Source organism: Oryctolagus cuniculus, chromosome 4 (genome assembly GCF_051225735.1).
Source record: "Oryctolagus cuniculus isolate XC-2025 breed Fujian yellow rabbit chromosome 4, ASM5122573v1, whole genome shotgun sequence".
Lineage (NCBI taxonomy): Eukaryota > Metazoa > Chordata > Mammalia > Lagomorpha > Leporidae > Oryctolagus > Oryctolagus cuniculus.
In genome coordinates this window covers 131,204,450-131,276,097 of record NC_142870.1, presented here as the reverse complement: position 1 = coordinate 131,276,097, position 71,648 = coordinate 131,204,450, and the positions used below count along the sequence as shown (strand labels likewise).

At 47.6% G+C, this 71,648-nt stretch overlaps 1 long non-coding RNA gene across 2 annotated transcripts; it reads left to right on the top strand.

The window, feature by feature from the left end:
* The first annotated feature begins 21,464 nt into the window (after positions 1-21,464).
* LOC138849368 (uncharacterized) lies at positions 21,465-64,070 on the top strand. Of its 2 annotated transcripts, none has more exons than XR_011388138.2 (2): positions 21,465-22,758; positions 62,481-64,070. It is a non-coding gene; the product is annotated as an uncharacterized LOC138849368 (long non-coding RNA). The 2 variants fall into 2 exon arrangements; XR_011388139.2 differs by lacking the exon at positions 62,481-64,070 and adding an exon at positions 47,392-50,718.
* The last annotated feature ends 7,578 nt before the right edge of the window (positions 64,071-71,648 follow it).

Sequence of the window (71,648 nt, the reverse complement as noted above, 5' to 3'; positions counted from 1 at the left end):
AGCAACTTATCCTGGGCAGCTAAGCGAAGGCAGAGAGCGCAGGCGGCCCGAAGGCACAGGGCGACAAAGGTCCATAACGGCAAAAAAGGGAAAAAAGGGGCTGGGCCCATGTATTTCAGGCCTTTTATCCACTTCCAAAGGGGCGAGGTTCCGTAGCCTGATGGGCAGGTGGGCATTCAGGTGTGGGCAGATAGGCAGATGAGATCACACAGGGGCGTGGTGAAGGCGTGGTCTTCCAGCTCACAAACCTAATCAATGTTATCCCATCCTCCTGCCTCCATCAGGTGGCAGGGGCCCAAACACTTGGTCATCTGCTGCTGCTTTTCCCAGACCATTAGCAGGGAGCTGGACTGGAAGCAGAGCAGCTGGAACAGGAGCCGGCGCCCACATGGGATGCTGGATGCTGGCAAGGCAGGCAGCAGCTTTACCTGCTGTGCCACAGCGCCGGGCCCTGGAATTCTTATTCTGATTCCAGAATCTGTGTGTCAATGACAATACTGAATGTTCTAATCTCACAAGTTAGCAATATTACTAAATAAATCTATGTACATAGGATCATATTATCCGTGAATACGTGTCGCTCCTTCATTTCCAAATTTATATCTTTAGTTTTTTTTCTTGCCTTAATGCACTAGCTAATTCCTCCAATACCGTGTGGAATACAAGTTGGGATCATGGGCATCTTTGCCTTATTTTGGCCTCAGGGATAAAGAACTCAACATTTTGAGTTAACATCTACTTGACATCATAATAGTTATAGATATTTTATAGCTACTCTTTGTTACTCTTTGAGGAAGTTTCCTTCTAATCCTATCTTTTTTAAAAAAAGATTTATTCATCTATCTATCTATCTATCTATCTATCTATTTATTTGAAAGAGCGACAGAGAGAGAGGCAGAGACAGAGAGAGATCTTCCCTCTGCTGGTTCACAGGGCTGGGCCAGGCTGGAGCCAGGAGCCCATAACTCCATCCTTGTCTCCCACACAGTGGCAGGGACCAAAGTACTTGAGACATCTCATGCTGCCTTCCCAGGCACATCAGCAGGGAGCTGGATCAGAAGCGGAGTAGCTGAGACTTGAGCAAGCGGTCTGATATGGGATGCCCATGTTGCAAGCTGTGCCTTAGCCTGCTGTGCCAAAATGCCAGCCCCTTTAATCCTACCTTGCCAAGAGATTTCATCATGAGAAACTGCTGAATTTTGTCAAATACTTTTTCTGCATGTATTAGGGTGTTCCTATGATTTTTCTGTGTTATACTGTCAATTTGGTGAATTATATTGATTTTTGAGTAACAAGTAAACCTGGTCATTTGTAAAACTTTATTTGGTCATAATGTATAATCTCTTTTATTTATAACTAGATTCAATTTACTAATATTATGACTTTAGAATTTTAATGTCTTTACTCTTAAAACATAGTGGCCTGTAGTATTCCTTTCTTATAACCTTGGCAGCTTTTATATCAATGTTATGCTCATCTCATAAAACTTGAAAATTTGGAAATAGTTCCTATTTCTTCTTGAAAAGTACACGAATTTTCCCTGAATGTTAATTTTACCAAGAAAGCCATCTGAGCCTGCAGTTTTGCTTTGTTTTGTTTTCTTACTTTGCATGAAGTTGTTAACATCATTCTCTTAAACTTTACTAAGATGTAAGATTTGTAGTTATGTCCGTCTTTTTTCTTGATATTGATTATTTGTGATTTTTTTCTTCTTCATCCATTCTCAGGGTTTAGCAATTTTATTGATCTGTTCAAAGAACAAATTTCTGTTTTTATTTCTGTTTCTACTTCTAGTTGATTTCTAGAGTGAATGAGTGATTGATTTCTTTTCTTTATTTTCTCAGTTTGCTTGTTTGTTTCATTTGCTTTTATTTTTCTAGCTTCTCAGCATAGAAGCTGAGATCATTGATTTTCAACCTTTCTTTAAAAAATTATTTATTTATGTGAAAGTCAGAGTTACAAAGAGAAAAAAGACAGATTTTCCGTATGTTGATTCATTTCTCAGATGACCCCAAAGACCAGGGCTAAGCCAGGCTGGAGCCCAGAGCTTCATCCAGGCCTCTCACATGGGTGACAAGGGCCCAGGGACTGGGCCATCTTCCACTGCTTTCCCAGGTGCATTAGCAGGGAACTGGATAAGAAGTAGAGCAACTGGGACGTGAATAGGAACCCATATGGGATGCCAGCTTTGCAGATAATGGCTCTACCAGCTAGCTACAGCACCACTTGGCCCCAGCCTTACTTCTTTTAAAGCCAAAAATTTTGGGGCCAGCACTGGTATAGTGGGCTAAGCCTGTGCTTGTGGCACTGGTATCCGATAGGGGCGCTGGTTCAAGTCCCGGCTGCCCCACTTCCTATCCAGCTCTCTGCTATGGCCTGGGAAAGCAGTAGAAGATAATCCCCTGCACCCACATGGGAGACCCAGAAGAAGTTCCTGCCTCCTGTGGCCATCTGGGAAGTGAACCAGCGGATGGAAGATTTTCTGCTAGTTCAGCCCCTAAATGGTTGCAATGGCCAAGAGCCAGGAGCAGGAGCTTTATCTTGCTCTCTCACATGGGTGCAGGGGCCAAAGCACTTGGGCCATCTTCTGCTGCTTTCCCGGACACATTAGCAGGGAGCTGGATAGGAGATGGAGCAGCCGAGACTTGAACCAGAACTCACATGTGATGCCAGCGCCACAGGCAGTGGCTTAACCTGCTGTGCCTTAACCAGCTGTTCCACAGCGCCAGCCACAAAAGAGCACTGGAATGACTACGTTTGGGATGCACAGCTTCATGCTATTGTGAGCGCTCATTACTAGCCACAATCTGTTCCAGATTGCATCGTTCTAGAGCCGTCTTGGCCTTTGATAACAGAAACCAGGGCTCAGTTCTCAGCAAAGCTGTACCAGGTTCTAAGATAGCATCTTCTCCCTTGGGCATTTCTTCAAGTACACAGCACACAGTCTAAGCCAACATTATTTTTGGTAATTTGTTTTTGTCTTATTTTAGAGGTTTTAATAACAGACAAGTCTTTTTCTTTTCTTTTTTGGAAAAAACACATCCACCCTCTCTATCCTTGTCAATGATGCTTAAACAAAACAATCCTTATGTTTCCTTCCTTTGTGTTCTTATAAACCTTAAAATTGTACTTAGGTGGGGAGGGGAGGGGATGAGGAGAGTTGGCATTGAAGTTCTTACCAGACACAGTAACCCCAAGTGGGATGGCCAAAAAAAAAAAATACCTTGATTTCTTGTTTTGTCAGATAAATCTTCTTAATAAGTAGCATGTGAGGCAAAAGGCAAAACCAGTGTTCAAAAATCCAGAATAGGTGAAGAGATGTACAATGAAGCCAACAGTGAGATGTTAGCTGCACAGGCTAGGTGGCTCGTGGTCAATGTCCTCCAACCTTTATATAAGACTGAAAATTTGCATCACAAGAGGTTGGGGGAAAATCCCAAAGAGGTCCGTTTAGTGCTTCCTGCAGGATGTCCCAGGAAGCAGGCCTGGGAGTCCTTGCAGGTATGAGGGAATGATGGGGGGGGGGGCAGGCAGTGCTCCGCACACACAGCCTGTGGCTTCCTCAGAAGCTGCCTGCTCCGCACACTTGCAAAGCTTGCTTGGGATTTCAAAGTCTGTCACATTCACAGTGCGCTGACCTGCCTTCCACCTGTGACCCCACCTGCACGGCTGCCAGGACACGGCTGCACGCCACCATTATCCTCTTTCTGGAAGTAAAGAAACTAAGGCTCCCAATGAAGCTGCTGATGACCTGGGGGCAGAGCCAGGGCCCTGACACTGCCCCTTTCTCAGCTCTCTTCATTCCCAATCAGAATCTTCATCACCCCCTCTTCCTCCCCCTCCCCGCCCCCCACCCGCATGCTGCTCTGAATTACCAGGCAGACAAAAAGGACCTGATAAATAAATTCAAGGAATCTGGTGAGCTAAGGTGTTGGTGATGCAAAGTGCTACATATGCCTCTCTTCCCAAGGGTGTTGGCATTAAAAAAAAAGACAACTTGAGCAATATCTAAGCCCCTGAAAGGACTGGGCAGTATGAGCCTGTGTCGGGGAAGGCTGGGGAACAGCAGACAGGAGAGGGCACAGCTGGCCAGCCGTCAGTCACACACCGTCAGCCACCAGCTTCCCCATCTGCACACAAAGCCAGCATCGTTGAAACAAACTGCCAGCCAAGGACTTTCCATACTGCAACAGATCAATTCAACTGCAGACGTAGAGGATCAATCATAGTTACTTTCTAAAAATTTTTTTTTAATGGTGACAAAGTCCAACTTTCCAGTTTCTACTTTTTTAAAATATTTATTTATTCGAAAGGCAGAGTCACAGAGAGGCAGAGGCAGAAAGAAAGAGATCTTCCATCCACTGGTTCACTCCCCTAAGTGGCCACCATGGCCGGAGCTGCACTGATCTGAAGCCAGGAGCCAGGAGCTTCTTCCAGGTCTCCCACACAGATGCAGGGGTCCAAGGACTTGGGCCATCTTCTACTGCTTTCCCAGGCCATAGCAGAGAGCTGGATCAGAAGTGAAGCAGCCGGGACTTAAACTGGCATCCACATGGGATGCCAGCATTGTAGGCAGAGGCTTTACCCACTACGCCACAGAGCCGGTCCCCATAGTTATGTTTTAAAATTTGTATCTGTCTTTCTGTTGCTGGGGTTTACTCTCCAGATGTCCAGGACTCAAGGGGAACTGAAGCGTTACAAGCCAAACAGGGAAAGTCAATGGACCTGAGAAGCCCCGGCTTCTTAAATCTAGCAGGCTTGTCACTGCAGCATGACTGGCAATTCTAGGGTGCACTCTGTCACAGCAGCACATGGAGTGCCCACTTCATTACGTTTGGTTCAGAGATTTTCCCGAAGTTTCACAAGCTATCAGAAAAAAAAAAAAAAAAAAACCTGTATTTTAACACACTCAAAAAAATCCAGAATGAGATTGCTTTAAATATAGAGATATCACCAAGACCTGAGAGACCATATAATGAAGAGTAGGGTTTCCCACCAGAGAGAAGGGGAAACATATACGCCCAAGAAAGGCAAAGAACTACCACTCAGATGGAGGCGCCTGAGTGGAAGGCTTTCTCAGGACGGGCTCCCCTATGGGGCTGGCATTGTGACATAGCTGCTTAAGCTGCTACCTGTGATGCCAGCATCCCATATGGCTGCTGGTTCAGGAGTCTGAGCTGCTCCACTTCTGACCCAGCTCCCTGCTAATGAGCCTGGGAAAGCAGCTGAAGATGGCCATGTGCTGGGGTACCTGTACCCATGTCATAGACAGAGACCTCTGGCACCAGACTGGCCCAGCCCCAGCTGTTGCAGCTATGGCAGATAGGAGATCTCTTTCTCTCTCTCTCTCTCTCTCTCTCTCTCTCTGTGTGTGTGTGTGTAACTCTACCTTTCAAATAAATATTAAAACAAAACCAAAAAGGACATGCTCCCTGCCCCCTCCACCCCTTGGGATTTTTATTAGCTTTGAGATGTAATTCACATATAAAATTCACTCACTTACTGTACAGTTCAGTGCTTTTCCATATGTTCACAGACCTGTGCATCTTTTCACTGTTATGTAATTTTAGGACATTCTCATCACCCTAAAAGAAACTCTTAGTAGCCATGCCCTGTTCCATCTCCGCTCAGCCTCTGGCAACCATTAAGCTGCCTCTGTCTCTACGAATTTGCGCACTCTGGGTCTTTCATATAAATGGAATGAATCGTACAATGCGACTGGCTTCTTTCACTTAGATGTTCTCAAGGTTCATCCACATTGGATAATGCATCAGTAACTCCTTCCTTTTGGTTGGTGAACAATATTTTTTTCTATGGATTTTCCACATTTTTTAATCCATTCATCAGTTGGGGGACATCTGGGTCGCTCCCTACGCTGGCTATTAGGAATTAATGTGGCTGTGAGCATTTCTGTACAGCACAGGCTTACTTGTGCACATATATCTTTATTTCTCTTGAGTATGTACCTAGGAGTGGAACTGGTCAGCCTCACAGTAACTCTGTGTTTAATATTCTGAGGCATTCCTGTTTGTTTTCCAAAATGGCTGTGTGATTGTATATTACCATCGTAATGTATGGCAACCCAAGCAATTCTTTGGAAAGGAACTGAAATTGAACTCAGAGATCAGCGCTAGCAAGACTGGAAGGTATAGTGTGGGTTCTGAAAGTTCTGAGTCCAGAGACCCCAGATGGCCAACCACTGCCATGTTAAGCCCTATGGATTCCCAATATATTCAGAGCATGGCCCAAGGCTGCGCTGTGGCACAGTGGGTTAAGCTGTCGTCTGTAGCACGGCCATCCTGTATGGGCACTGGTTTGAGTCCTGACTGCTCCACTTCCAATCCAGCTCCCTGGTAACGCACCTGAGAAAGCACCTGAGGATGGCCCAAATGCTGGGGCCCCTGCATCCATGTGGGACCCTGGGTGAATCTCCCAGCTCCTGGCTTTGGATTGACCCAGCTGTGGCAGTTGTGGTTATTTGGGGAGTGAACCAGTGGATGGGAAGACCTTTCTCTCTGTCTCTCCCTCTCACTGTCTGTAACCCTACCTCTCAAATAAATAAAATCTGAAAGAGAGAGAGAGAGAGAGAGGAAGGGAGAAAGAGAGAAAGGGAGGAAGGGAGAAAGGGAGGAAGGGAGGAAGGGAGGAAAGAAAGTGTATTGCAGAAGGCCTACCTAGGTCCTGTGGGGAGCAACTCGGACTATACTGTTACTGGAATTAAGACTTATTCTATGCATCTGCTCTCCCACAATGTGGCGCTGGGAGAGGAGCGTACAGCTTCTACCCAGCTGCCCCTTACCAACTTGATAAGCTGCAAGAGCCGCTCCTGATTGGAGGAGAGCAGCGTGCTCAGCGTGTGGGTAGCAGAGCACGGATTGGTGGAGAGGACTATATAGGAGGAGAGAGACGGCATGGTGGTGTGGGTTGGTTGGAGAGTGCGTTGGAGAGTTCGCGGGGAAGTTCGTTACTTCGTTCTTTCTCACTTCTCTCTACTCATTCTTGCTTTGGGAGTTTGCTGTTTACTTATTCTTACTTTACTATAGAAAGGACTTGTGAAAAAAGGGAACAACAAGCGTCCGGTCCGGTGCGGCTCCTCCGCGTGCGGAGGAGCAGCAGGTCCCTGGCCAGATAGGGCTGATGGGTGTTCAAGACTGGCTCAGAAGGAAAATGCCACACCAGCAAATTCATCTCTAGTCTCCTGGGCCAGCCTGCCTTGATCTGAATTCTTTCTTTTTATACTTTGGGTTCCCCTTCTTTACTCTGTATTTTTTCATAGCCAGCACCTTTTGTCTGACCGCTCTATTATAGTACAAAGTGTTCTTTGCAGTATCCCAATTGCCCTCGCGCCACAAGAAACTGAAGCACAAAGGCGTCCAGGATTTATGTTTTCTGTCCAATTAAGAAATGAGGGACTGACATCATTCGACAAGAAATGAAGTGACTGGGATGCCAAGGTTCCTTCCAAGCCCTGAAATGACACCAACCATCATCATCTTTTTTTTTCTTTTTAAAGATTTATTTATTTATTTGAAAGAGTTACAGAGAGAGAAGGAGAGACAGAGAGAGATCTATCCATTGATCTGCTCCCCAGAGGGCTGCAATGGCTGAGGCTGGGCCAGGCCAAAGCCAGGAGCCTGGAGCTTCTTCCAGGTCTCCCAGGTGGGTCGCAGAGGCCCACACACATGGACCATCTTCCACTGCTTCTCCCAGGCCACTAGAAGGGACCTGGACTGGCAGTGGAGCCGCCAGGACTCAGCACTCATATGGGATGCCGCCACTGCAGGCGGTGACTTTACCCACTACTTCAACACTGGCCCCAGCCACGGACCATCTTTATAATTTATATTCTGCATCTTGCATAGAACAGGTTAGAGAATAAGGTTAGGAAAAAAGCACTAGAGAAAGGGTTTGTGTACCAAAGTGGTGCCATCTTACTAAAAACAGGTTGGACACTTGCATCTGAGCTTCTTAGCAGCCATTTAAAACGGGCAGATACTGTGAGTTATCTATTCAACGTCCATAATACAAAAACCAGTTGCTCAGGAATTGTCTAACCATTCTTAGTATTGAGAGTAAAGAGAATTTTCCTCTTCAGTCCTCAAATTTCCAGGGAAGAGCAGTCATAGCCAAATACCTGGACCCTCAGTGAGTTTATGTTCTCTTAAGAAAATAAAGGACTTGGGGCAGGCATTTGGCAGCTTTAGTGGCCCCTTGGGGAACCTGTTTCCTGTACTGGAATGCTCATTTGAGTCCCAGCTACACTGTTCCTGATACAGCTTCCTGCCGATGGGCACCCTGGGAAGTAGTAAACAATGGCTGAGGTAGTTGAATGCCTGCCACCCACTGGGGAGACCCAGATGGAGTTCCAGGCCCCTGGCTTCAACCTGGCCCACCAGCCTTGGCTGTTGACAGCATTTGGGTAGAGAACCAACGGATGGAAGATCTTTGTCCCTCTGCCTTTAAATAAAGTGAAAATAAATAATAAATAAATAATTGAAGAAAAAAGAAAGAAAACCAAAGACTCTAATGCGAGTACCTTGGATCAGTAAAGGGATGAACCAGAGTATCTGAGGCTGGGCCTGGCACCCGAGACCACTCTCACAAGCCCACATGCAGGTGGCTGAGGCTTCAAGGCTTTATGCCATATAGACAAAATGCACTAAGTGGGTGCCCCTGGAAGGGGCTCATCTAATGAGCTCATATTTGTATCTGTCTCTTTTTCTTCCTCCAATGTTACCTACGGCAGAAACTCTTACGATCTCGACCACTGGGTCAAGACATCTATCCTCTTTTACCTAACAGGCTACCTGGCCTTTGCTTTCCTAGCTCAGATCACCTAAGAATACAGAGAATGACAGGGATCTTGTAAATCATCTGGGTTATTTTCCACACGTCCCCAGGCCAGAAAGCCCTGGACATTGGCTGCTTCCACGGAACAGTCATCTCAGACTCTGCCACAGCAAAAATGCTGATGTCACGCATGATACTGGCACTTGGCTGCCAAGTAGTTAAAAGAGGCCAATCTAGTGAAAGCTTGGTATAACGCAAAGAGCTCTGGGCTTGGATTCACTGTGTGACCTCAGGGGTGTCATTCATCCCCCTGGGCTTCCTTCAGCTGTGATAAATAATCAAAGCAGTTAGCACTTTCTGGGTTCTTAGTACAGTATGTGAACTGCTTATGTTGAAGCTTCACAACACTGTGTAAGATCGGGTCTGCTATTTTTGCCATTTTACAGATGAGAAAACAGAGGGTATAAGGAGGTTACGTCACTTGCCCCAGGCCATTCGGCTGAATCCAGGTGATCTCACTCCAGAATCTGAGCTCTGTTCACTAAAGGGTTGGAATAAGTGAATTCTTAGCACCCTTTCCGCTTCCACTGCTAATTTTCTCTCCTGTTAAATTGGGATAATAATAGAGTTGTTGTGACTATTATGGGATAACACAGGTTAAGTGCTTAGGACAAGGCCTGGAGCATAAGTGTGCAACACATGTCAGCTATTACTACTGTTCTCATTCTTACTATTACTGTTAGCATTTTATGGAACAAATCACTTCTGTCGTCTCCTCAACAGCTGCCCGAGTGCACAGTCAGTCCGACAGAACTGATTAATAAATTTGAACAATGGGTCAATTCAGTCATAAAATCAAGCAAGCATGAATTGATGCTGGAGTGAATTGCCCAGTTAGCTTAAGCAGCGCCATCCAATAGAACTCTCTGTGAGGTGGGAATGTCTATTTCTGTGCTGCCCAATATAGCAGCCACTGGCCCCATGTGCTGAAGTGAGCACTTGCAATAAGACTTGGGGGGACTGGAGGACAGGATATGTCATTTGTAGAATTTTACTTAGTTTAAATCTGCATGTTGGTAGGCACATGTGACCAATAGCTACCATATTGAACAGATAGGCAAAAGCCTATTTGGCTGCCAAGAACCTGTTTTTGAAAGGACAGGAAGGTGTCAGGCATAAGAAGGGAAGTTGGAAGCACTGCTGGCAGCAACCCAGTCTTATTACAGGTGCTTTAAAGAACCATGGATTCTAGGATGCACGGGCTTTGGAAGGTGCTGCCACCTGCTACGTGGGGATGTGTACACTGGGGGCAGGGGAGGGAAGACCACAATTCCACTTTCCTTACTGCCATGCCCTCAATAGATTCTCAGTAGTCTTGGGATCCTTACTGCTGTGAAATATGTTTGGGAGGGGTGGTAGGGAATAGATAGTTCGCAGCTAGGCAATGTGACAACATCATGGCATTCCATCTTGCAAACGTTAGGTATTTTGCTGTGTGCAAACACTAAAAGGTGACTTCAAGTCATGACTTGAGTGTTTAATTAGGAAGATGATCCAATGGGGGACCAAGGCCTCATGGATCTGGAGGGGGCTGTCTCAGGACCGTGGCTGTGAGTTGGTAACTTAAGGAGGCCACACATGAATCTGTAGGACACAGGTGTGACACTGTCTTGCTTTCTGGGCTTTTGGCAGTCAGTGAGGGGGTGATGGTGCAGCCCTTAGCTCTTGGCCTGATTCTCCAAGGATCCTGAACTTTTTTCTTTAACAGAAGAATTTCCTGTTAATAGGAGGATATCAGCAAAAACATTTGGGCCTAAGCATGCGACTGCTATCCCTGTGCAAATGATGAGGCCTTGCGTCTTATTCTGGTTCTAAGTATTTTGAGCAATGAAAACACCCCCTGCCCCAACTCGTTACCATGCCCCCCAACATTGCTTGAATGACTACTTTAATGGCTGCTAAAACTTGCACAAAACAAAGCTGAAATATAAACAGACTTGCTTGTGTTAAAGCAACTTTGAAATGATAATAATTAAGAGAGTTTCCTTATAGGAAAGGCTTTGTTGAGATAGAAACATTAAAAGCCCCCACCAGGAACATAAGGGCCTTATGTATAAAGGATTCTTTTTGCTGCCTCAAAGTCACACTGGCCAGTGTTTAATGAGTGAATGCTAACCCCGCGGCCTGCCCTGATGTCCACCCCGCTCTGCCACCGTCCTGTCGAGTTCACCTCCGAGGATGCCTCGCGCCAGGGCTGCGGCCTCTCAGACGGACCACAAACAGATACCAGGCCATCTGCCCTCTCGCCTTCCACCCAAACACAGCTGCTGGGCTCCAGCCCAGCTCCAGCCATCTGGAGGAGGAACAAAGACCGCCTCTCCTCAGCCTCCCCCTGGCTGCTGAGGGGCAGCTGGGGAATCTGGGCGCCCTCTTAGCCTCAGTGAGGACAGGAAAATAGAATAAGCACAAGATACACTATGCATGGCAGGCAGCTCCTCCCTCTCTGGTTATTGGGGTCAATGGTGCCTTCATTCACTCCCCAAATGTGTGTGAGCTCTTGCAAGCGCCAAGCCCTGGGATCAGGTTCTGGAGCCTGGAGGATGAGACTCAGCCCCTGGCCTCCAGCAGCTTACACTCTAGGGAGGATGATGGAACCTGTGCAAAGCCGAGGCCACTGCAAGGCATGCTTGGTCCAGCCTGAGGGGTCAGAAAAGTCATCCCACCGGAGGTGACATTGGGCCTAACACCTGAAACCAAGTCTATACTGGGTGCAGAAAAATCAACTGGAGAAAGGCTAAGCTGTGTGGGGGGAGGAGGAACGGGAAGACGAGGTGATGAGGAGGAAGGCTGGTGAGGAAAAGCCAGCTTGGAAGGGCCTTGCTGCCCAGCAGAGGACAGAGGGCTGGCAGCATGAGGCTGAGGGCATGGGAGGGTCACCGTCAGACTGAGGGCGTGCATTCTTCGTGGTAGGGAGGAGGAGCAAAGGGAGGCACTTAGACCAATCAAGAGCAGTCACGGTGATCCAGAAGGGAGAAATCATGGTGGCTGAAGAGGGCGACGTTGGAGACAAACAGATGAATTGGAGGAGAAAATCTGTACTAGATTCTATGAGCCCGCCAGGCCAGATCCTAGATAAGTTTGCACTCACAGGAAGTCCTGCAAGGAGGAATTCTAGACAGGAAAGAAATAGACTGAGCAGACCCAAGAGCCAAGTGGCAGCCACAGATGGTATGACGTGGCACGTCAAGCTCCTGTCAAAAAGGAACTTTGCAGGAGGCGTCTCACTTCCTGAAGCGGCTTCAATCCCAGCCCTAGCACTTGCCTCTGACCCTCGTTCCACTGAGGTCTTCAGAGGCACCAGGAGGGGCCGTCTCTCCAGATGCAGGGTGCTCAGCTGGTTGCAGTCAGGCCTGGCTGGGGGAAGTCCCAGGGCATTGGAGGGCAGAGTCAAGGAAAAGAGGTGTGCCAGCCACTGCCTCTTCCCCGCCTCTCCTTCCACAGGTGCACGTGCTGCCCACAAGGCCCTCCAAAGGGCTGTTAGTTTCTCTCTTCCATCAAGGGCAATGTGGGCTGCTGTGGTTGGGATGTTTGGATCCCCACTAAATTTCAAGCTGAAACTTAATCCCAATGCGATCGTATTCTGAAACAGAGTTTTTAGGAGGTGATCAGGCCATGAGGGCTTTTTGGTCATGAATGCGATTAAGGCCCTTTCTGCCTTCCGTTTCCACCTCGCCACGGAGACACAGCATTCGGGGCTCCATCTTGGAAACAGAGGCTGGACCCTCACCAGACACCAAACTGGTCTGCACATTGATCCTGGGCTTCCCAGCCTCCAGAACTGCAAGAAATAACTGTCTGATGTTTATAAATTACCCACTCTCGGGGATTATGTCACAGCAGCAGGACTAGACTGAGTAAAGGCAAAGGTCCTTTCTGTGCCAAGGCCCTGCATCCCTGGCTACCGCAGGGTGCGTGAGCTCATCACGTCAACAGCACCCGTAGAGAATCAGGAGCCAAGTGTCCGTGACAATCTGATTCAGACAGAAGAGGAAGAAAAGGATCCTGGAGTTCCATCCCTTTGAGCCACACAACGCTCATAATGACCGAGAGAGAGAGAGAGAGAGAGAGAGAGGGAGGGAGGGAGGGAGAGAGAGAGAGCCCTGCCTCACTCTTTAGCTGGGTTTTGAATCACAAAAAGTGCTGTCAAAGCATTTTCCTATTGGCAGATTTTGTCATTTTGGAACATATGAGATGTGGAGAACTACAGTAGATCATGGATCTGGCTTTAAACCATCTTAAAGTCATTGAAAACCTACACCATTTTTTCTCCCTCAGTGATGAACCTTAAATTTACTTTTAGCACAAAAATCAAAACATTACAATTACTAATAATAACCATGAATCAACTTTCGATTCCTTTTCTTTAGTTTTTCAGGCTCTTGTATTGTATCTTCTAAGGAGGGTTGTTTGTATTTATTTGCTAAGTTTTTTTTTTAAGTTTATTTATTTATTTGAAAGGCAAAGTTACAGAGAGGCAGAGACAGAGAGAGAGAGAAAGAGAGAGAGAGAGAGAGAGAGAGAGAGAGAGAGATTTTCTATCTGCTGGTTCACTCCCCAGTTGGCCACAACAGCCAGAGCTGCGCCGATCCAAAGCCAGGAGCTTTTTCCAGGTCTTCCACGTGGGTGCAGGGGCCCAAGGACTTGGGCCATCTTCTACTGCTTTCCCAGGCCATAGCAGACAGCTGGATTGGAAGTGGAGCTGCCGGGATTTGAACTGGCACCCATATGGGATGGAGGCACTGCAGTGGCAGCTTTATCCACTATGCCACAGTGCCAGCCCCTATTTGCTAAGTTTTTGAAATATGTGTTTTCTGGGGTAAGTGTTCACACCGCAGTTGAAGTGTTGGTGCTTGGATGCTTACATCTCGGGTTGAAGTGCCTGGGTTCGAGTCTTGGCTCCACTTCCAATTTCTATTTCCTGTAAATATATGCGGCGATGATTCAAGTACTTGAGTTGCTGCCACTCAGTGGGTGAGTTATAGGCGCCCAGTCCAGGCTGTTGTGGGCATTTGGGGAACAAACCAACAGGTGGAAGCTCTCTCTCGTGTGCGTGTGTGCTCTTGCACTCTCTCTGTGTCTCTATTTTTCAAGTAAATAAAAGTTAAAAATCAAAACAAATTTTAAAAACTAAACTAAAATATATTTTATTGTTTAATTCTCATGTTTTGAGCATCTGTATTAATTAGACCTTGAAAGAACAGAGGGGTTGATGTTGTGGTGCAGTAGATTGGCCCGCCACCTCCAATGCCCAGCATCCCACGTGAGCACCATGTGTGAGTCCCAACTGCTCCACTTACGATCCAGCTCCCTACAGGTGCACCTGGGAAGGCAGCAGAAGATGGCCCAAGTAGAAGGGCTCTTGCCATCCATGTGGGGGACCTGTATGGAATTTCAGCTCCTGGCTTTGGCCTGGCTCTGCCCTGGCCACTGCAGTCATTTTGGGAGTGAATCAGCTGATAGGGAATCTCTCTCTCTCTCTCTCTCTTTCTCTCTCTCTCCCTCTCATTCTCTCTGTCTCTCCTTCTCTTTGTAACTCTGCCTTTCAAATAAATAAATAAATAAATCCTTTTGTAAAAAAAAAATAAGAACAACAGAGGTAGACTAGTTAGTTCAGCTGATTCATAATTTCTCACATAAAAGCTATCAGCAGTTTTAGAAGACATGATAAATTAATGCTATAACCTTCAGAACAGATTGCTGAGGCATCCAAGAATTACCACTCGGTGCTTTCTTCGGAAATTTTTTTGGTGTTATTCTTATATTTAAGAGGGTACGGGGTATTTATTTATTTATTTATTTATTCTTAGTGTCAGCACTGTTTCTGAAACTCCTCTGCTTTCCACTGTCAACACCTCATCCCCAGGCACACTGACCTTTGTGAAGTCCCTCACTTCTAAGAGCCTGGAGTCTTCGTCTGTGACAGGAAGCAGGAGCAAACCCCAGAGTGCTTGTGTTTACAGTTTGGTCGTCAAAAATGCTTTTCGCCATCCCGTGTAATCGGATCCACTCTCTGCCCCGCGTGGTTCCTGAGTACTCGCAAGCTTGCGCTCCCTGACGCCCATTGCACTGCCGTGCCCCGGGGCTTGCGCTCCGTCACCAGGGGCCCTTGACTGAGATCCTTTCAGACAGAGCGCCCTCCACAGCTTGCCTCTGCGAACCCACACACGGTTGCCGAACCAGAAGGGCAAGTCATGTGACTTCCCCTCTGCTGCCTGGAGGTCGCTCTTTACAAGATTCCTCAGCATTTCTTCCACTTCATTTATTCCAGACCCTCCAGATCCCACTGTGTTCCCACGCTCAGGGTTTCAGCAGATGGTCTTCCGACAAGAACAGCATGATGTATTGTTCAGTTCGCCGCCTGTATCCCTCGCTCACCTGTCCTTGAAGTCTTCAAAGCGTCTATGTACTGTGTGATTTTTCCTTTTGAAGTACAATGATCGCTGTCACCACAATTTCTTACTCTTTCTTGCTTGAAACATAAACTCCTGCCTCCCAAGATAAACTTTGCAGGCAGCATCAGTCTGCACCTTCAAACAAGTGCTGAGGTTTTCATTATGACCGTTTTCTCCTAAAACAAAGAGGTTTTGAGAATATTGAAGCCCAGTTTTGCTGGGAACAAAGCAAAGAAGCGCCACATCAAGGTATGCTAGAGGAAGTGGAGTCCGTTGAGATGATTCCATGGAGTATCTTGAGCTTTTGGAAAAGAAACAGTGTAGACTTGGGAGGTTCAAAGCCATATCCAAACCCAGAAGCAGAGAGAGCCACCTCCCAGGTCAATCTCTACCTCAGTCTCTTCAACTGTAAAGTTCAAAGAGTAGCCCATGTGTGAGGGAAGAAGTCAGTCCACGAGTGTGTTGTAAGCAATAAGCGAGCAGACACTCGTATGTGTAAGTGCCTAGAACAGGGTGCAGCGCCGTTACAGTGCCATAGATGTTGTTCTTCTGCGCAAGGGTACTGATACTCTACACTGTAGGCAAAGGATGCCCTACATTCTCGTTGTATGCAGTTTGTCAAAACTTCTGCTGTATAAACTGTATCTTAAAATATCTTCCTCTACTTTCATTCTGCAGTATTTTTTGTTTTCCATCCTATTTCCCTCAGGAAAATAATTAGGGCCTCCTAGAATTATAAAATGGTCACGTATTTGAAAGTGATGGTATTTTTCTATAACCCAAGAATACTATCTGTTCAGCAAATGAGCATCTTTCTTTTTAGTTACATGCTTTGTTCCCTTATCCCTCTGAAATTTTCATTCTTAAGAGTGAGTAGACATGGGATGGTGGTGAGAAATCTTCAAGCAGGAATGATTTAAAATAAAAGATTCTAAAATGTCAATGTGTCAATATACTTAAAATCTAATTTTTACAGGAAAGAAATAGGAGCAGGAGAAAGATGAAAATAACTAAGTTATTTGCAAAGTGGTTGAAAATGTGATATATATATTTAGAATTCCCTTTCAAGTGTCAAGCTTTTTAAAGTATAGCCATTTTACATATGCAACTAATTGATTTACTATTCTTAAGAACGAAAGATTAATTCTGGAGTAATCTGGGACTGATAGAAGTACTACACTGTGCATATGTGTTTATTTTCCTTTTGATCATATAACCTGGTCATTTCCTCTGAATCAAAAAACAAAAACAAAAACCCAGAGGAAGACATTTTGTACAACTAGTAAAATGCCAATTGAGGTTCCTGCATGTCATATCGGGGTTCCTGAGTTTGAGCCCCAGTTTTGCTCCCAATTCCATCTTCCTGCTACTGCACATCCTGGGAGCAACAGGTGATGGCTCAAGTGGCTGGGTCCCTGCCACCCACGTGGGAGAGCTGGATTGAATTCTGGGCTTCTGGCTTCAAACTTGCCCAGCCCTGGCTTTTAGGAATATTTGGAGTGTGAACTAGTGGATGAAAGAGCCCTTTCTGTCTTGGTCTCTCTCTCTTTCCCTCTCTCTCTCCCTCTTCTTCTCCCTCTCCCTCTCCCTCTCTTAAGCTCTGTCTCCCTTTCTGCTTATAAATTAATCACTTAATTCTTAGTAGAGGAAGAATTACAAATGATGTCTCTCCTTTGCTGAGAGAAGGTGTATGGGATGGGGTAGGCCAGTGGTTGCAGGAGGTGAAACAGCATAGTGCGCAGCTCAGGAGACTGACTGACAGGAAGAAGGAGCTCTTGGAGCTGGATGCGTATTGTGGCCAAAGCCTGGGCCTAGACTTCTCCCAACATGGTCTCCTTATGTCCTCATGACTAATCTGTAAGGTGCATACCACGATTCCCATTTCCAGATAACATTAAGGATCTGTAAACTTTAGCAAATTACCCAAGATGACTCAGCCAGTAAAGGATATCCACTGAAATGGGAAGGCATGAAATAAAAGGAAAAAGTATTGCCAGGGGTTGGCTGATGGGTCGTGAGGGTAATTGTCCCTGACTCATGGTCAAGCTTGCTGTGGGTGAGGCTGGGGCAGCGAACAAGTCAGGAGAGGGGCTGGCAGCTGAGATGGCACAAAGGAGCAACTGCTCTCCTATGGATGCCTCGGTCGACAGGGTACCTGGCACTGCAAAACCATGAAGGGATGGAGGTGAGGACAATATGGGAGAAATAGCATTTCTTCTGATGCATGAGAGACTTCTCTGGCCTTAATGAGGGTGACCACAGACTGGTTCTCTGGGCTTATTGTCAGTAGCCAAAGTAGAAGAATGCAGGGATCTTAAAAGTCTCTTCATGTGACCTTTGCTTTCTCCCTGAGTCACTCATTGGCTGCTAGGATATGAGGTTGACATTCATCTTGCACACGTTGAGCTAATCCATTCCAAAGGAAGACGCAGTATTCATTTAGGCCAAATAACCACCACCTTGCTAGAGAAGCTAAAGCTTGTTAGTGCATGATGAAAAAAATGAGAAGTTATTTTTCCATCCCCCAAATAGGGGAGTTCCTAGGAAATAGAGAAACAAGAACAGATGCCTTCGTACACACACACACACACACACACACATATACACTCAAGACACACACACATTTACTTCAGCATGAACACCTTAGTTGGAATCAGGAGAGGTTATTTTTATTTTAGTCCTTATTCCAAGTGGAGTTCTCTGGGCATTCCGAGGTTAAGGTTGATGTGCAAGAAGTTTACCCAGCAGTTCCCTTGGTGGGAGAAAAACATATGAGGAACCAACGCCCAGAATAGATCTACTGACCACCTGACAGCCTTGTCCAACCCTGCAGGGAGCTCTGGAGATAAAATGGCCCATCAAGGCATCCCGCATCAGGTCAAAGGCCTTTCTACTCTTCCCTCGAGCGGTCACTGAATGAACCTGTATCTGGATGAGGCTATCTGTAGTTCTAAGGAGGCCAACAACAGAAGGCTGCCTGCCAACTGCCCACCAGCAGCAGGGGTAACGGTCCATCCTTTAAGAAAGATTTGGGCCCATCCCTGAAACCACCACAAATCTATTCCTAACCAGCTGTATGTACTTGGGCAGATTACTTTACCTCTCTGCATTTTTACTTTACCCCCTACAAGAGGGCTGGTTGGATTAGGTAATCTGAATTTGAGTCCTGACCCTGCTCCCAATTCTGGCTCCCTACTAAAACACATCCTGGGAGGCAGCAGGTGACGACATTAGTACTTGGATTGCTTGGGAGATCTGTGTTGAATTCCTGGCTCCTGGTTTCAGCCTAGTCCAACCCTGGATTGTTGCAGGCATTTGGAGAGTGAACCTTAAGAAGAGCTCTCTCTCTTTTCTCTCTCTCCCTTCCTCCCCCCTTCTCTCTTTCTGTCTTCAAAAAATTAAAAATCTAGACTTTAAAAATCAAATTAATCATAGTCTGACTTCTAAAATAATCATACGCCCACACACACAGGTGTTTAGCCTAGCAGTTAAGATGTTACTTGGAACACCCACAGCCCATATCAGAGAATCTGACTTTAAGTCCAACAATACTGATTTCAGCTTCCCGGAAGCAGATGATGGCTCAGGTAGTTAAGTTCCTGCCACCCAAGTGGGAGACTTGGATTGACTTCCTGACTCCCAGCATTTGGAGGAGGAATGAACCAGTGAACAGGTCTCTCTCTCTCTCTCTCTCTCCCTTTCAGATAGAGAGAGATAGATAGATAGATAGATATTAGAATGACATACACATGCATATATATAGTGGAAAGTCATCTTGTTCCTTTTGTCACACCAGGAGGAGTTTGGCCAGAAATCACGAGCAAGAGGAAAAATTGAGAGTGATTAGATAAGAACTTCATTCTTGGGCATCTCTGATGAGTTACGCAACTACCCATACAATGTGTGTGTCTCTAGAATGTATAATATAAAAATAGCTGACTTCTTAAGTCTTTAGATGTTCCAGATTCTCCACCTAGAAGTGATAGTTCTCTTTCAATTGATGGTGATTATATTCAATTGTAGGAACCTTAATGGAGAAAAAAAAAATCTCTTTCTCATTTCTTCCTTTATCAACCAACCCACAGGATCTTCCACCTCCTCCCCTGCTGGATTTTTTCAAGGCTCATGTGGGCATCTGCAGCATGGAAACCAGCTGGCAGATTTCTTGAATCTGTTTGTTCTACTTTAACAGCCTCTTTACAAAAAGTTCCCCCGGAAGAGCCTGCTGCAGGTCGGGTCAGCATGAGAAAACAGCAGAATCAAAATTATCTGAGAGTCTAAGATGCCCAAATACCAAATGGGTATGAAGACAACCAAAAGGCAAAACTCAGTGTGGAGACTTTCAAGCATCTATCTTTGGGTAAAGGGTGCAACTTGGTGAAACACATCCAGAAACACATTTCACTTATTTTTTTATTCGGCTTGTAGAAATGGTCACCCATTTGCAGGTTGGAGCCAAATGATTGGGGCAAGCTTTAATGTCTGGTGGAACACAGCATTTGCTAAAGACTTTGGGAGCGTATCTTTGTCTCATGGTGAGAGTCCCGGGTGGAGCAACTTTGTTACTGCTTTGGGGGGCTGAGAGAAAATGATTAGGGAAGCATGGATGTGGAAGGAAGAGGACATAAAGGATTGTGGGGTAAAGAAAGACAGAGTAGCCAGTCTGGAAGATGGGAATGAGCCGGCTGCTTCCAAATTGCTTGAGGAGCTTGTTAAAAATAGAGACTTAGAAAACCCAACCGCAGAAATTTTGAGATAGTAACAAATTCTCTTGCTTGATTCTGCTATACCCTGATAAGTTTAAGAACTACAGGAGTAGTTAAAATGTAAGACTTGGAAGATTGGAATTCATTCATTATTCAAATATATGGTTATTAAGCATCGTCTTCAGAAAAAGTTGCTTGGTTGTTCTGTGGGGTTTATAAATATGTATGAGACATAGGCTGTCTCAAATCTCTTTGAACATGAGGACTTGCTAGGTAGGCAGGTAGGTGGCAGACAGAAGTGCTCTCAGACGCCAGTTTACGACTCAGTGGGATAGAGAAAAAGAATGGGATTGTGAGGCCTGGAGAAAGTAGACAGACGCTTTAAACCAAGTAGAGAAAGAAGGGGAGACGGTGTGGCAGATCTCTCAGGCATGTTCCACAGTTCAGATGACCAAAACTTGGAGAAGCCAAATATTAAATCAACCTCATGAGTTTGTAGAAAAAAATTCTGTGAAAGCCTACAAGTATTACTTAAAACACTGTGTGATAAATGTCAGGAAATGATAGATACAGGGGCTGGCACTGTGGCGCAGCGGGTTAACGGCATCCCATATGGGCGCTGGTTTGAGACCCGAATGCTCCACTTCTGATCCAACTCTCTGCTATGGCCTGGGAAAGCAGTAGTGGATGGCCCAAGTCCTTGAGCCCCTGCACCCACATGGGAGACCTGGAAGAAGCTCTTGGCTCCTGGCTGCGGATCAGCGCAGCTCCAGGCATTGCGGCCAATTGAAGAGTGAACCATTGGATGGAAGACCTCTCTCTCTCTCTCTCTCCCTCTCCCTGTCTCTCAAGGAAGGAGGGAAGGAAGAAGACAAGAAAGGAAGGAAAGAATGAAGGAAGGAGGGAAGGAAGAAGACAAGAAAGGAAGGAAAGAATGAAAGAAGGGGAGGGGAGGGAAATGTGGGGGAATAGGAGGGGCACTTGGTGCTTATTTTAACTTCATGGAGGGGGCAGAGAAGTAAAATAACAAAATCTGACAAGCAGGTGAAATTCTCGGCTGTGAAGGGGCGGGCAGTGCTGCCAGAGAGCACACTGACCTACCTCCGCCCTTCTGGGTTTGCTGAGAGAGGGTTCTTTACTTTGCCTGAGGCACTGATGGGATTTTAGTGGGCAAGTCTGAACTTTGGAGGTCAGGTAGGAAGTAAAACTGGGAAGAGTTATTCTGCCATAAAAGCATAAAGAATACTTGAAGAAAGGAAGAGAGACAGAAAGAGAAAAGTGACAGCAAGATCCGGAGATGCCAGAGGCGCTCATGGGGAGGGGGCTTTAGGCACGCTCTGGGGTGGGGGTGGGGCGCGGAGACTGTGGCAGCCAGGACACACTAACTCTCTGGCCACCTAAACTATCTGATCAGCTCGCATGGAGTTCCTCTCTTTCTTCCTAAATTTTCCATGGAGATTTTCACACCCAGGACATCTTCTTGTGGGAGATTTTGCAGGGCCACGCAAGGATGGGCTGGAGTTCCGTGAGTGGGTGGAACAGGGCTAGCCTGCGGCGATCCTGCTCCAGACAGAGCTTAGACTTGTAGATGGCCATCCACTCCACAGACATCCTCTGCGCCTCTGTGTGTCCACGACTGTACCAGGGCAGAACAATGCCTTGCACAGAATACACCAGATGCCTGGAAACTCAGCCTAGCAGGGTGCCAGTAACAACGGAACACACACAAAGATGAGAAAACAGAGTGAAAGATGGGACGCGTGGACTGAGGCCCTGCCTGGGAACGCATGCAGAATGCTGAAGCAAAGACCTCCTTCCCACACAAATTTACAACCCCCCGGGGTGGGTGGGGTCCTCCACGGAGTGGCCTCCGCACAGGTGGGCTACAGACTCTCACGCGCTCATTTCTTTCTCCCACAGAGCCTCTGCCTTTGGCCCACGGTGATGTCACGCTGCGTGTCAGTGGATAATAAACGTGCACGGAGCCCTTCTTTGTGTGGCGAAACAGTTGCTACCCAGAAAGATAAAATCAAGCTTGTCGCCGCAGAGGGCATTCATGGAGTCTCCTTCCCTGCGGTCGCTAAGGAAGAAGCAGCGAACCGCGGTTTGAAATCATTCCATATCACTGCCCAAAGGCCAGGAAGAAGGGTGAGGGAGGCTTCCGGGAGCCCCCTCGCCGTCCTGAGGGAGAGACGCACTCCTCCCTCCCCCGGGCTGGTGGATGATGACGTCCTTGTCTTGCCGGCGGTGCAAGGGCACCAGCTCAGGGAGCCCACGCTGCCGCGCCGCCGACCCGGGTGCAGGGAGGGAGAAGAAGGAGCTCCATCTAGCGTTGTAACGAAACCAGACCGAGGGCCTCCCGAACCACTGACTCCCTTCCGAAGGGCAGCTCTCAGATCACGAAGGAAGAATGGCTGAAAAAGCCGGAGCTGTGGGAACTAAGAGCAGGGCGGACCTCGCCTTTGGCTGGGGCCAGACGCGGGACCAGAAGGACCATGGAGCTGTCCTCAGAGCGTGGTCCTCCGTGACTGCGCCCAGATGTCCTCCCAGGAGAGCAGACGCCAGCCCTCTACGCACGCGCCTTCGACGCTGTTACATCAAGGTCTGGGGGCTTGGTGATGTCCAGAGGCATCAGGGGAGGCACACCAACGGGGTCCTAAGACTTTGAGGGCATCTGTGCCTGTGTAGGGCTCGCGTGTCCTTCAGCTTCTGTCCATCAGGACAAACTCTTCCAAAGAAGGCACCACAGTGCGCTCTCAGCACTCCCTGAGGAGACCCTTTTCTCCCGATCACCTGCAAGACTTGACGTCGTAAGTAATTTTCATTTTGTTGTTCTGATGGCTGCGGTAATGATAGCTCGTGGTGTTTCCTGGTTGTTAGTGAAGTCAGCATATTTCTGTGTACTCACCGCTGTTTGGGTATTCTCTTTTGTGAATTACCTCATTGATCAAAACTGTTGGGCAGGGGCTGACCCAGTGGCGCAGTGGGTTAAACCCCCGGCCTGCAGTACCAGCATCCCATATGGGCTCCAGTTCGAGTCCCGGCTGCTCCACTTCCAATCCAAGGCCCCTGCACCTGAGTGGGAGACCAGAAGAAGCTCCTGGCTCCTGGCTTCCGATCAGCTCAGCTCTGGCCTTTGCAGTCATTTGGGGAGTGAACCAGTGGATGGAAGACTCTCTCTCTCTCTCTCTCTCTCTCTCTCTCTCTCTCTCTTAGTTCAATCCCCAGTGGAACAGAGGCTCTTATTTGTGATAGGGTCCAACTTTTAAATCTTCTATGATTTGTGTTTTCTGTGTCATATTTTAAAGATATTTCCTTATCCTGGGAACAAGAAGATGTCACCTTGTATTGCTTTACCATTTAAAAAAAAAATTGTCTTTTGCATTTAGTTCTGAATCTCCAGAAACTAAAGGTGGCAGTCAATTTTTAATTTTTTTTGCACATGACTTTCCACTTGTCCCACTTCTGCTACGGGAAAGACAGTCCTCTTTCCCTTGTTTTAAAGTACTCTGCTTACCATAAATCAAGCCCATTGTGCGTGAGTCTATTTTGGAATCCTCAGTTCTCTTCTGCTGCCCATCACGACTGTCCTAATCACCAGGACTGATGTGTCTGTGTATCCTGGACAGCACATCCTCTCATCTGGTTCTTCAAGATTACTTTGGCCATTCTTAAGCCTTTGCATTTCCATATAAAATTTAGAATGACATCTTTGTTATAAAACAGGAGCTGCAAGAGAATTGACGTCTTTATAACATGAAGTACGCAATCAGTAAACATGACATGTATTTCTATTTAAATAAATCTTATTTCATTTTTCTCAATAATGCTTCATTATTTCACAGAAGGATCTTGGACACCTTTTCTCAGATTTATTTCTAGGTATTTTTTTATGCTTCTGAAAATGTTTCTTTTTTATTTTATTTTTGGAAAGGTTTTAGGTTTACAGAAAAAGTAAGTGGCGATATGGAGATTTCCCTACCCTGTCACACACACACACACACACACACACACACACTCTCACCCGTATCAACATCCCCCACCACAGTGGTATACTTAATTAGCCAACATTGACACATCACTATGACACAAAGGCCACAGTTTACTCAGATTCACTCTTTTTTTGTTTAAAAAGATTTCTTTATTTGAAAGTCAGAGTTACACAGAGAGAGGAGGGGGCGGTCTTCCATTCGATCGTTCACTCCCCAGTTGGCCACAATGGCCGGAGCTGCTCCAATCTGAAACCAGGAGCCAGGAGCTTCCTCTGGGTCTCCCACGTGGGTGCAGGGGCCCAAGAACTCGGGCCATCTTCCGCTGCTTTCACAGGCCACAGCAGAGAGCTGGATCAGAAGTGGAGCAGCCGGGACTCGAACTGGTGCCCATATGAGATGCTGGCGCTTCAGGCCAGGGCGTTAACCCACTGCGCCACAGCACCAGCCTCCAAATTCACTCTTGATGTGATATGTTCTACAGGTTTTGAAAAATGTACAACGACATGTATCCATCATTATAATTTAATGCAGAGTTATCTTCTCTGTCCTAAAACTCTTGTCCTGGGCAATCACACATCCTTTTACTGTCTCCACAGTTTTGTATGCTCTACACTGTCCTATAATTGGAATCATAAAAAATGGCTTCTTTTACTTAAAAATATGCATTTCAGGTTCCCCCATGGAAACTTTTCACGGTATGATGGATCATCTCTCAGCCCGGAACAATAGTCCATCATCTGGATGGACTACAGGTTGTTTATCCACTCCTGGACCAAAGGACATCTTGGTTGCTTCCCGGTGTGGGCAATATGGATAAAGCTGTTATAAATATCTGTCTGCAAATCTGTGTGTGGACAAAAGTTTTCGGCTCTTTTGTGTGAATATCAAGAAGCAGGATTGGAACTGCTCAATCCTATGGCAAGAGTAGGTTAAGTTGTATAAGAAACTGCCAAACTGTCTTCCAAAATGGCTGGACCATTTTGCATCTCTACCAGTGACAAATGAGTTTCTGCTGCTCCACAGTGTTAGCATTTGCTGCTGTCAGTGTCTTGGAGTTTACCCATTCCTGCAATTGTGTGCTGATATCTTATTTTAATTTGCAATTCACTGATGACATAGGATGTTAAGCATCTTCTAATGTGCTTGTTTGCTACTTTTATATCTTCTTTGGTGAGGTGTATGTCCAAGTCTTTTGACTATTTTTTATTCAAGTTGTTTGTTTCATATTTTGAGTTTATGAGTTTTTTTTTTTTTTTGAAAGTCAGAGTTACACAGAGAGAGGAGAGGCAGAGAAGAAAGAGACAGAGAGCAAAAGAGAGAACTTCCATCTACTGATTCACTCCCCAAATGACTGCAACAGCCAGGGCTGAACCAGGCCAAAGCTGGAAGCCAGGAACTCCTGTGTCTCCCACTGGGCCTGAGTGCCTGGACCATCATTAGCTGTTTTCCCAGGCACATTATAAGGAAGCTGGGTGGGAAATGGAGCAGCTGAGACTGGAAGCAGAGCCCTGAGATGGGATGCAGCACCACAAGCAGCATCTAACCCTGCCCCCTTTGCTTCTGCTTTTGTCCTCCATTCTTTTTCTACCTTTTGTGATTTTTTAAAGTTATTTATCTTAGATACAAGAGAGACAGTGACACAGAGAGCTCTCACCAACTCCAAATGCCTGCAACAGCCATGTGGACCAGGGCTAGATCCAGAACCCAGAAACATAATCTAGGTCTCCCATGCAGGAGGTAGGAACCCAAATACTTGAGTCCTCACTAAGATCTCCCAGAATCTGCATTGGTGAGAAGCTGTAGCCAGGAGCCAAGGCCAGGAATTGAATGTGGGCATTCCAGTGTGGCATGTGGACATCTTAACTGCTAGGCTAAATGCCTGCTCCCCTCTTATGGTTTTAATGGGACATTTTCTATTGTTTTATTTTCTCTGTTTTCTTATCTATTAATTGTACCTCTTCTTTTTTTAAAATTTATTTACATATTTGAAAGGTAAAGTTACAAAGGCAGAGGCGGAGAGATGTTTTCCATTCACTGGTTCACTCCCTAGTTGGCTGCAACGGCCGGAGCTGCGCCGATCCAAAGCCAGGAGCCAGGAGCCAGAAGCTGCCTCCAGGTCTCCCACATGGGTGCAGGGGCCCAAGAACTTGGGCCATCTTCTACTGCTTTCCCAGGCCATAGCAGAGAGCTGGATCGGAAGTGGAGCAGCCGGGACTCGAACCAGCTCCCATATGGGATGCCGGCACTGCAGCTTTCCCTGCTACGCCACAGCGCCAAGGCCCCAAATCCACTGTTAAATAACACTATCCCACTCCACAGTAAACAACTTATAACCATAAAATATTTGTAATTCCTCCTTGTCATCCCTTGAATATTATTGCTGTCATTCACTTCACTTATATGTAAGCATGTGTACAAATATATGTGTATGCATACAAAGTCAAGTATATTTTGTGTTATTACTTTTGAACGAATTGGTACCTGATCAACTAAGAATAAGAAAAATACAAAACTGGAAACTTTTTAAAAGAATAGAAAAAATAAGTTTTTACTTTGAACTCTCCTTATTCCTTCTCTGATGCCTCCTTTCTTTAAGGAGAGCCGTGCTCTGACCTATGCAATTTTCCTTCTGCCTGAGAAACCTCCTTTAGCATTTTTTGCACAGCAGGTCTACAGCAACAGATTCCCTCAGTTTCACAGGATGCATGATTCTAGCTGGGGTTTCATTTCTCTCAACTGTTTGAATGTTTCACCTCAATCTCTTCTTGCTTACAGTTTCTGAATAGAAATTGGGTGTAATTCTCTCTTTTGCTTGTCTACAGGTCAGGTGTTTTTTGATGCTTGCTTCTTCAAGATGTTTTATTTACCTTAGATTTTCTGCAGTTTGATTATGACCTGTCCAAGTGTTGAGCTTGGGTTTGTTTGTTTTGGCATTTGTGCTGCTTGACATTAATTCTGGAAATTCTTAGTGATTATCCCTTCCAATGTTTCCTCTGTTGTTTTCTCTCTTTCTTCTCCTTTTCATATCCCCATCAGTCTTGTGCTATGCCTGCTGATGTCATCAGTTCTCAGATATTCTGTCTTGGGTCCCCCTACTCTTTTTTTAAAAATTTGGATATTTCTATTAAGATAGTCTCATGCTTAGAGATTTTTCTCTAACCTGTGGCCTGTCTACCAATGAGTCCATCAAAGTTATTCTTCATTCTGTTAGTGTCTTCACCTCCAGCAATTCTTTTTGATTATTCTTAGGATTCCTGTTTCTCTGCTTATGCCATCCATCTGTTCTTGCATGTTGTCTACTTTTTTCATTAAAGCCTCTGCCATATTAGTCATAGTTGTTTTAAATTCCCAATGTGATAATTCCAAAATCTGCAACCTATCTATGTCTGGTTCTGATGCTTGTTCTATCTCTTCAAGCTGTCTTTTCTTGTTTTCCTTTTAGTATGCCTTGTGATTTTTCTTGATAGGTAAACATGCTGTAAGCAAAAGGAGCCTGACCTTGACACCCATGGAGCTTTCTGCCTGTGGGTTTTTGCTCTGATAAATTGTGATTTTCTATTATTTGTCTCTGTGACCTTCCAATTCCAAGGGCAACAGTTTTCCATGTGGTCTCATTTCTGACAGATCTAAAAAGAACTGATTTTGTGGTTTGTTCATCCTATTAGTTGCAATCTGGAATTTTTAAATGTTTATAGTTGTTATTACTGATATATATATGGGTGTTATCACATTAACTCTTTGTTCCAATTTTTCTTCTAGTGTTTTTTCTTGACTTCATTCAGATTAACTGAGATTCTCAGTAACTGTCCTAAATTTTTTGGCTTTTGAATTTTTTTTCTTCTTCTTTTCGCTATGTGTCTATATCTGTATTTCTATTTTTTTTAACTTGGGATTCATTTGGATTCTTATTCTGTAGGTTAATTTGTTTCAGTGGTGTTGGATAATTCTCACTCATTATCTTCTGAAATATTGCTTTTAACCTACATTTCCTCTCAACTTCTAAATTAAATTTATTTAAATTCTACTTAAATTTAGTTAATTTAAATTTACTTAATTTTACTTAAATTTATTTAATTTACTGAAATTAGATTTTCTCAGCATGTCCTTTATGTTTCATCTTCATTTGTCATTACTCCATCCTTTTGTATCTTTCTAATTCATTCTTCACATTTTCTTCTAACATATTTCCAGTTCACCAGTTCTCTTTAGCCATGTGTAATTGGATGTTAAAACAATCCAATTTACTGTTAATATTTTTCAGTTCTAGAATTTCTACTTAAAAAATGTGTGCAGATTATAAAATTATACTTTAAACTGTTGGAGGTTAACACGTAATACCTGTACATTTTTATGGGATATGGTACAGTATTTCAACACATATATATATAAATGAACTGATAAAATTGAGCAACTTTTCTGTTCCCTTATTTTGTGTGTTTGCAGCCTCCCAGCACCACTCTTCCTGTTCGTTGTACAGTGTACAGTGCACTGTTGTGGACTGTAGTCACCCCACGGTGCAGGGGAGCTCTAGAACCTGTTAGTTCTACCTGACTGTGTTTTGGTACCAGTTCTCTAGCCTCCTCTTACCCTTCCCAGCTTTGACTGATCACTATTTTTATATCTGAGATTGGCTATTATAGGTTGAGACTGACTATTTTTTTATCTTCCACATATGAGTAAGAATTTGCAGTATTTCTTTTTCTGTGTACTTATTTATTGTTCCATCCATTTTGCCAAAAATGTCAACATTTCATTCTTTTTTTGTGGCTGAATAATGTTGCATTATATAAACATACTGTGCTTTCTTTATCCATTCACCCACTAGCCTTCCTGGGGTTTGCATCTTCTTATTCTTGATCTTATAATTCCAATTATATTTTCGAACATCATATTTATATGTAATTTTTTCCATTTTTTAACCAGCCTTTCTCAGTGAATGGACTGGTCTTATTTATCTAGTTTCCCATTTTGGATGTTGGAAGTCCACAATTATGGTTCTTTTAAGCTAATTGTTTTAAGGTATTTTTAAGGTGGAAATAAGGCTTAGAAAAAGAAAGAAATGATAGAATTCCATCTAAGTTCAAATGATAATCATATGAGTGGAAAATACTGGTTTGAATAATTGCCCTAGTTAGCCTTATTAAATTGGCATAGCATATTAAATAGAAACATAATTAATTTTTTATCACTACAAATACAGTTTTAGTCTGCTTGAGTATTGGCTCACTTGGATAAAGTTGGACATCATGGGACCAGTCTGGTTTTGCTAGACAGAACTTGGTCTGGCTTGGTTTTTAAGTCTAAAAACTATAAATCTACTAGCAGATATGAAAATATTGTCTTCCATTAGTACCCCACCCTCACCCAAGTCATTTCCTAAAACAAAAGTATTTGATATATTTTTCTCTTATTTAGAAAACACTTAGATGGAGATATGCTCAAAAAAAATCACCCTATGGGTGTTGGTTTGAGTCCTGGCTGCTCCATTTCTGATCCATTTCCCTGCTAATGCACCTGGGAAAGCAGCAGAAGATGACCCAAGTGCTTGGAGCCCTGCACATAAGTGGGAGACCCAGAAGAAGCTCCTGGCTCCTGGCTTCGTATCAGCCCAGCTCAAATTGTTGTGACCATTTGGGGAGTGAGCCAGAGGATGGACGTTTCCTCTCTCTTTCTTCCTCTCTCTCTCTCTCCACCCCATAACTCTGCTGTTCAAATAAATAAATAACTCTTAAAGAAAAAAAAAAGACTACTATAAGTTCATTTTATGGTCTTGACTTTCCTACCCACTGATTAATTTATAGGCCAGGCAACGTGTGATATTTGTCATTCTAATGAATTAAACACAGCTTACTACCAGCAATTTCATTTGATATGAGGATCATTAATCTTGTAGTAGATATAAAAGTGGATTTTCACACTTTCTCTTTGTATACATATATTTAGTGAAGGCAGATAGAAGAACAAAACCACTAACAGGACAAGGGAGAGTTGGCCTTTAGTCTTTATATTTTGTGAGTTATTCTTAAAGTTTAGGAAGTATAGTGTAGGGCAAGTTTTTTATGCTTACTGAGGATAATTTAAGATCCTGTATCTACATGCTAATTGTGTATTTGAAAGGAAGTGTTTGGGCCGGTGCCGCGGCTCACTAGGCTAATCCTTCGCCTTGCAGCGCCAGCACACTGGGTTCTAATCCCGGTCGGGGCACCGGATTCTGTCCCGGTTGCCCCTCTTCCAGGCCAGCTCTGCTGTGGCCAGGGAGTGCAGTGGAGGATGGCCTAGGTGCTTGGGCCCTGCACCCCATGGGAGACCAGGATAAGTACCTGGCTCCTGCCATCGGATCAGCGCGGTGCGCTGGCCACAGCGCGCCGGCCGCGGCGGCCATTGGAGGGTGAACCAACGGCAAAGGAAGACCTTTCTCTGTCTCTCTCTCTCACTGTCCACTCTGCCTGTCAAAATAAATAAATAAATAAATAAAAGGAAATGTTTGTGTCTTGTATTACCAGGACTCACCTGAATTTAAATCCATGTTAATAAAAATGAAAATGAAAGAGAAGGGATATACAACTTAAATTTAGATGAAATAAAATCTGTATTTTAAAATCTACAAAACAATTCCTAGAATTAAAGTTAAATTGAGCAAGTCACAGGATACAAGACTAACAAGCAAAAGTTAATTATATTTTTATATACTTGAATGAATACATAGAAGCCAAAATTAAAAACACAATATTATTTATAATCACTGAAAAAAATTAGGTATAAATTTAATAAAACATATATGCTGAAAATGGAAAGTACTGATGGAAGAAACTTAAGAGTTTTTTTTAAAGATTTATTTGTTTATTTATTTGAAAGTCAGAGTTACACAGAGAGAGGAGAGGCAGAGAGAGAGAGAGAGGTCTTCCATCCGCTGGTTCACTCCCCAATTGGCTACAGTGGCCGGAGCCGTGCCAATCCGAAGCCAGGAGCCAGGAGCCTCCTCCGGGTCTCCCAAGCGGTGCAGGGGCCCAAGGACTGGGCCATCCTCCACTGCTCTCTCAGGCCACAGCAGAGAGCTGGATCAGAAGAGGAGCAGCCGGGACTAGAATTGACACCCATATGGATGCCCGCGCTTCAGGCCAGGGCGTTAACCTGCTATGCCACAGCACCGGCCCCAGAAATTTAAGAGTTTTAAGATGGAGAGATGTATTATGTTCATGGACTAGAAGACCAACATAGTAAACACGCCAACCCTCCCCAAATCTAACTATACTTTTGAAAAGTAATATTTGGGCCCCTGATTTTATTCTCCTTTCTTCAAAATCTTTATACAACATTCTAATAAGTAGTGAATTAAGATAAGTTATGTTTGTAAGTCTATTCTTCACAACTTGATAACAGGGACTCTACAAAATATCTGCAAAGCTACCTAGCAGAGGAAGCGGGTGGGGGTTTGCAATTTGGGTTCAGATAGGAAGCATTGTGTACAACCATTCCAGAAAGTGGTATTTTTCTGAAAGTGTTTTTAAATGCTCTTAAGTCAACAGGAGTCAGAGATGCCAGGCAGGCTTAGAGACGGAATGTGAAGAGTAGAAAGAGGTCTCCTGGGAGCAATAAAGGAAAGTGAGGGTAACAGTGAAGAGTTCTGAATGGGAAGAATATGCTCAAAAGGCAAGGTGTGGGGAGGGTGGCTTACACTTCAAACTCAGTGGGTCCAAACAGGCAGCACTTGATAAAATTAGAGGGTATTTTATCTTCTTACCCAGCACACAGACATAGCTAATATCTTTTGTAGTTTTCATGAATCTCTGAGTAGCATTTGTTGAGGTGAAAAAGAGCTCTATTGAATACAATGGATATTTACCATAGAATTCTTAAAGGGAAAATATCCTGTTTCAACAATGTAATTGCTGCCTGATTATCTTGTCTTTTGTTACCAAGTGAACAAAATACAAGTTATTTGTTTTCCAGTGTTCTATGGTGTTCTAACAATATTTGCACTATCCCCAAAGGGATAATTGGATAAAGACAAAAGTGGGAAAATCTTGGGCTTTGTCAACAGACAGGACTGGGTTGGAATTACAATGTGAAGACTCTACCTCCCAGAACTTGGGTGTTTCCAGGTGGAGACAATAAGATCTTCTGTAACTACTGTGGGGATAAGAACTACGTGTACAGAAGTTTCTAGCATAGTGTCTGACACACTGCTGGCATGTAAATACCCTAACTATTATATATTAGTATTTGGGGGATCCTTAGTGTCACAATGCTCATTATAAAATGTAAGTTTTTGGGTGCTTTGATCTTCTGGGCCAGTCAGTCCAACGGAGACTGGTTACTATCATGACTGACCTCAGCAAGAAGTCATCTCACTTCACAAAGCTGCATCCTGGAATGGAGCCCATATATATTTCCCAAAACAAACTGGAAACCTCACATAGTAATGATCGTATTAAGATAAAGGAAGAAAAAATGCACTACAGAGGCCAGTGTTGTGGCACAGGTTAAGCCACCACCCATAATATTGGCATTCCAAGGTTTATTAGGGAAGGGACATCCATAAGAATGGATGGGGCCTGCACCGCTGCTCACTAGGTTAATCCTCCGCCTTGCGGCGCCGGCACACCGGGTTCTAGTCCTGGTTGGGGTGGGGGCGCCGGATTCTGTCCCGGTTGCCCCTCTTCCAGGCCAGCTCTCTGCTGTGGCCCGGGAGTACAGTGGAGGATGGCCCAAGTACTTGGGCCCTGCACCCTGTGGAAGACCAGGATAAGTACCTGGCTCCTGCCATCAGATTGGCGCGGTGCGCCAGCCGCGGCGGCCATTGGAGGGTGAACCAATGGCAAAAAAAAAAAAAAAAAAAAAGAATGGATGGGCACCTCTCCAGACAGAACCTGAGAGAGAGTGCCCAGTCGCTCAGACTTGGGGAAAGCGAGGTTACATGGTTGAGTGGAGAGATTACACCTGGGCAGGCCAGGTGGGTGGCTCAGCAGAGAGGCAGAGGGCTGAGCACACAGTCTGGTTGAGGCTGGGGGTTTTTAAGGAGATGGGTCTTGCTTCCCCACCTCTGCGCCTCTTGGAACAAAGGACTCTTTTGGATGTTAATAGAAAAACTCCTATCTGAGTTTTCCCCCTGAAGTTATCAGACAGGAGGAAGCCTGGATGGCGCCCTGAGTTAGAGGAAGGGTGAGCAAGACCCCCTGGAGAATCAGGATGGGAGCAGGGTATTTGAAATGCAGATACTGGGCTGCATCTGGAAGGTTATCAGGCAGAAGGGGCAGGGACCCCCACCTGGCAGGTTATCTGGTAGAAGGGGGCACGGCAGGATGCAGATACTGGGCTGCCCCTGAAACGTTATCGGGGTGACTTTGAGATGCAGATGCATATGCTGGACATAGACGTCTTCTCTTTAGGCCTTTGTCATACACACATAAGCTCATATCTGACTTCCTACCTAACAGACTGAAAGTGAAGCAACCAGGACTCGAACACACACTCATATGGAATGCCAGCCTCACAGGCAGCAGCTTAACCTGCTGCCCCATACGAGCCCTAAATAAATAAGTAAATAAATCTTAAAACAAATACACTATGGAAACTTTTCTTCTAGAAACCCAACTTTTGTTTATCCATGCAGCAATCAGAAAATAATCCATAGATTTGCTCAGAATACTGCAGGAAGTAATAGCAAAAGTCATACATATTGTTGTCCCTTAGAAATGGAGGTTTTTCCACTTACCAAATCCCCAAAACTTACCCTAGTGCTTTGAGTCACTTTAGTATTCCAGGACTTTACTAGACATCTCCAATTTTTGTGAGGTTAAAGGACACTTTATTACTAACAGTCTTTATGGTGGAAAGAAAGGAGTAGTTCCTTGAAGAGGTGCCGCTGGTGGTTCTCTCACCGCTGAGGCCAATATTATATTACCCTCCTAGCAATCAGCTGTTGGTCGTGCAGGGTCTCCTTTTGTTAACCAGATCCCGGTGTTCTCTCTCTGCAGCTCTTGTTCATGCACTTTGTTACTAAGACTTCTCTCAGGTTCCCATGGAGTTTGAGAACCCCGTGAACCCTGCAACATTTGGCCATACTGAGCCTGCTTGTCATGTTCCAGTGACAGTGGAAACACTTCGTATTACAATTTTAAAAAGAGAACAGCAGGGAAAGTTTAGAAAGAACAAGTTCTCAGGGAAATCCAATTAGCTGGGAAGATTTAATTTTCATAAAAATATTGCCTTTACCCCGTGTTCTCTCTGAGGACTGCTCTGTAAATGAACTATGCCTGTGGAAGACAAAAGCAGTGAAATTTGACTACAGAAAAGATCTGCTAGTTTTAGGAGTTAAGGAAAGAAACCGTGACTCCAGCTTTTTTCATGATCATAAATAGTGATTACCTAGGCCCATAAAACTTGACAGTGGGAGAGACCTTGGAGATCATAAAATCCAGTCCCTGCCTTTTTCTGAGGATGAAACAGAACCCTGTTGGTATAACCAGATTTTCCCATGGTCACAGAAATATTTAGTACCAAGCTGAAGACAAAAACACAGGAAGAGCCCTCATCTGTGGCCTGGGCTCTTTTTACCATTATAACAGCCACTTTGGGTCACCATATAGATCCAAATATGAATTTTAATAGTAATCCCCTGTTGCATGTCCATTAAGAGATTTGTTAGGGCTCAGGACATACCACCCTAAAATATGACCAAAGGAGACCAGAATATGCCAACGCCAAAGTATATTTCTCTGGCATATTTCTTTCTTTCTTTCTTTCTTTTTTTTTTTTTTTTTTTTTTTTTTGACAGGCAGAGTGGACAGTGAGAGAGAGAGACAGAGAGAGAAAGGTCTTCCTTTGCCGTTGGTTCACCCTCCAATGGCCGCCGCTGCAGCCGGCGCACCGCGCTGATCCTGGCAGGAGCCAGGAGCCAGGTGCTTTTCCTGGTCTCCCATGGGGTGCAGGGCCCAAGCACCTGGGCCATCCTCCACTGCACTCCCGGGCCATAGCAGAGAGCTGGCCTGGAAGAGGGGCAACCGGGACAGAATCCGGCGCCCCAACCGGGACTAGAACCCGGTGTGCCGGCGCCGCAAGGTGGAGGATTAGCCTATTGAGCCACGGCGCCGGCCTTATTTCTTTCTTTTAAATCACAAAAACAAAGAGAGAAGAGAGAGAGAGAGAGAAACCTTCCATCAGCTGGTTTGCTCGTCAGATGGTCACAAGGACTGGGGCTTAGACAGGCCAAAGCCAGGAGCCAGGAGCTTCTTTTGGGTCTCCCACATGGGTGCAGGGGCCCAAGTACTTGGGCCATCTTCTGCTGCTTTCCCAGGAGCATTAGCAGGGAGCGGGATCGGAAGTGGAGCAGCCAGGACTTGAACCAGTGCCCACAGGGATGCTGGCACTGCAGGTGGAGGCCTAACATTCTACATCACAGTACCAGCCCTTGGCATATTTCAAGATGGCTGTTCTGAGAACCTTCAGTAGCTCTGAAAAACTGTGCTTTTGCAAAAGAAATTTATATTTTTAAAGGAAATTTACACTAGCAAAGGTATCTCTATGGGGAAGAGGTTACTGTGACGTTTTATCTGCATAACAACACAATGTTTATTTACCATACAGTTCCTCCCTTCCCCATTGCATAACTTGTCTCCACCACCCCCCTAGAAGCCCCAAGTCCCTACTCTTTCTGGAGCTCAGAATGTTCTATATGTTTCCCTCATCTGACCCCTCTTCTGCAAGTCCCATATTTTATGGAACTCTCATGCATATTATTAAATTACATTACATTTAACCTAAAGCTGCTTCTGTACAAATTTTAACCTTGACCTGAAGTTTTCTCCACACATAATGAACTACAACCAAACTTGATGTGTATAATCCACTCCTGAAACAAGTATTGGAGTCTCAGCCAGCCACAAGTGTTTCCACTGTTCAGATCAGTTCAAAAAAGACAGACATGAGCTATAAAAAATCAGGCTACCTGTGTACCTCCCTTGCATTTTCTGTATGTCATATCCTTTTCTCTAACTGTACATATATTCTCTATCCCTGTGGAAAGGTGGAACATTCTAGACTGCTGCATGATTGTAGAATTCCAAATAAAACCAATGAACAGCTACAAAAGTAGATGTCCTGTAATTTTCTCTTTTAATACTATGTACATAATTAAATATGGTTTTTCCTCTTGTTAATCTATCTTATGTCAATTTAATGCACAGACCAACCAAAGAACCTAGAAGGGTAGAAGGCAGCCATTTTTCTTTTTTTTTTTTTTTTTTTTTTTTGACAGGCAGAGTGGACAGTGAGAGAGAGACAGAGAGAGAAAGGTCTTCCTTTGCCGTTGGTTCACCCTCCAATGGCCGCCGCTGCAGCCGGCGCACCGCGCTGATCCGATGGCAGGAGCCAGGAGCCAGGTGCTTTTCCTGGTCTCCCATGGGGTGCAGGGCCCAAGCACCTGGGCCATCCTCCACTGCACTCCCTGGCCATAGCAGAGAGCTGGCCTGGAAGAGGGGCAACCGGGACAGAATCCGGCGCCCTGACCGGGACTAGAACCCGGTGTGCCGGCGCCGCAAGGCAGAGGATTAGCCTATTGAGCCACGGCGCCGGCCAAAGGCAGCCATTTTTCCATCTCTTACAACCTCAAATTTTACCCGAGAGGACCTTATTGGTTTTTTTCACCATACAGTCCCAGTGTCCAGACAAGAGGGCACCTTGTAGACCATCTGTCTACCTGCAAGATGTCACAGAGAGTGGCTTACTGGGTCTACTCTGAGAATCTATCTGACTATTGTAGGCCTGTAGCTCACTGCCCTGGTGGTGGATTTAAGATGGCCACAAATTCTTTGACAATGTTCCCACCGGGAGGAAGATCTGACTTCCCTTGCCTCAAAATCTAGGTAAGTATGGGGGCCGGTGTTTTGGCACAGTGGGTTAAGCTATTACTTGGAACACTCTGACATCCCATATGGGAGTGTTGGTTTGAGTCCTGGCTACTCGTCTTCCAATACTGCTTCCTGTTATTGCATGTTCCTGGGAGAAAGCAGACAGTGGCTCAAGTGCTTGGACCTGCCAGCCACATGGGAGTCTTGGAGGGAGTTCTGGCTTCTGCTTCTACCTGGCCCAGCCCTGGCTGTTGTAGCCTTATTCTTTGTATTGGAAGTAAATCAACAGAGAGAAGATCTCTCTTTCTGTCTCTTCTTCTTTCTCTGTTGCTCTGCCTTTCAAATATATAAGTTATCAATGAACTCTTTAAAAAAAAGGAGTCTAGATAGGTTCTGTGACTACTTTGGCCAATTTAACACAGTGGGGGTGATATAATGCTTTTTTCTAGGCCCAGGTTTGGGAAACCAGAAACCTCTGTCTTTTTGGAACTTTTTCTGTCTGGGTGCCCTGAGGTCCCATGTAAATCTGACCGGCCTGAGGGTCATGCTGCAGGAGCCACAGGCAAGTGCTTCAGCTGACACACCCCCCTGAGCCCCAGCTCTGTCTTGCCCGTCTGTCACCAGCTGAGTACCATCCAGTGGCCTCACCCCATGCAGAAAAAAATGCCCAAATGAGGCTGCCTGAATCCCTGACCCCAAGGCCGAGAGATGTAATACAATCAGTGTTACCTTAAGTAACACTGGGAGTCACTTCTTGTACAGTAAGAGATAACCAGAATTCACTCCAGTCTGAAACAAACAAAAAGCCCTCTCTGTGCCAATACACAGAGTTCAATTAAAATACGTTTGCTGCAAATAACAGAAAACCCTATTTGGTATCTCAACCAGAAAAGCCCAGAGCTGGGCAATCAGAAGTGGTAGCTGTGGTTGAGCTGACGTCAGGGCTCAGGCTCCTTCCATCATCCTGCTCCATGCCCTCCCTGGATGACCAATGCACCTCTGCTAGGCAGGAAGTTAGAAAGTAGCCTATGTGTGTGCGAGAGGGGCCTGAGAGCGATGCAGCAGCATCTGCAGGAGCTCACCTTGGAGGCGGCATGGTATCTACTCTGCAAAGTCCTGCCCAGACCCCGGTAACTTTCAGGGGGTGGTCTCAGCCCTTCCCCTAGGCCTGATAACATGGAGCAATAAATCCATTGCATCCTTCCACCCAGGCAGGCACCCTAAGGGAAGCTTCTCTGCCCAGTGCCAGGTGGGCAACCCCATCTGATAGCATTGAGTAGTAAAAGCTGGGAGGAATTCTCTTTGTCCTGGAGGGGAAAGAGAAACCGGGGGAAGAACTGGACCCATCCCCTTAAAAACCCCAGTCTGAGCAAAGACTGCGCTCTCAGCTCTCAGCTCTCAGCTCTCTGCTGAGCCACCTTCCTGGCCTGCCAGGTGCGTTCTCTCCATGTGACCATGGAGCCTTGCTTTCCCCAGTCTGAGTGACTGGGCGCTCTCTCCCAGCTTGTCTAGAGAGGGGCTCATCCTTTCTCACCGATGCCCCACCCCATAAAACCTTGCCTTTTTTCTTCCCACTGCTCTCTGTCTCACCCCTGAAGTCTTCTTGCACGAAGACAAGAACCCCACCGGCATCTCCAGCCATCGCAGCAGTGTTTTGGACAGTAAGAAGATACAAGGGCGAGGCAGGGCAGGGACAAGGCCCCGCAGGCTGTCAGGCACACCTGAGTTCCTTGAGAAGTTTTCCGAAGGCTTCGTGCAGTGACTTCCCCTTGCAGTTTATGTGCAGGATTAGGGTCCCAGACTTCTCCTCTAGGTGCAAGGGAGAAGACCCATGCTGTTGTCACCCTCAGAGGCACCGAGATCCTGTTAGAAAGCAAGAGAGGGAGTTCTGGAAGCTTTAAGGGATTGTCACAGGAATTCTTCTGCTCCTGGTTGCTGCTAGAGCGTCTGACTCCCTAGAGAGAAATGGTTCTGTGTGCAAATCTCCCTGGAAGGTAGGCGGAAGGATTTACGTTGATTGAACTGTCATAGCAAGTTCACTGTCCTTTGCTGAAATTGGACCTTTGGTTGGGGTGGCTTAGGGGAGCCTCTGCAGCTTCTCCTTCCCCATTCCCCTGCCTAGCCCCCATTGGAGCTGGCGCTATCTTCTTAGGCACTGAAGCACCAACAGACATCACTACTGTAAGGACCGGTTTGAAATTAGCCCTTTACAAATGTAAAAGGCTTAATAACTAGGTCAACTGGTAACAATCATTTCTGTACGTCTTTGCATGACAAATGAACAAAGAAGCAAATCAACTCTCAATAGCACCCAAACACACAAAAACTCATTACCAAAATGGAGGCTTGTCATGTTTGGAACAAGACTTTAAAAAAAAAAAAAAAAAAAAACCCTCATCTGAAATCCAAATACCTCCCAAGCACTTGAACGGGCACCACGGCCTAAATGTTAATGAAGCCATTCAGCTCACTCAGCAGGATGAGCAACAAAAGAAACGCTTTTCAAGACACAGCTGTCAACAATTACCCTTGGTGGGGTGGAGTTGGCTGGTACTCAGCATCTGAAAACTCATAGAAATGTGGAGTCTGTTTGCCCGAAAACCGTTCCAGGCTCCAGGAAAGACGGTAAACCCTGTTTGTTTGGCAGGCCCAGGATGGACTATTCTGGGTAGCTGGGTATCCCCACCCAGCCCAGAAATAAATGACAGGGGGTTTTGTTGTTTTTATAGATTCCAAATGATACAGAAAGCACTTAAGAATGATAGAGGCCTGAACCTATCATTTTCTTGATGTCGCGATTCAGGGTCTGACAGGGCCTTGATGATTTCCTTGTCTGGGGCACTTGTTTTTTAACTTCTTGAGCTTTCTGGTTACCTATGCTTTTGTAAGTGGAGGCTTATTTTACTACTTTCTGTCTGCTTAGAGCAGAGAGCCTCCTCTGGCTGAGGAGTGCCCTTTTGAGAATAACTCCTGCTACCCTGACACTCGCAGACACACCAGGCACACACACAGAGGACGTGTTTGCACCAAGAGGCTCCGTGACCAGGAGCAGTTGGAAGTGGGGGAAGCAGAAGTCCGAGGAGCTCTGCACTTTCTACCAGTTTCCGTGATCAGAGACCTTGAGAACTGGGTATGTGTGTGTGTGTATGTGTGTGTGCAGGGAGTGGCCATCTTGACCTTGTACAAAGAGACGCCAAGGGCCAGGCTAAAGAAAAGAAGTAGGAGGAAGCTGTGCTGAGAAACCAGAGAGCCCCAGGAGGAGACCCCAGTGGGGCACCTTGAGTACCCAAGAGCCTCCAGCTTCAGGCTCTTGTCTCCCGAGGGGCCTGACTGCCTCCTGCCTCGGCTCCCTTAGGGATCCTGCCATGCACTGGTATGATCGGCTGCCAGGTGGCCCTCCAACCTGCATTCTCCCCTTTCTCCTCACTAACTGAAACCTGGCTTTATTCAGAGCAACTAAGACCACAATTCCCAGACCCCCTTACAACTGGGGTAGTCCATGAGAAGTAACTGATAGGTGGGATTTCCAAGAAGCTTCTTAGAGAAGGTAGACTCCGTTAGGAAGCATGCCCTTTCGCCCTTCCCTTTTGCTCTTGTTGCCTGGAAAGCAGACGTGATGGCTGGAATTGCAGCTGCCATCTGTGGTCACGTGGCCACAGTGAGGATGAAAGCCAGTGCTAAGGATGGGGGCATAGAGAAACAGGAGCTAATTCCCTGGTAACAAGGTGAAGCCTTCATAAGACCCCAAGACTGGCTCCTGAATTTGACATTGTGTGCAGATTTGCTTAGGCCACTGTCACTTTGAGTTTACATTGGCGCCAGCTAAATGATAACAGATGGGTGTTAGGTCCTTGCAGCCAATCCTGAAGAATTTCACATGCCTAATTACAAAGTCTACTAGAGGTTTCTATGGATGGTCTGCGCAACATTTATTATGTGTAGGAAATAATCTACAGAGGTAAAGGGAAACAATGTGGAAAACGTAGTGTCTGTCCCATCTATACCTCTTAGTTCAGTGCTGGTGGAGATGACCAGCTGGTGGAGAGGCCTAGCAGAGTTAGTCTTCCTCTTCTTTTGTCTTCCACCCTGGATGGAGTCCAGGTAGAAAAACACACAAAGCCAGGGTTAGACCAGGCCCAGGTTAATTCTTTGGATTAGAGCCAACATCTAGAGAAGCAAAACTTTCATCCTGAAGCTATTGAATACAGGACTTACAGATTACAAACTAATTTCGCTCTAGCCTCGCACCTCAATCAGACTTCAGAAACATCAGTGAGTGTCCATCTGCCTTCCCAGCCGGAGACGCCGTCAGCCTCCGTCAGAGCGCTCCTCAGCACAGTCAGCAGTGAACGCAGCCTTGCCTTACCAACAGGCTGTCGAAGATAAAGACCTAAAGGGAGTGGGCAAAGATGCAATACATCACTGAGTGACAATGTCATCTTTTTCATTGAAAGGCATCAGTTTGGGTACAACTGGAAAAAAATAACATTGGACGATTGTATGGAATCTTTTCTTTCGTAAGTACAATTATGGCAGTTGGAGGAATGCTGAGGCACTCAGGAGTGAACTCTCATGTCTGCAACTTACTTTCAAATCAACGAGAAGAAGAATACGTAAACCTGAGTTCATGCATGGGAAGAAAGAACTCATGAGCCTAAACAGAAAGAACGAGGGAAGGAAGGAGGGAGGCAGAGCAAACATGAAATATATACACATATCAGTACAGAGGGGTCTCCCAAACATTCACGAGAAAGGCATGTTGTGAAAAAACTATGTATGGGCTGGCCCTGTGGCTCAATAGACTAATCCTCCACCTTGCGGTGCCGGCACACCGGGTTCTAGTCCCGGTCGGGGCGCCTGATTCTGTCCCGGTTGCCCCTCTTCCAGGCCAGCTCTCTGCTGTGGCCAGGGAGTGCAGTGGAGGATGGCCCAAGTGCTTGGGCCCTGCACCCGCATAGGAGACCAGGAGACGCACCTGGCTCCTGCCTTCGGATCAGCGCAGCACACCTGCCGCGGCGGCCATTGGAGGGTGAACCAACGGCAAAGGAAGACCTTTCTCTCTGTCTCTCTCTCTCACTGTCCACTCTGCCTGTCAAAAAATAAAAATAAAATAAAAAAACTATGCATGATTTTCAAAATTTTTGAACACAAATAAACTTACCTTTTAATTATATTTTCTGTGAGTTTTAAAAAGCATCCTTGTATACAGAGAGTGCAAGCCAAAGAGAGGAAATGCAAATATGGCAATATGTTAACAAACTTTAAAAACTCAGTAGAACCTAGGGAGTTGTCGGTTCTACTGTTTTACCTTTTCCGTAAGTGTGAAAACATTGAGGAGATAAAACAGCTGAGGGAATAAGAGGTTGAGGGAAGGAAATTGGCTTTATTCTTCAAATGGAAACCAAATAATTTTATTAGTTAGTTTTAAAGCCAAAAAGATTGACCTTTTCTCCAACTAGAGATCAAATAACTTTGTTATTTATTTCTCTAGCCCTTTCTCATTAGTGGAGGTACTTGGAGTTAACCATTAAGAATACAAACGGTTTGTAATTATTTTAACTTTAACCAGAAAGATTTTTTATAACGAGCCTTTTTGGAGCTAGTATATAGTTACACAGTGTCCCAGGCAAGTACGTATCATTCGCCCGGAGCTTGGAAAGATCACCCCGGAGCTGTGCAAGAAGAATGACCAGCTCATCCCACCTTGCCCTGGGTGGTCCTAACTTGAATACTGAAAGTCTCATCCTCACAACTGGTCCCCCTGTGTGCAATGAAGGGGCCCTGGCCATCTTTCATAGTGTTGGACGATAGCAAGGGAGGTAGTATCCATCCTTGACACTTACCAACCTCAACGAAGGTGCTGTTTTGTTGGTGGCTGATTCTAGCTCCACGCCACCCTACCCAGCCACACCTCCACATGCCAGCAAGTGCTTTCCACCCACAAAGGCCAGCCCAAAGGGTGACATCAAAAGCAGAGACACTCTTTAGGAACCATGACTTAAATTTTGTCGGACACAAGCTGAAGGCTTCTCAGTACAGACAGGACAAATGGCCAGCAACACCGGTCCACACTGAGACTTGACACTGCTGCCTTGCCATGTGGCTTCCTTGCTTATAAACTATTTCATTCTTCCCTCACTGACTTTCATATCACCAACCCTGGTAACAATGCAGTAACAGTGCTTTGCCCAGGCACAAACTGGAGGTGATGTGATTTCTCTGAGGTCCCAGAGCCTTTAAGGACAAGAGCAGGATTCAATGCCAGGTTTGTCTGAGTTCCTGCTCCTAATCCCTTGGTCTCCTTCCAGCTCATCTTGTCCATGAGCAGGGAGTTCACCTCAATGGTTTTATGCTCCCAAAGACAGTTTGCTTGTTTACAGCTATTGATAGACGTGGAAACCCCTTTGGAATGCCAAGAAAGCAATGAAGGACTTGTAGAGGGGCTGTTTCCAACAGAACATTGCTTGGAAACTTCCAACCACAATTCTACTTGCAGCACAGCTAGTGTGGTGGAATGGTTGAGAATCGCACTTGGAAGGAGACAGATAGACTTGATTTTTTTTTAGATTTATTCACTTACTTGAAAGGCAGAGTTACAGAGACAGAGGGAAAGACAGAGGGAGAGATCGTCCACCTGCTGATTTACTCCCCAGATGGCCACAGCAGCTAGCACTGGGCAAGGCCAAAGCCAAGAGCCAGGAGCTTCTTCCAGGTCTCCCACATGGATTGCAGGGGCCCAAGCACTTGGGGCATCCCCTGCTGCTTTTCCCAGTCCATTTAACAGGGAGCTGGTTTGGAAATGGAACAGCTGAGACACTAACCGGCGCCCACTTGGGATGCTGGCACCACAGGTGGCAGCCTTACCAGCTGTGTGATAACACCAGCTCTTATATTCAAGTTCAAAACCTGGGTCTAAACCACAGTGACTTTGGGCAAGATATTACAATCTCTTTAAGCCAAAATTCCCCCGTATATAAAACAGGGATAATCATAGTCCCTGTAGCATAAAGCTGTGGATTGAAAAAAATGGATGGTCCACGTGCAGCACTTACAGAAAAGCCTGGACCACGCTGAGGGGGTCTGTAAAAAACATTCTACCATGGCTACAATATGGAGTCAAAATCACGTGTTCCATTTTCTTCCTAAGACAAACTAACACGTTTAATGTATATGAACCTCATTGGAGCTACGTCTTACATGGTTCAAACTCAGAGTAAAGTTAATATTTTTTGAAAGACAGAGACAACAAAGATAAATCTTCCATTCACTAGTTCACTCTCAAAAATGCCCATGATGGTCAAGGCTAGGCCAGTTGGAAGCCAGGAGCCCGGAACTCAATTCAGGTCTCCCATGGAAGTGCAGGGCTCCACCTGCTTGAGCCATCACTGCTGGCTTCCAGGCTCTGCATGAGCAGAAAGCTGGTATCAGGAGCCAGAACCAGGTATTGAACCTGGGTACTTTGTTCCAGGACATGGGCATCTTAACCACCCAAGAAAATACCTACTCCTAGAGTCATATATATTTTTTAAAGATTTATTTATCTATTTGAAAGTCAGAGTCACACAGAGAGAGAAGAAGCAGAGAGAGAGAGAGAGAAAGAGAGAGAGAGAGATAAGTCTTCCATCTACTGGTTCACTCCCCAATTGACCACAATAGCCAGAGCTGTGCCTATCCGAAGCCAGGAGCCAGGAGCTTCTTCTGGGTCTCTCACGCAGGTGCAGGGGCCCAAGGACTTGGGCCATCTTCTACTGCTTTCCCAGGCCATAGCAGAGAGCTGTATAGGAAGTAGCACAGCCGGGACTCGAACTAGCAATACAGTTTCAAAATGTGCTTCCAATGCCCATATAGGATGGTGGCACTGCAGGCAGTGGCTTTACCCTCTACACACAGCACCGTCCCCTAGAGTCATATTTTTAACATTTATCAAAAATCAGATTTTTAAAATTCAGCCTTCACTCAAGTCTTTTGAAGAGTCTGTGGGTGATCAAATCTGATCCTTTATAATCTTCCCAGTATCCCCTTGTCTCTCCTTCCTGTTGTAATGAACCTTGGAGTCTCACCACTTCTCATCTAGCCCACCCCAAATTCCCTTCTTATTCCCAACCCCCAGCTGATTTGCTCTCTCCCAGCCTTGATGGTTTAGATTTTGGCAGCCCCTCCATCCCCTCCCCTCCCCTCCCCTTCCCATCCCTCCCCTCTCCTCTTCCCACCTTTCCCCTCTCCTCCTTTCCCCTCCCCTCCTCACCCCTCCCTTCTTCTCCTCTCCCCTCTCCTCCCCACCTGTTCCTACCCCTTCTGTACCTCTTGCCCCTCCTCCTCCTGTTCTTTCCACTCCATCCTTCAGCGTCCATCCTTGGGTTTGAAAGCATCACAGTCTAGGAATTCTATATATTTTCGAGAAGCGCACTGAAGTACATGGGAGTGAAATAGCATGCTGCCTGGAATCTGTTTTAAAATACTTCGGGGTATGGGGTCGGCGTGGTGGCACACTAGGTTAATCCTCCGCCTGCAGCCCCTGCATCCCATATGGGCACCTGGTTCTAGCCCCAGATGCCCCTCTTCCAGTCCAGCTCTCTGCTGTGGCCCGGGAGTGCAGTGGAGGATGGCCCAAGTGCTTGGGCCCTGCACCCTGATGGTAGACCAGGAGAGAAGCTCCTGGCTCCTGGTTTCGGATTGGCGTAGCTCCAGCTGTGGCGGCCATTTGGGGAGTGAACCAACGGAGAGAAGACCTTTCTCTCTCTCTCTCTCTCTCTCTCTCTCACTGTCTGTAACTCTGTCAAATAAATAAATAAAAATCTTAAAAAAAATACTTCGGGGTAAAAAGAAAAAGGATCAATGAGATAAATGTGGCAAGATCTTGACAATGGTTACATCTGGGTACTGGGACCATGGCTGCTTTGGTTTTTTTTTTGTTTGTTTGTTTTTGACAGGCAGAGTGGACAGTGAGAGAGAGAGACAGAGAGAAAGGTCTTCCTTTTGCCGTTGGTTCACCCTCCAATGGCCGCCGCGGCTGGCGCGCTGCGGCCGGCGCACTGCGCTGATCCGATGGCAGGAGCCAGGAGCCAGGTGCTTTTCCTGGTCTCCCATGGGGTGCAGGGCCCAAGCACCTGGGCCATCCTCCACTGCACTCCCTGGCCACAGCAGACAGCTGGCCTGGAAGAGGGGCAACCGGGAGAGAATCCGGCGCCCCGACCGGGACTAGAACCCTGTGTGCCGGTGCTGCTAGGCGGAGGATTAGCCTAGTGAGCCGCGGCGCCGGCCGGCTGCTTTGTTTTTAATTATTCTCTCCTTCTGTGGAGGTTAGAAAATGTTCACAACAAAAGAAAATGAAGTCTGGGAACCAACGTGCTATAGACTCTCCCTAGAGTGAGAGAGGCCAACGAGAGAGGCGTGGGGCAGGCGGGGAGCCTTTGGCTCAGCCATTGCCACGTGGCCTCAAATGCCTGGAGAGGTAGGACTTTTGTGACCATTCCCTCATTAACCCATTTTACCCGAGGGGACCTAGAAAATCTCCCCCTATTAGCTGTGGTTATCCCTGCAGAGCGAGTTGGAGTGAAGGAGGGAAGCTCTTGTTTTTTTTCACTTTGAACAGCAAAGTTATGTTTTATTTTAAAGAGCAATTAAAAGCAAAGCTTTCGTTATGTCCTGAAATCTACCTCCCCGCCAGCTCTGTGCCTGTGGTCTAGTCCATCTTCAATCAAGAGCTCTTCAAGTAATTGAAGACTATTATGGAACCCCGAGTTGAATGAGGGGCATTTAATGAACACTTGAAGCCCAAGGACCTTGCTTTTAAATGCTCTCTGTGCTTTGTATGATGTCCACATTCAATAAATGCTTAAATGCAACCATTGCCTTTCTTGGGGAATATTTTTCCAGCTTGGTTGTTACCCTCTTAAAACACGGTTTCAAAATTGAATGTAACACTTTATGTTAATGACTGTCAATTGAGAGGGACTTTGCCTTCAGGAGGACTTTTGACGGTATCTGAAGGCATTTTTTAAGGTCATGATTTGAGCTGAAGAGAAAAACCACCAGCGAATAGAGGCCAGGGATGCTGCTGAACATTCTAGAAGGCACAGGACGCCTCCACACCACAGGGCTGCCTGGAAAGTCAGTAGTGCCAGCGTTGTTCACTGCTGCTTCATAGTAATCTGTGCCCAGAGTCCTGAAAAACCACTGTATTTTAATATCTGGATACTTTCTAGGGCAGTGCTGTGGCACAGCAGGCTAAACAACCACTTCTGATGCCCGCATCCCATATTGGAGGGCTGGTTTGAGTCCCAGCTACTCTGCTTCCAATCTAGCTGCCTGCTAATGTGCGTTGGAAGGCAGCAGATGATGTCTCAAGTATTTGGGTCCCTGTCACCCACATAGGAAATCAGGATGGAGTTCTGGGCTCCTGGTTTGGCCTGGCCGAGTCTTGCCTGCATGGGCATTTGGAGAATGAAACAGTGCATGGAAGGTGTGTGTGTGTGTGTGTGTGTGTGTCACCCTCTGCATTCCAAATAAATAAATAAAATAAATCTAAAAAGACCTGGAGGCTTTCTGAAATGCAATTCATTTTGCTACCCATTCTCATCACACTTTCACTTGTAAATTTCAGGGTAATTCATCTCTGTGGCTGCCTTGTCTATTTGTAGCTCCTTAGGAAATCCATGACTCTTAATTAGAAGACCTACCACTGTTCGATAACGATGAAAGAAAAAAAATGATGCCACCTAGTGCCGTAGTGCTAAGAGCTGTATGATGCCACGTCCTCACTGTATCTGGGGACTAAGGAACACAGGGTGGCTCCAGGAGGGAAGTGGAGCCGACACGGTCAGACCATCGTGTGAGTCCCGAAGCCTACATTCCCAATTGTCTTGCTCTGCGTTCGTGTCACAGCGTCCACACTCCTGGAGTTGCTCTTTTTCTGGGTGGTGCTAATAGGAACAGAAATGTCGCTTGCACATCTCCATCCTCTGGGGAAAGGACTTGCTCAGCAAGGGAACTGCTGCCCAACAAATCTTCAACCCCTCTTGCTTTCTGGACAAGACAAGAAAAAAAAAAAAAGATGCTGTGAGATTGTGAGATTTGTCTGTGTCTAAAGTAGGGCCCTGGCCAGTCCTGCCTTGCAGCAGAAATGTTCCCTTGTAAGCAGGCTGCAGAAGAGCCAGTCCGGAAACCAGGGAGAAGCGGCAGGTGCGGACTGGGGACCCGCACGGAGCAGGAGCAGCTGCATGCTGCCCCCTCTTCAGGACAAGGTCATGCCGAGAAAGCAGCGGTACCCGCCACGTCAGAATCCAATCGACAGTAATGCCGAGGCGCTCTGTCCCAAGAGGGAATTGATCCGGGTGCCCCGGGCAAGCAGTGAAGATTCTTGCCCCGGCTTCCTCTAACCGCAGCTAAACAACAGCTCAGGACCCTGAGGCTTCCCGTGCTGAAGGAGCCGCTGAGTTCGCTGGGAGCTGCTTAGTCCCAGCCGCCCTGCAGAGGCGCCGAGGAAGCTGGGGTTCCCAGAGGGACGCTGACAGAGGCTTCGCTGGCAGGTGCTGGGAAGCCGGTTAACCTCTGAGCGGTTCTCATTCAGAGTCTCTCACAGAAAGATGAGTGAATGCTGTTTTGAGGGTCCACGTTGGGCCCAACGACCTTCCTTCCGTGATGGGAAGCTCCCCCCTACATGTAGCAAGTGGGAGCAGTCACGCTTCTGGGCCACATTTGAGATCCCGGTGCTGGCTACCAGCGCCTAGCACCACGGCGCTGGGAAACACGCTGCAATTCACCCTTCCACCTGTGGGGGCAGCAGAAGAAACCAGCGGCGTCGGAGCCTCGTCCAGTATCAGCTTGGGAACGGCCGGTGTGACCTTGTCCTCAGCAGCGCCATCAGCCACAGAAATCCGAAGCCAGGCAGCTTCCTCTGGCTTTCAGAGCTTCACGCTGCGCGGGTGGCCTGAGAATTGGGGGAGGGGAGGGTTTGTGGGGAGTGGGCGTGTCTCACAGCTTTGCCTCCGCCCTCCGGCTGGGACGCTGCCTGCAAGGTGCAAGGCCAGGGACCCTGCAGGGCTTGTTTCTCTGCCATCGCCACTGGGGGCTTTGTGTTTTAATTTCAGCATTGCCATCTTGCCAAACAAAAGGACCTCCACTGGAGGCGGCTGAAATGTTTGGCAGTGTACCTTTTTTCACTGTAACATTCCCCAAAGACAGAGAGAGCAGGCGGGGAGGGGCACCAGGATGTATGAATACCGCTGCCGCTAGCCAGCAGCACCCACCCCGGGGGCTCATGTTGGAAATCTGGGCGGAAACTGTGGAGTTTACCAGGACAAGGAAGGAGGCTTCCAGCCTTTCGTAGGTGGACCCCTGACCGTGTGTTTTCTGCATCCTGGATGACGGTGACAATGGACAAACCTCAATGTTATTATAATTATTTGCATATAAAACCTGAAGCAAAATATTTTTCATGAAGTTGTAAGTTATAGGAACACTTTGGGGAATATGACCAGCATACAAATAGACGAAAGAGTGTGTTTTGTTTTCTACGGAATTTCACCAGGAATTGTTCACTAGTTTGGAAAAAAATCACCTGTGTGTGAGGTGTTTGAGATGCTGGGTCAGTGAGTGTTTGTGCCTGTGACATTTCTGCTGGTGCTATGTGCAGGTGCAAACGTCAGGCTGTTTCATACATTTGCTGCTGGGATCATGCCTGGGTACTTACTCTCTGAAATGTGTATGTGGTGGATATAATCTCTGTCCTTTTACTTCTCCTTATCACAGGTAAAGCATTGCATTGATGTTTTTAAAGTATGTGTATAAGAAGATTATGTTGCCTATGAATTTTATTTTGAGATGGAAAAGAGAGTATTAACTTAAGATTGCCACATAACAAATTAGCATGAGTTCTGTGGCTTAGAACCACACAAATTCATTGTGTCCAGGTCCCTGGGCAGGAGTCCAGTGTCAAAGGTCAATGCCCATGTTTGCTGACTGTGTCTTCCCCGGCAGGCCCAGCAAGGACAAGAGCTGCCTCCAATCAGGATTCAGCTCTCCAGACCAGGAACTCAGGCCCTCGATTCCCCGCTGTCCCAGGCAGCTCTCAGCATCCGGACACCCCCAGCCCCTGGTGGGTAGCTTGCTCTGTTCTAGACAGAGGGGAGTGTCCAGTCCTTTGCCTTCTTCAGAGACTCACTCCACATGATCTTCTCTGCTAACTCACAGCCGGCTGGTTAGTAGCCGTATCGTGGGGTTGCCACTTCACCCTATTCGCTGGCCCTTAGCACACCTGAGGGGCAGGGCTTGCCGGGCCTGTGTATGAGCTGCCCCCTGGGTGAGACAACCAAGGCTCCAGGAGTGTTCCAGACATTTCCAAGGTGTCATGGCCACACTCCTGGGAAATGACCCCCAAAACCCGACCTCTGTCTCTCCACCGCCAGAGCCTATGTTCACATACCTGCCCCTTGCAGCTTTGTTCTTGGTTTTTTTTTTTTTTTTATTTTTACTTTTTCATTGTGGTTAAGTTTGCCACTTTAACCACCAATAAGGGTGTATTCGGAGGCATTAAACAGATGCACAGTGCGGTGCAACCTTCACCAGGGTCCATTTCCAAAGGTTTTGCAGCAACCTGAGCAGGAACACTAACTTCCCGCCGCTGCCTCCTCCAGCCCCTGGTCACCGCAGACCTACTTTCTGTCTCTCTGAATGTGCCTGTGCTCTGTATTTCGTGTGAGTGGAATCGTGCAATGTTTGTCCCTTTGTGAGTGGCTCATCTCACTTGGTGTTACGTTTTCAAAGCCCATCCGTGTTGTAGCAAGCATCCAGCCTTCACTCCTTTCCAGCTGCCTAATATTCCAATGTACGGAGGAGACAGAAAGGTCATTTAGGAGACTAAACTCCACTCCCTCCCCACCTGCTCCACCCAGAAGCCAGCAACTCTCCTCCAGTAAAGAAAACGCACACATCCTGCCTCTTCATGCTGTTGCTTTTCTCCCCAAGATGCGCCATTCATGTTCCACTGCCCCACAGCCCCCACACGGGGTCAGACAAGTGGCGGGGACCAGCGGTGGGGGGGTGCGGGGGTGGGGGCATGGCAGGGAGGACACCAGGGGACCCGCCGCGTGGGAGGACGTCTCCTTTCAGATGGGAGGCTGTGAAGCCCCCAAGGAGAAGACAGCTTTGGGGAGGAATGGGGCAGGAGAGGGGAGGGAAGAGGGGAAAGCTAGGAAGGTGGAGGAGGGGTAGGAAAACATCGTGACCCCTGGGGAGAACACGGCAGGCTGCACCGTGCAGTGAGCGGCCCGCCTAAGTTTACCTGCACCCGCTCCTCTTACTGCAGCCAGCAGCAAGCATTGCAGCGCCCCCTTATGTCCATTCTTCCGGCCACACTGGAGTCTAAGGTGAGAACACCAGTGCTGACTTGGGCTACAAGAAGGGAGCCAGGACACCTGACCTCAATTCACTATTGGGGGACAGGGCTGGGACAGAGGTGGTACAGAGAGGGCCAGTTCAGGGAGTGCCACACCACACCTGCTTTGTGGAAGAGACACGGGCTGACAGCCTGGCCAGGACACTGATCTAAATTTAGCTGTGCATGGGACCTCCGCCAAGCCTCAGTGCTGTGGGGGTGGGAGAGGGGAGAGGAGCAGGCTTCCAGTTCCTTCCACGGACCTTTCCCCCTTAAAGCTCACCGTCATCCCAAGAAGAGGGACCCTTCAAGTTGGGCATAGTCTCTGGCTTTTGTGCAGTCTCTGTTCCAGACAGCTGGTGGCATAGTAGGCAGGCTACCCTGGTGAGCCGGAAAAACGACATCAAGGCCCAAACCCTCCTGCAATGCACCTTGTGGCCTAAGGGTGGCTCCAGAGAACACGAAGGTGGCTGCATTTCCCCCACACTGTGCTCCTGCCCACCTGGGTCACCCCACCGCCTTGCCACCAGGCAGGTTCATGGAGGCAACGCGGGAGCATCTGCAAGAAAGCCGTGGGGTGGGTGAGACAGAACACAAGTTCCCATGCCCGAGAGGAGTTTCTAGGGAAGGGAAAGGCCCCACGGCTCACAGTTTGGAGGTTCACAACTTGGGACCAGGATGCCCCATTCGTCTGGCTTCTGGCCGTGGCAAACCGAGCACGAGGTGGCTATCACACGGTGAGCCGGGAAGCAGAGAGAGAAGCCAGGCCACACGCCTGAGAGCCGCCCATTAACAGCAAGCCCGCAGTGACCTCAGGAGCTGCCGCCAGACCCGCTTCCCAGACGGTACCATTGGACCCAGTCCCCGCCCTTAACATACGACTTCCTACTTCAGCAGGAAGTGGGGGAGCAGGGTGTGGCTCTATCCGTGACAAGCATGAAGATGCTGGCAAGAATCAAGTCACTCTCCTGTCGGAGAGGAATGGAGAAACCACTCACGGGCCTCAGAGAGGGGAGCAAGGGCGGGTGTTTGATGCGTGGTGGGTAGGGCCTGCCCTGGCCATGTCGGCTGGACTTCATGTCCCACTTCTGAGAAACACAAGGGTGCTTGGAAAAGTTCTGGGGAAAACGGAAGTAAAAGACATTTGTGTATGAGGTTATGAATCTAATCGCTTCTATCTTGGGGACTTTCGCTGTTTCTTCTCGCTTAGACCTGGGGGGAAGCCAGCTGTCCTAAGGAAAGAATCGTATGGCCAGGAACGTAGGGAAGACACCAGTCAAAAGCCGGCCAGAATGCGAGGGCCGCAGCCTCGGGAGCTAAAGCCAGCAACTACGTGAGTGAGCTCCGAAGACAACACTCCCGGGCGGAGTCTTCATTACGGACACAGCTCCCAGCCCGCGGCTCCACAGCAGCCTCCCAGGAGATGGTCAGCCAGGGATGCCCAGCTGAGCCACCTTTGAGTCCCGATGCACAGGAACTATGGGATGATCAGTATTTGTTATTTCAAGCTGCCATGTTTTGGTAATTAGTCACACAAATTACTGCGGGGGCAGTTTATAAACACAAGAGAGGTGGAAAGCCACCACTGGTTAAGCTTAGAAATCGCCCACTCATAATACTACTGTCATGCTGATTGACTTGGGCAATAAACAGTGCTTCTGCAATTCAGCAGAATTCTCCAGCAGTGGCTTCTGTCCCGGTTGCCCCTCTTCCTGTCCAGCTCTCTGCTGTGGCCCGGGAGTGCAGTGGAGGATGGCCCAAGTGCTTGGGCCCTGCACCCGCATGGGAGACCGGGAGAAGCACCTGGCTCCTGGAACCTGGCACCTGGCTCCTGGCTTCAGATCAGCGCGGTGCGCCGGCTGCAGCATGCTGGCCGCGGCGGCCATTGGAGGGTGAACCAATGGAAAAGAAGACCTTTCTCTCTGCTCTCTCGCTGTCCACTCTGCCTGTCCAAAAAAAGAAAAAAAAAAAGAGGAATACATAGAAAGACAGGTACGCCAGCGTCTCTACTGCCCACCTTGACCTCTGTGGCACCAGGAAGTCTTCAGCGTGGTGCTGGCAGGTGGACATGGTGTGTCTGTGGAATGCCTCCTGAGGGGCCTGTCTAAAGCTGTTTGGCAGGTCACTTTCTCTCACAGGCATGTGGAAGGAGGGCACTGTGAAATGACGAGAATAAGTGTAATCTGGTAAATGCATAAGCTAGTAACCCAGCTAGTACCATAAGCTAGTAACCCATTGTCAGCACCCGGTACTGGGTCCTGTCCCCGCTGACAGCACAGTCGCTTTGTTTACACCACCATCACCAAAGCATGTCACTGGGTGACACCAGAGTTCTCCATCTCCGTTATCCTCTTAAGGGGTCACCTTCTAAACGTGGTCACTATAGGGCCGGCGCTGTGGCGTAGCAGGTTATGCTGCCATTTGCAGCCATTGCATAAGGGCGCTGGTTCAAGTCCTGGCTGTTCCACTTCCAATCTAGCTCCCTGCTAATGCTCCTGGGAAAGCAGTGGAAGATGGCCCAATTGCTTGGGCCCCTGCACCCACGTGGGAGACCAGGATGAAGCTTCTGGCTCCCGGTTTCAGCCTGGCCCAGCTCCTGCTGTTGTGGCCACTTGGGGAGTGAATCAGCAGATAGAAGACCTCTCTGTCTCTCTCTCTCTCTCTCTCTACCTCTGCCTTTCAAATAAATAAACAAATAAATATTTTTAAAAAAAGAAGATGAAAGAAAGGAAAGAAACATCACTAGGCAGCCCCGAATGTACGTAATCTGAAATGACCCACTGGACATGAAACCCATTCCCTTCCTCACAGGAAACATCAGCATCTCCTTTGTTAGAGGAGGAAGAACAGTTGTCCTCTCTCTCATTATAATTTCAAATGTTGTCAATTTCTGAGCGACTGTAAAACTGGTCTTAAAATGTTTATCACCCTCCAATGCAAACAGAGCCGGTGACTGTGACTACCCAAACCTTGAAGAGCTCTCGTTCGAAAGCCTTGAGGAATTGTTGCCAGCAGTCATTTCACCCATGAAACGGAAGGCCCAAACAAATTAGCACACTCAAGCTGCTCACTTAAAATATTAAAAGATGTATCTGGATATTTCAAGCAAATCCGTCACCTATGAAGGCAAATGCAATGAATTTTCCCACAATCTTTCCAGAAGGACGACCGCAGGTGCCTCCCAGGCCAGCCCTTTGGACCTGGTTTTTTTTTTTACACAGACATCAGCCCTTTGTGTGGCTCTGGGATTTTCACAAGGTTGGGAAGGCCCAGAGCCCCTTTCCCCAGGCACAAACCAGTTCAGCCCCAGCTTTGGGTGACACAGACAGGGAGCGGAGCCTGTGCCCAGGCAGTTCTCGCCACATCACCAGGGCAGCCAAAGCCCGAGAGCAGCAACCTCCTCCCTCCCCAGAAAGCTGCAGTCCCTGGCAGTCCCGGCAGCCTGTGCTGCCGTCCCTCACTCCTCCCTGGCACCGTGGCCTCTCTAATGGAGTGGGGAACCCTCACCCTCCAAGGGGGAATTAATTTCCAGAAAAGCTCTGCATCGGCCCCAGCTAAGTTCAAATGAATCAAAGACACTTTAACATAGCTAATAACATTTGGCGTTCCAAAGAGGCATGACAGAAATTGATTTCTGCTACTGTTGTATTTTTCCTAAATGGACTCAGAGGGTGATTTCCTAGGACAAATGCCTTGAGTATGCCTGTAAGAATCACTTCGGTTCCCGTGGTTTGCAGGAAAAGTGTCAATTCGATAGATGAGGTCTGAGATGTTTAATTAAAAGCATTCTCATTGCTTCACAGCCATGCCTCCCAGGACATACAACACAAACCCTCCTCGTGGAAACTCCATGAAGGCAGCTAAAATAGTCTGACTATTTTTTTTTTTTTACAGGCAGAGTGGACAGTGAGAGAGAGAGAGAGACAGAGACAAAGGTCTTCCTTTGCCGTTGGTTCACCCTCCAATGGCCGCCTCCGCCGGTGCGCTGCAGCCAGCGCACCACGCTGATCCGAAGGCAGGAGCCAGGTGCTTCTCCTGGTCTCCTATGCGGGTGCAGGGCCCAAGGACTTGGGCCATCCTCCACTGCACTCCCGGGCCATAGCAGAGAGCTGGCCTGGAAGAGTGGCAACCGGGACAGAATCTGGCGCCCCGACCGGGACTAGAACCTGGTGTGCCGGCGCCGCAAGGCAGAGGATTAGCCTATTGAGCTGCAGCACCGGCATGACTATTGTTTTAAATGAAGTTCAGGGAACTTCACAGCTCGTGGATGCCATCATTTAGGAGTTACCTTCAAGAAGAGGAAATGACATTTTTAAGAAAGATTCATTTATTTATTTGAAAGAGTTACACACACACACACACACGGAGAGAGAGAGAGAGAGAGAGAGAGAGAGAGAGAGAGAGATCTTCCATCCTCTGGTTCACTCCCCAGATGGCTGAAGCAGCCAAGGCTGGGCCAGGCCGAAGCCATGAGCCAGGAGCTTTCTCCAGGTCTCCCATGTGGGAACATGGAGAGCCATCTTCCGCTGCTTTCCCAGATGCATTAGCAGGGAGCTGGATTGGAAGTGCCCACATGGGATGCCGGCATTGCAGACAAGTGGCTTAACCCACTGGGCTACAGCTCCAGCCCGGGAAATGACATCTTATCAGCTTCAGTCTAGATCACTGCAAAATATGGCCACTCTGCTATTAATTCATCTCTATTCATTTACAGGGTAAAGGTAGCATGCTCAGTGGGACAATTAAACTTCATAGGAGAAAGATGATGTAAAAGGTGACATGGGCCATGAGTGCGCGTGTGGAGGTGTGGCGGCCACAGGCACGGAGCCAAAAGCCCAGGACGCCATAGGGCTGGGGATTTTTCCATTGTTTTGTTAGATTGTTCTATTTCCCCTACTGGTTTCTAATATATGTTCATGCTCTTTAATTATGGAAAATGAAGTTGGCTTGCCCCCTCCCAAATTCAGACCAAGGCAAAACAAAAGATGAAAGTGCACCACCCATTATTTTTCGTACGGAATGTGATGAATTAAAATGCTATCCCCTCTCGGTTTTACTCCACACTACGGGTTCTCCTCATTGCGTTCTGGGCCTGCGGTGCCCCTGCTCCGCTCCTTGGGCTCTCTGCCCGGTTCCTTTTGCGGGCGCCGCTGAGCCTCCGGGGGTCCTGCCTGAAACTGACGGCTCTTTCAGAGCGGGCTCACCGCGCCGCCGGCTCCCTCTTGTGGTGCTGCCAGGTCACTGCCACCTCTTCCAGGGGAGCGGAGATCCCGGGCGGCCGAGGAGTGCCAGCTCTGCCAAGGTGGGGAGACCTTAGGATCCTTCCTCCTGCCTCCAAAGCCCTGTCACTCCTCAGATATCAGGGGTGTGAGGATTTCCAAGAGGCGTCAAAAGGGTGTAGCCTATAGCATTGGAGAGAGAGAGGGAGACTGTGAGAGACACAGTACGTGAGAGACAAGAGTAGAGGTGTGAGAGACACACACACAGCCTGGGGGAGAACGCACACACGTGTGGAGTGCTTGAAAGTGTGTGTCCTTGCAAGTCTGTGCTGCGTGTGAGCACAGGCAAGAGGAGAGACAAGGAGAGCCTGGCTGACATGATGGAGACTGATGCGCCGCTTCCCATGACTGCCCGGGGAGACGCATCTGCTGCACCTGCAGATACCCAGCCCTGGGCACCTGCCAGCACTGGGGATGCCCGGATGTAGCGGCGTGCTCCTGCTGCCCAGCTGCGGTCTCCCACAGACGGTGTGGACGGGGCTCAGAAGGGCTGGGACTGAGCCTTCCCATCTTTCTCTCCATCTTTCATCACATCTGTAAAATGGCACAGAAACCCCGCCTTTGCCTGTTAGGAGGCTCGATCCAACTGAATGGTGCGCAATGCTCTGAAAACCCCGCGCAGATGCAAACTGGTGCTGTTAGGATTTTCTGTGTGAAAGATCTTCAAAAGGTTCATGGAAATGGGTTAATATGGAAAACTATGCATGGAATTCAAAAGCAAATTGGCACAAAAATAAATTCATCTTTTAATTCCATTTTTTTAGAAACCTCTCTTTTTAGTATATGTTCAATATAGTATTTTGAGGGGGTTCTTACAAAAAATCGTATCCAAAACGACTTTCCTAAGGCCTGTGACTTAAATTCCCACCTTTCCTGGGTCTTCTCTGGGGTGAAAGCACTGTTATGCTCTCTATCTCTCTCTCACTGTCTATCTGTCAAATAAAAAAAAAAAAAGCACTGTTATGGAGGATATAGGGTTAACCCACAGGAATCGGTTTGCAGGTTCACTTTTCCATGGGCCACTCCCCTGGGCATCATGGTGGGAACAGGCTAGAGACTTCCCACTGGGCAGCAGGCGTGCAACTCCCCAGCTGAAACCACAGTTCCTGAACTTGGTGCGGACCCACAGCTCCAACACCAAGGTCACTGGGCCTCCTCCACAGCTCTCTTTCCCCAACGACCTTCTAAGCCTTGTCCCTATTTGGGCCGAGTCTGCTCGGGACTTTCCCTCCCTCCTTCCCTTCCTCCCTTCTTCCCTTCCATCCTCCCTCCTCCCTTTTTTCCTCCCTCCCTCCCTCTCTGTCTTTTCAACACCCATGATGGGTGACGCTTAGCTCTGTTCCGTGGTACCCGTACCATACAGGGTTGTGGCAGAGGCTAACAATGCCCAGCCCATATCTAAATACCAATGGCTACTTATGTGAACCCAAGCTTTTTCTCTTGGGTTACTGCTGCCTGTGACCGCCCTCGGGCAATGGCAGGTAAGGGTAAGGTAAGGGTGAGTGGATAAATACACCAACTTCCTCATCCCTCAGGGCAGCTGATAACCCGGAGGAATGTTCTAGAGTGTTTCCATGTTTCCCAGGGGGATTAAGCCCAAGAGAGACCTGCCAGGGCCCCTGCTTGACAACACACCCTTTGGTTGGCTTCCTACCCTCCTTCGCCTCCACCAGGGCTTCCTGGAATCCGTTCACGTATGAACCACCACCACTCAAGTCTTCCTGGCCCTAACCTAGGACAGCTGCTGTGGGAGGCGGCCCCTGGGGCAATGGCTCCCTCACAAGCCCCCACCACTGGTGTCCAGTGGAGTTTTGAAACAGCTAGTCCGTTTGTCTTCTGATTCGCCCTGCAGCTAAGTTCTCTAAGACTCCCTAAGCAGTGACTAAAGATGACTCTGCTGGAGGGAGCCCCAGCCGCTTAGGCAACCTTTCCCCCTGTACCAGGGACAGCTGGCCAGAGACTCGAGTTGGTGAGCTGCTGTCAGCTGTGGTTGAAAGCCTGGAACGAAGACAATGAGAGAGCCAGATTGCTTGCACAGCAGCACTTACACTCCCCTGGACAGGAAATGGAATTCACAGCTCTGGTAGGCCTCCCGCAGGGAAGTGCAGGCCTTGTTAAGACAGGAGTAGGACCCTGACACTCAAGGGCACCTTCAACCCCAGATACCCAAGACCCCCGGACTGGCAGCAGTGGGCCACCAGGCCACTGGCCACTGCCTTCTCCTGGTTAGACAAAGCCCTCCCCCAGCTGGGTGCTTGCTGCCCTGAGGATCCGCCCTCTCTCGCTGCTAGACCAGTAATCACAGGCACATCCCCAGGACGCACGGGAGGAAGGGGATTATCCATGGAAATAGCCAGAGAGCCTGGCTGGTGAGTCCAGTCCAGCAGGAACTGGTAGGACAGGAATGGTGATGGGTCTTGGGCCGGTGGCATCCGCAGGAGCAGAAAGGACACGCTTGGCGACCTGGGGCGCTCGCTCGTGACTCAGGCTGCCTCTTGTAGGCCAAGAATGGCAGTAGGCCTAGGGGAGGCCCCGGATCTCATGTGGTCCCTGAGAAGGTAGAGGCGTGAGCGGCCCCTCGGTAAGTTCCCTGGGAGGCTGGGTGGCTTCCTCTGGCAGGAGGAGGGAAGAGCCAGCTGTTATTGGAGATAGACAGCCCAGACCCCCGCAATGTGCCCTTGACCCCAGCAACCTGGCCTCAGTCCCTGTCTTCCTGATTGGTTGTTAACCCTTACCTGCCCAGACCAATCAAAGGTGTGGATTTTCACGGCATTTTCTGCCCTGCTTACTGGACATCATTTCAACCCCATTAAAGTAGCCAAAGGGTGACACGCCCTTTCTGGCGCCATTCTGTGTGACCCAAGAGCCTTTGCTCACAAACTCCCATGAGCAACTCCTCCTTTGGAGCCTGCCTCCTGGCTGCTGAACAGGAGGCACCTTGCTTTCAATAAAACGTCTGCTTTGCTCGCTCTCTTTGTCCACGGGGAGATTCTTTTTGGGCACAGGCAGAGAGCTGATATGATCCTTCTCAGGAGCTGTAACGGTCCCAGTGCAAAGCCAGGCAGAAAGACAACCTGGGGGCCTTGGCCTGTGGGGCCCCCCGGCTGTGGCTGACGGAGCCGAGGGTGAGATCTTGGGCAGCCAGTGACAGTATTGCTTGATGTACAGAACCAGTGCACGTGGGAAGGCAGCGAGGGTGGCCCAAATGCTCGGGGCACCTGCCACCCTCTCCGGAGACCAGGATGGAGTTCCCGCCTCCTGGCCTCCCCCTGGCCCAGCCCCAACTGTTGCAGGCATTTGGGGAGTGAACCAGATCTCTCTCTCTCTCTCTCTGTCACTCTGTTTTTCTTTTCTTTTTTAAAGATTTATTTACTTATTTGAAAGTCAAAGTTACACAGAGAGGCAGAGAGAGAGGTCTTCCATCTGCTGGTTCACGCCCCAGATGGCTGCAACGGCTGGAGCTGCACCGATCCAAAGCCAGGAGCCAGGAGCTTCCTCCGGGTCTCCCACGTGGGTGCAGGGGCCCAAGGACTTGGGCCATCTTCTACTGCTTTCCCAGGCCATGCAGAGAGCTGGAACGGCATTGGAGCAGCAAGGACTCCAACTGGAGTGAGCAGGACTGCAGGACATGCACTTCTGCCTGGAGCAGTCTCTCAACAAACAGCACAAGCTGACGGAGGAGGCCCCGCCCTCCTCGACCCCGTTTGGACAGCCACTTTCACAAAGTCGTCGGGTTTCTTTGGGCCTGGTTCCGTCCGGTGATGGGGCTCCAGCGGGCGTCCTGGCTTTCACTTACAGTCTCAGATCACCTCCCCCTGGCGTCCCCACCTTCCCGACCCCCTCCTTTGCTCCTTCCACACCAGTCTCCCCTCCCTGGCCTCTGTCCTCTGTACACCGAGTCGAGGATTTCCGCCATGGCCACCACAGCCAAGGACAACAGCCTTCACGCTCTCAGGCTTTCCTAGTGTGTGATGTACAGCCTTTTCCAGAAACACAATTGCATCTAAAAATAGCAGCCGCCTGCATTTTCCCTTCATCTCCACACAATGACTCGGGGCCACTGCCACCGGCCTTGAACGAGGGCCAAACCCTTTGAAACCCAGAGGTTCGCTCTCAATGGAGGTGAAGGAGGCCGCTTCCCAGGGACGTCCAAGTGCGGCAGGCAGCTGTTTACTTGCTCCCCGTTCTTTTGTTCGGTTGTTTGATTTTGCCGGGAAAGCTTGGGGAGGAGGAAGGAAAGAGAGGAAGCGAGAGGCCCCTGGACCAAGGGGAAGGAATGGAGGGGAGGGGGCTCAGGAAGATTGGGGGGCGCTGGGGGTGTGGGGGGGCCGCATAGGGGATGATTCCCAAGGGAGGGAAAGTGGCAGGAGGCTTGCAGGAGGAAGAAGCATCCGCTGGAGAAGGAAGAGAGGGAGGGGAGATTCCAGTGTGATTTTCAGCCGTCTCAGGACAGCTGCGGGGGTCCCGACATCACAGCTGGCTCCAGGTTTCCGGAAGTGGAGACTGCCGGGAGCCAGCTGAGCCTCAGGGCCAGGCCTGCAGCTGTTTATTTTCTTCTTGCAGCCCCCTGAGCGGCATCACTGCCTCTGGGAAGAGGAATCCTCACCTAGGGCTTCCTTCCCTGGGGTATGCAGGGGCGGGTGGGGAGGGCGGGTGATGGGGGGAGGCGGAAAGAGCTATCTTCAAAACTAGACAGCGCTGGGGTGTCCCACCCTTCCATCTGAGACCAGAGGACCTCAGCTGCAAGGAGGCATACGGAACTCAGTGCGGGTCGGTGGCGTCAGGCAAGGGTCCCAGGAGAAATCCCAGCCTCCACGTGGAGCTCTTGCCTGCATGTTGCAGGAGGCAATCCTGCAGGAGAAACGCAGATTCCAGGCGTGAGGCCAGGAGGAGGCAGTGGGAAGATCATTTACCAAAGTTATTTATTTATTTTAATTTGAGAGGCAGGAAAAAGAGCCGGGGCCGGGGGGTAGGGGGTGGTGGCTAGGAGGGGCAGACAGAGAGTGAGCTCCTATCCACCGGTTCAGTCCCCAAACACCCAGGAGACCCAGAGCTGGACCAGGCTCCACGTCTCCCACACGAGTGTCAGGGACTCAGCCCCTGGGGGCTATGACCTACTGCCTCCCAGGGTGTGCAATAGCAGGAAGCTCATCTGGAGAGCAGAGTGCAGACTCGAACCCAGGCCCTCTGCTAGGCAATGCAGGCATCTGAGCCGCCAGGCCAAATGCCCACCCCGTGATAAATGCTTTTAGTGTCCTGGAATTCCAGAAGAAAACAGGGCACTGGTGGGAAGCCAGGAGGCATGAGCTGGAAGTCACAGAACAGAAACAAGCAGAAGACGGTGAGTCCTGCCGGGCAAGCCAGCACACGTGACTCAGCGGTGGGCAGCCTCAGGCTCCACTCCCGGCTCTTCTGTCACCAGTGGATGACCTGGAAAAACTCGTTTCACCTCCCCACACCTGAGGCTGCGCATCTACAAACCCCTGGCAACCGGGCCCTCCTCATGCCCTTTGCAAACAGTGTGTGTGAGGACGGCGTGAGACGTGAATGCTAAATTCTCCACCCTCCCCCACCCCCCAGTTCTGTTCAGGGAAGTGATGGGCAGGGAAGAGGCAGGAAGCACTAAGAAAATACTTGTGATCTGAAGTCAGGCACTGGGCCAGAGAGAAAAGGAGAAAGGGGCAGCCAGGGGGCCGGAAGGAGAGAGAGTTCAGATCAGACCTACAACTAAAGACAAGGTGAAGGAGCAAAACGGGCTGGAATCTTAGTGCTCTCAAATAGGTGAGAAGATGGAAAATGGTGGCAATGGGGTAGGAGCCAGGTTGTGTTCTGCTTTAAGGATTTATTTATGTGAAAGGTAGGGTGGCAGAGAGAGAGGGAGAGACATAGGGAGAGCTTCCATTCGCTAGTTCATTCCCTAAATGGCTGCAGTGGCTGGGGCTGGCATGGGCTGATGTCAGGAACCCAGAACTCCATCCAGGGCTCCCATGCGGGTGGCAGGGACCCATGTACTCAGGTCATCCTCTGCTCCTTTCCCAGGCACATTGGAAGGAGCTGGAAGGGAAGTGGAGCAGGTGGGTCTCCAAGAGGAACTCATTACGGGATGCAGGCATTGCAAGCAGTGGCTTAATCCTCTGTCGCAAGGCTGGCTCTGGGGCCAGGTTTGTGTGTGCATCGTCTCAGGACAACCAAAGTGTTTGAAGATGGACACGTTTTGAACATCACCTTTTGGCAACCCTCATAACTACCGGACCCAGCCACTGATCATTAGGTCAGTTATCAATTCTCTCTCTCCAGCCCCCAAACCCACCCTTCAGTACCTGCTCTGAGAAAATGGACTGAACTCGAAGCGTTTCTCCTCTGCTATGGGCACGATGGCAAGCTCTGTCAGTAGAGGGCGCTGGCGGGACACTGCCCGCTGAAAGGGGCTTTTCTTCCTGGTTCCAGAATCTTCGGCTTTGTTCTTACTAAGAATGAAGAATCTGTCAGCAGTGCACAAGCGGGGCATCAGCTTGTAGGTCTGATCAGCTCCAGCACGTGGGTAGGACCCGCAGTCCGTCAATGACTGCAGGGACCCAGCCCTTGTGATGGGGTCACGGTGCACGCCGGGCCTCATACCTGCAGTGGAGCCCCAGCGCCTCCCGGGCGCTGCCCTCCAGCACCGTGGGTCTACACCCGGGATAATGACGTCCTTCCAGTGTGAATGCAGCTCGACAGGCTCATTCTGCACACGCGAGACCCCGCCCACCAGCCTCAGCGCTCAAACACCCACTGGTCTCTTTTGGGCCATCCTGGTCGCGGTGAGCCAGCTCCGGCAGGGCAGCCCGGTGGGCTCAGCCGCGCTCTCGGCGTGCGTCCGTCTCGCTTCTTCTGGCTAAGTCGGAACCCCAGCCTCGGGAGAACCCACTTCCCGGTTTATTTTTCTTGAGTACCCTCCCCAGGTATAGGGTACCAGCTAGAGGTCTCCTGACGTCTTCGTCTTCTCATATCCTATCTTGTCAATACTTACGTTAAACTTCCCCTAGCTGTGCTGCTGTGTGGCTTCAGTTTCCTGCGTGTACCGGGAGAGACAGTCGGTCATGGCTGCCGACCTCACAGAAGGATGCGGAGAATTCGGCGGCCTTGTTGAAAGTACACAAGACAATCTTGCCAGTATCCCAGACAAAACATCAACCCTGGATCTGCTCACGCCTTGCAGCTACCTACAGGTGTGTGAGAAATATACCCTCCACCGGAACAGGTTAAATGATACAAGTTCGATGTCATCAGCAAAATTCAGGCTGTGGAAAACCAGGATAGAAATAACTAGAATTCTTCAACAAATGGGAGAATCTATAAATTAAAAGATACTTAAAAAGCACATTAACCAATTAAAAGTTATGGACCTTATTTGGATCCTGATGAAAGCAAATTCTTAAAACAGATTTATGAGATGACAGAGGAAATTTAAGCCCTGGATATTTGATGCTAATAAGGTAATTATTTCTGACATGTAAGAGCTCATAGAGGAAATATGAACTCCGGATATCTGTTGATGTTAAGAGAATTATCTTTCTTCTTATAAGTGTTGATGACATTGTGAGACTTTTGATCTTTTAGATTTACTGAATAAAATACTAGCAAATGAAATAATATGTTGGTGATTTGCTTCAAAATAATCTTGCCTGGGGTAAATGTAGATAGGAGAACGTATGGGCTGTGAGGGATAACCTTGAAACTGGGTGATGAATAAATGGGTTTTAACACTTCCACAAATTGAAAAGGGAAATGGTCGGGTAAGTGGAAAATGAACACAGAGTATAAACAGGCAACCTATGAAAGAAATAGACGAAAAAGCCATACGTAAGAGTGCACAGCCTGGCTAGTAACAAAAAAAATGTAAATATAAAAAACGATGAAAGATCAAGGAGAAAACGGGGAAACAGGTATCCCCACTAACACTAACATATTGATGGGAAACTTTTCAAAATGAAAAATGTGCATTTCTGTAAATCCAACACTTTTGCTTCCAGACATCTTAGAGAAGTTGTAAAATACATGGACAAAAATAGAAGTTCATTGTGGCAAATTTTTTTTTGCAATAGCAAAACACTAAAAGTGAAGTACATGTCCATCAACAGAAAAAAATGGTTAACAAAAATGTAAACACAGCACAGTGTGTCCACCCATGATCCTTTGCAGCAGTTAGACTCTGCCAGTCAACTCGATCGTCAACTCTGAGGTGCATTGCTCAGTAGAAAAGCACAGTACAGAATCACGTGTTCTATTCTATAGACATTAAACAGCTACAGTCAACCTCTCTAGAAAGAAGCAACCCTTTTGGGAACCCTATAGGCTGCCAAGAGCTTTCTCTGATTCTTTCAAAAACTTCCTTCTCTTTGCTCACCTTCCTTGAGAGAGAGAGAGAGAGAGAGAGAGAGAGATTTGTATACCAGTCTTCATGTACATATGTGCGTATACAATACACCATATAATTCTACTCTGTTGATTTTTTTGTAAGTGTATATGCATTATGCTTTCATACTTACATTTCTTTTGTGTTATAAATGTTTACTGGATTTGACCCCAAAATATGATTCCTTAGTAATCTGATCAAGAGTGGTTTTTAAGGCATGGTGGGACGCCAACTACGGTGGGTGGGAGCATGGTCAGAGCATATACCTGCCCCCCTCAACCTGCCTAGCCCCATGAGTGTATGAGGGTGTTTTGCAAAGTTGATGGAAAATGGAATTATGGTGCAAAATAATTTTGAAGTCCATGCGTATAAGGGGTCTTTAAAAAGTTCATGAAAATGTGTATTATGAAAAATGACATATTTCAAAAAGAAATTCTCCAGAATGAACTTTTTAATTCCATTTTCCAAGAACTTTTTATATACCTGTGCATAGGTAACAGTCCAGGTGTTAAGATATAGAGAACTCAACTGCATTTGTCAAATTTCCAGTGGTTTCCTCTAATGTATCCTGCATAGGATTCTAGGGGCAGAAGGACTCTTAGAGACCAGCTGGTGGTGTTTAAGGATAGGAAAGTTGAGGTTCAGAGAAGCTAAAAGAGTTGCCCAAGAACCCCAGACTATTTGACATTCTAGAAAGTTCTCTCACTAAGTAAATAGAATAGCATGCACAGGCAACCTCTGAACGTTGGGAACTATGAGGAAGCAGCTAGGCTTGATGTGTTCAGGACAAACCTCCAGATTAGAATTCCTGCATACTTGCTGACAGCCACGTATGAGTGACTGGCATCCCGCGATAAATCACTCCCAGGATCAGGGGGTCAATCACCCCAGGCTTTGTTCTTTGTAGGGCAGCACATTTCTCTCCGGTCCTTTCTGTTCTATGTCAGGGGGTTGTTTCGACCGAGGTCACTGGGCTGAAGGACCCACTAAATTTGGCCTCATTCCCGTCTTGGCCGGCTGCCACGGCCAGGGTGTTTACAAGTGTCAGATCCCAGGCACATTTTCTTGTCTTGTCTGAGAAAGCCCAGAGTCAGAGCGGTAAAAGAGCACTGGATGAAGAGTCAGGCAGCCTGGGGTTTCGTCTTGGTTCTGTCCCCGTCTTACTGTGTGCACTTCAGTCTGAAGTGTTTTCAGAGTATGTTAGCTCAAGCAGAGTGAGAGAAAGAAGTACAAGGTTGTAACCATGACTGGTACAAAGCTGAAGCCAGATACTAAGGAAGAGAGAGGGTAAACATTGACAAAACTGCTTCAGCCAAAGAGAACCAGTAGATGCATCCTCAGATGTGGTGGCTACCTGGAGTACTGGATTTGAGCCACAGTGGAGCTCAGGGAAGAGAGTTCTGTGATCCATTAATGATGTCTGCCATGGTTGAGGAAACAGGGAGGGGGTTGGCGGGGGAAAGAGGGTGCCAGGTTTTTGCTATCCTTGCAGCCAGTTATGATATTTAGCTTTCTATAGCCAGAAACTCGTGACCCCAAAGCAAAGTAGGAAAGCGCATGTGATGAGATCTCTTTAGAGCCAGAAATCTGGCTCATTTAGGATATAATTAAGAGAGCAGGGAATCAGAAAGTCTGGATTCTATTCTTTGAACTGTCACTAAATAATATTCTTGAACAAATCAACACTGTGTTGGAATCCTCACATTTCTGGCTGTTATGGCCTGAGGCATGATAAGGAAGGCACTTTGCAAATAAGAGCGACACATGGACCAACCCGAGTGGTCCTGCAGCCATAGCAAGAGACTCTCAGCGGCAGTTTGGCCCAGTTTTGTCTTATTTTAATTAATGCTATAATTGTACAGAATTTTTAAAATGTAAAGCGAGTTACAAATTTTTCCAATATGACCCATTAAAAATGGCAGAAAAAGTGATCAAAAGAAAAGTATTTGCATTCCTACCACTCAGGTTCCACCTTTGACATCTTGTACTTCTGGCTATTAAGAGAATGGGCTATAAATGTTTCCTTTAATAAGCAGTAGATTTACATTTTTTGCTCATGTTCAGGGAAATAAATCACACACCGGGAGCCAGCAACAGTGAGCTATATTTAAAATTCACAAAAATATTGTTTAATAAAATTAATCGGTAATAATTTTGTGTTGTTATTCCTATTACTAAAGGCACTGAGCATGAGCCAGGTTAAGGTGTGCACCTTATGCCATCCTCTCTTCTAAGTCTGCATGTGAAATTGAGGCAAATGAAGGCCCTTTCTGAAATAACATGCAAAAGTGAATAAGGACCGGAAAGCAGTATAAAAACAAAGAAGACATTTTTTAAAATGTGAATCCGTGTTACTAAGTCCCCTATTCAATAAGAAGAAGATAAAACCACTTGGCAGGCACCAAGGGAGGCTGTAGGTTTCTTTTCCAAGGGAAAGCCGGGGCAATGTGATATATGGGACTAGTTAAGGCCCGGAGCTTTGAAGTCAGTCTGGCTGGAATCCTGGCTCCGCAGTTAATGAGGATGTTACTGCTCCCCACCTCATAGGATTGTAGTGGGAATTAGTTGAATTAACCCATGTAAAGTTCTTAGGATGGTGTCTAACGCGCACACTAAAGCACTCCAGGAATCTTGGTATTAAGAGCCATCCTGTTGAGCCAAACATGATGAAGATCCTTACAGCTGCGTGGAGGGCGTCCTCAGAAGGTCTTTTATGGTGAGCACACGGTGAACAGTGTGGGCACTGTCACTAGGATTGCAAGGAGGGGTATCTTCTCTGGCTAACAAAAAAACTCTCCCACAACAGGGGCAGGCATAGAGCTTAGCAGTTAACACACCGGTAATGACACACACATCCCACATCCATCAGAAGACCTGGGGTCAGCTCCTAGTTCCAGCCTCTTGCTAACACAGACCCTGAGAGGCAGCGAGTGACGGCTCAAGTGACTGGGCTCCTGCCACCCACTTGGAAGACCTGGACTGAGTCCTTGGCTCCCAGCTTCAGCCAGCATTTGCTGAGTGAAACAGTGGATAGGAGTGTGCTCACTCGCTCTCTCTCGCTCTCAAATAAAATAGAATAGAATAATTTTTAAAAACACCTCTCCTACAACAAATCCCAGACATTTTTCAGGTTCAGAAGCTATGGAAGCTCATTCCAAGTCACCTCCTCTCTGATCTACCCTGCACCCCACTGCCAGAGCACTCTCTTCAAAGCACTTCTGTAAATGCTCCCGGAGAGTGAGCTCAGTCATTTACCCCACACACACTTAGTGATCCACGAGGCTCAGCCCTGGGGATGGGGCTGAATGAGAATTCCATGGGCCTATCACAGGAGCACACAGTCTAAAGAGAGAGTTGGGTACCCACGCATAATGCACACACCTGCCCAAGCACAGAGATAAGGCAGTGAAAACAAGGGCCATGATGCCCGGGGAGGGATCACACTGCAGCCCGCAACTGCCTTTACTTCTTCCCTCCTCATTCCAGCATGTTGCTCTGATTTAGGTAGGGGAATTAGGTGCAAATTCATTTATTTCATGAATATACAGGCTGAAATAGATTTTTTAAGTTTATGTATTTGTAAGGCAGAGCAACAGAGCAAGAGAGAGACAAGGAGAGGGAGAGAGAACCTCCATCCACTGGTTCTCTCTTCAAATGCCCGCACCAGCCAGAGCTGGGCCAGGACAAAGCCAGGAGCTCAGAACTCCATCTGGGTCTTCCACATGGGCAGTAGGAATTCAAGTACTTGAACCATCATCTGCTGCCTGGCAGGATGCACATTAGCAGGAAGTTGGATTGGAAGAAGAGCTGCTGGGGCTCAAACTGGGCACCCTGACATGGGAGGCAGGTGTCCCAGGTAGCAGCTCAACCACTGTGCTACGTTGCCCATCCCTCACAGAAGCCCTTCAAAAGAAAAAAAAAATTGGGGCCCATGCTGTGGCACAGTGGGATAAACCGCAGCCTGCAGTGTGGAATTCCAAATGGGCTCCAGTTCGAGTCCTGGCTGCTCCACTTCCAATCCAGCTCCCTGTTAATGACCTGGGAAAGTAGTAGAAGATGACCCAAGTTCTTGGGCTCCTGCATCCATGTGGGAGATCCGGATGAAGCTCCTGACTTCTGGCTTTGGCTTGTTCCAACCCCGGTCATTGCAGTCATTTGGGGAGTGAACCAGCAAGTAAATGATCTCTTTCTCTCTCTCTCTCCCTCTCTCTCCTTCTCTTTCTCTGTAACTTTGCCCTTCAAAGAAATAAGTAAATCCTCTAGGGAAAAAAAAAAAAAACCACAAGATTTATCTATTTGAAAGGCACAGTGACAGGACTCTTTCATCCGCTGTTTCACTCTGCAAATGTCTGCAACCCCATCAGCCAAAGCCAGGACCACCATCCAGGTCGCCCATGTGGATGGCAGGGACCCAAGCACTTGGACCTTGACCTTCTGCCTTCCAAGGCACATCAGCAAAATGGGATGGGACTTGAACCAGCACTCTGATGTGCAACCTGGATGTCCCAAGCAGCCACTGAAAACCCAGCACCATCATGCCTGCCCCTGTCTGAAGCCTATTGGGGTAGCTCGTTGAGAGTGGAGGAACCTGAGACTGGAGCATGAAATAATTTGCCCGGTAAAGGGGTACTTCAAAAGTTTCATGGAAAAAGGAATTAATAGTGAAGTTCATTTGGGTGCATAATGTTTTGAAATCCATGCACAGTTTACTTCCTGATATGCATTTTTCATGAACTTTCTGAAGACAACTTGGGTATGTGGATTTCAAAAGCTTTTGTACCAAAAGAAACCTAACTTTTAATTCCATTTCCCATGAACTTTTTGAAGTACTCTCCTACTACCAAGGGCATGAGTCAGGGATTGAACTTGGATCCATCTTCCTCTTCACGTCTCCTCCGTTTTCTCCCTTTCTCCCCCACCCTGGGCAGTCTGCCTCCAGCCCTGCTGTTCCTCAGATGGTCGCTGTTCCCTGCTGTTCATCCAAACACTTATATTTTCTGATCCTAAGTACAGTGGGAGCAGAGAGAAAGGAGCCACCTGCGAGGGCCAGAGTCACTAAGAGCCAGGGTATATTGAAGATGGACCTCGAAGGATGTGTGGGCTAGGGATTGTCCAAGTACAATGTGGAGAAATAGGGCCTGGACTTGCAATGGCCCTGGGAGACGCAATGGATGCCTGCAATAATCAAAAATAGGTCTTTGAATTGTGAAAGGTGAGATGTTGACTTGGCAAGGCAAGCCAGGGTCTTGGTCTGGAAACACAAATGATGTTCCTGTCCTCAAGGAATGCTCTCTTAACTAGGGGTTCAGAAACCGAAAGCAATATTTCTCTTTCCCAATTCCTCATGTCCACACGCAGTGCTGGGCACAGTGTAAGTTTCCAAAACTCAACAGCAGACTAAGCGATGGACTCACCTTCTTCTTAGCCCAGGTGAGAGACGTCTGCAACCCTTTCTGTGTGCTGACTTCTTTGTGCACTAAGGACACGTTTTCCATCTGTCTTAAAGCAGTTCAACATTTTTGCTGCATTGCTGAGGCCATTTTAATTTATCACTTTGTTTTAAAGAACCGCACCATCCAAAAATAGCACCGAATTACTCATTCTGTTCTAGGGTAGATGGTACTGCAGCCTCTTGTGAGTCCTGGCATCTTGTGCCAGTGAGGCCAGGGTCAGCACAGGTCTGAATTTCTGAATTCTAACAGCCACGAATGAGAGCTGCTTGTTTACTGAAGCAAATTTTGAGCTTTCTTTAAACCACCAAACCCACTGAAGAATGTCTGACCAGCCCGGGAGAGAGCTGGGTTCTAAATTCCTCCTTTGTGTCGATCCAGGCAGGCTGCAATGCATTAGGAAGACTTGTCTTACCAAGTCTTCTTTCTCCTGCTCCTTACAGCGTCCTCTCGGACACCTGGTTTGAATGTTTCGTTTTACATAGGATTTCGCGTTTTCGGCCTACACAGAACTTATTTGAAGATTGCACTGCAGCCTCCTGCCTGATAACTTAAAGGGAGAATTTCTTAAGAAATAGAGATCAGGGCAGAAGGTTTGTTGGAATTATTTGTGATTACTCCTGTTTCCATAATGAATGGAGTTCCCTCCCCATCTCTTCCTTGCCCCCTGCCCCCTTCTTGCCTGCATAAGACAGTCTCCTTTCCGTGGTCTGTCTTGAAACTCACCATAATGGAATATATATGAGGATTAGGCATCAACTTGTCAGGCCTTATTAAATCTCCGTAGTCAAGCTTGCTTTTGTGTTTCCCATTACCTCTGCAGTCAGGGAGACTCTCCAGAAAGGAAGAATTTCCCACCTCCTCTGGGAAATGCGCCCCCTCCCCCAGTTTTGGCAGAGCCTTGCCTGGGGTCAGCGAGCATTGCAGACTGCAATGGTTTCCACTTTGGCTGACTTTGAAACGTGGCGTGTCACAGAAGACCTTTCGGAGGTGCACGCAGTCAAATTCGGTTAAAGAGGGAAAGGCCAAAAAAAAAAAAAAGGGGGGGGGGAGGCCAGCTGTCAGTGGTGTTGTTCAATGCTCCGCAGAAGCCATGGAATCTGGGCATTCATAACCCCCGTCCCCAGGGAGCCCAGACAGCTTGGGATGCAAGAACGTGAAGAGGGAGATGGACCAGGCTGCTTTCAACAAGTCTCCTAGCATTGCTTGCGGCTACTGCAGTGCCTTGATTGCCCCTTGTTTTTTCAAATAAGTGGAAATAAGGAGACTTGACAGGGTTAGGGAAGCCTACCAGAGCTGTTAAAGGTAGAGCCACTGGACTAGTCAGGGCTTGAAGGCAACATCGCTCTTGGAGCTAGGCAA